Source organism: Hordeum vulgare, chromosome 4H (genome assembly GCF_904849725.1).
Source record: "Hordeum vulgare subsp. vulgare chromosome 4H, MorexV3_pseudomolecules_assembly, whole genome shotgun sequence".
NCBI lineage: Eukaryota > Viridiplantae > Streptophyta > Magnoliopsida > Poales > Poaceae > Hordeum > Hordeum vulgare.
In genome coordinates this window covers 463,133,364-463,205,452 of record NC_058521.1, presented here as the reverse complement: position 1 = coordinate 463,205,452, position 72,089 = coordinate 463,133,364, and the positions used below count along the sequence as shown (strand labels likewise).

General features: G+C 45.3%; 2 protein-coding genes across 2 annotated transcripts; one reads left to right on the top strand and one right to left on the bottom strand.

The window, feature by feature from the left end:
- The first annotated feature begins 45,972 nt into the window (after positions 1-45,972).
- Positions 45,973-49,075, top strand: LOC123448976 (receptor-like protein kinase HERK 1). The gene has a single exon (XM_045126036.1). It carries the CDS (start codon positions 46,331-46,333, stop codon positions 48,860-48,862), a length of 2,532 nt encoding a protein of 843 aa, XP_044981971.1. The 5' UTR covers positions 45,973-46,330; the 3' UTR covers positions 48,863-49,075.
- A 170-nt stretch (positions 49,076-49,245) lies between these two features.
- Positions 49,246-55,565, bottom strand: LOC123448975 (calcium-transporting ATPase 4, endoplasmic reticulum-type-like). Its single transcript, XM_045126035.1, has 8 exons — positions 53,948-55,565; positions 53,706-53,772; positions 53,478-53,602; positions 52,766-53,044; positions 52,291-52,668; positions 51,367-51,476; positions 51,037-51,265; positions 49,246-50,053 (listed from the first exon to the last, which is right to left on the bottom strand). The coding sequence occupies exons 1-8, from the start codon at positions 55,370-55,372 to the stop codon at positions 49,478-49,480; spliced, it is 3,189 nt and encodes a 1,062-aa protein (XP_044981970.1). The 5' UTR covers positions 55,373-55,565; the 3' UTR covers positions 49,246-49,477.
- Positions 55,566-72,089: the final 16,524 nt, after the last annotated feature.

Here is a 72,089-nt window from a genome sequence, read left to right as displayed (position 1 = left end):
CACACCACGAAGACAAAAATCATCATTTGCATAACCCGAAGCCTCGGTACAATGATGGCGAACCAAAAAAAAGGTCGATCCAACCTCAGCCTATTCAAAGGGAAGCTCGCACCATCCGGTGCTTCGATAGGGAAATCGGTGGATGTCGAAGAATGGTGGACCATGTCATTGTATATCATCACCAACCTAACAGAAGTGCGGTCGTACATCGAGTAAGTTCTCGGTAAATTATTGTTCCGCAACTTCTAATTCCTTTCAACTACTCTTATTCCCGGATATTTGATATAGTCGATACGTCGCTGAATTATCGGATGGAGCGGTCATCGAAAAGGTTTCCGTCGAAGAGTATGAGCTTCTCGCAAAGCATGGAGGCGACTATCCCGGTTTCATCTCTGGGTTCAAACAAATGGTAATTAATTACCATTAATGGGCCATTTGATTTCTTGGTCTAATTTGCGGCTTATGCATCCATTCTTTCGTATTAAACTTGTAGGGTGATGCAGAGTCTATGAACGCCGAGTTGAGACAAGTCGCTAATGGTTTTGACTATAAGGTCCGTTCATTTGACAAATACAACATCAACGGGAATCACTTTCGTACCTTTGGAAAAGACATATCTATGCCCGACCTAAAGACTACAAATTGTTCTGTCTCTGCTATTAGTGAAGGATGCACCGAATATTATGGAAGAGTTGAAGCAATTTATGAACTTCTATTCTATGGTGAAAACCCACCGACCGTCGTAGTCTTCAAATGTTATTGGTTTGAGCCGAGGGAGACTAGTAGGACTCATAAACATATAGGACTAGTCGAAATCAACCAAAACACCCAATTAGATGTTCCTGATGTCTATATTACGGCCCAACAGGCGACACAAGTTTTCTATCTACCGTGGGCCTGCCAAACTGATCCAAATCTGAAAGGTTGGGATGTCGTTTATGAAGTGCCACCACATTTTAGACCACCTACCCTCAATGAAGAGGATTAATAACCTCACATTAACCCAGACACATATGAAGGAGAATTCTTCCAAGAAACAAGTATGTCCAAGAAACGTTTCAAGAACCGCTCTACTTCACCCAGAACATTGAAGTAGACAGCAACAGTGAATCCGTCTTAACCCCTGAGCCCGAACAGGAAGAGCCGGAAGAAGAAGAGGTTACTGCTGCGGATGACCTGTCACTTCTTGACCGATTACATAATGGTGGCCTTCCACATGTTCTTCTTGATAGTGATGATGATGATGCATTTATTGATGATAGTGATGATCATGATGCATTTATTGACCCCGAAGCATATATGGACGAGCACGATTGTTATGAGTTCATGTCAGGTATTCAACTATTACTATATATAAATTTTGAGTTCATGTTAGGTATTCAATTTTTATTAGTCATGTTGGTATTTTTGATGATGATACACTTAAATTATATACATTTTATTACTCATGTTGGTATTTATGTTGTACTAATTTCATTTACTCTTTGTCATGACACGTGTTGAAAGATGGTGGGAAAGGGTCGAAAGCACTCCGCGGCTCCTTCTTCGTCGGTGGGTGGTGGGATGGGTACTTCCATTCCTGCCTCGCCTCTTCGGAGAGCGTTCCTCTCTACTCTGCATGGAGTGGCCGCTTCTTCGAGTCTCGCGGCCCCCGTGAGACGAGGTCGACCCCCCACGAAGCCGAGAGGTACTAAAGGTATTACTCATGTTGGTATTTATGTTGTACTCATGTTGGTATTTATGTTGTAGTCATGTTGGTATTTATATACATTTTATTACTCATGTTGGTATTTATGTTGTACTAAAGGTACACGTGGCCGCAGGAGAGGTAGGGCGGTGGCTGCCATGCCTTCCTCGCGTTGGTATTTATCTTGAGCCCTTTACTAATACAATTTTCCTCTCTCTCTCTTTTAGGTGCGTCACAATAAGACGGAGGTGCCACAGATGTACAACCTGTATGCGATGGCCCATACTGCCTCGTACAAGAAGGTCAAGGCATTCTCTGAGTTTGACCTCGACCGTCCAGAAAACTTCACCAACATCTCCTCCCACCACAAGCTCATGAAGTACAGAGATCACGGGGAGGCGAGGAAAGGGGAGGACTTTAACCCGAGCGAGGGGCCTATTGATCCAGAGATGCTGATGCTAGCTGCCAACAGGAGGCCCCATGGCTCCATCGCCATTGGAGACGGCCTTATATGTTGTCGTAGCACTCTCCGACAGATAAAGGCACACCAAACGAGCTCCTGTCTTGAGATAACACCTCGTCCACGGCCAATCGAGCTCGCCATCGAGGTTAGTTTAATGGACTCAACTATCTTTCCGCATTATGTTGTGCGTGGAAACCAATATGATTACAATTCTAACAATGAGTTGTGTTGCAGGCTGCTATTCTGAAAGAGACAGAGGCAATGCAGGCGCTTTTGGCGGAGAAGGAGAAGGAGATGAAGGAGTTGGAGGAGAGGACGGCTGCATTGGTGGAGGCGGAGAGGGCACGGAATGATGCATCTAACAGGGCCATGTACGAGCCCTTCGTGGTAAGTTTCTTCTTCACATTATTTCAAATCTTGCATTTTAATGTTTGTTTCATTAATAACTAAAAAGTTTGACTTGTCAAAACCAAATGTACAGTCTATGTGCGAGAAGACCGGCCACGTCCCTCCGGCGATGCCAGTGCTTAACACGGCGGGGACGGTGAGTTTCATTTCAATGCAGTGATCTTAAGAGTGTCATCATGCTAACTACACATTGCAAACGATGTTTGGTGCAGAATATCTCCCGAAACGCATCGCACGACCCTTCTACAGTGGAGCCTTTTCCAGGTTAGCCTTCTTTGGGTGAAACAAGCCAGAGCCACCGTGCTTCACCGTCGTGATGAGGATAATGGTATGTTATTTCTAGCGTTTTGCTTAACAACCGCATAATGGTCCAATATGGTTTATTAGGCATACATAGCTCGAAACTGACATATTTAACCCAAGTTAGCTCCAAAACGACATACAGTTTTCTTGGCTTCCACCTAAATGACATAATTAGCCAATTTAGCTCCAAAAAGACATACTTAGCAAACAATCAGCTATTAAATAGCCTAAAATTAGCTTATCTAGCTCCAAAATGCCTTAATAATCATAGTTGGCTCCAAAATGACATATTTTACTCAAGTTAGCTCTAGAATGGCCTATACTTAGCTTGGCTTCCACCTAAATGACATAATTAGATTAGTTAGCTCCAAAATGGCCTATTTAATAAAAAATGACCTATACTTAGCAAATTATCCTCGAAAATGACATAATTAGCTCCAAAAAGGCATAATTAGCTAATTTAGCTCGAAGAAGAGGACAAGAGGAGAACAAAGAGGAAAAATGAAAAGAAGGAAGAAGAAGAAGAAGAAGATAAGAAGAAGAGAAGAAGAAGGGGAAGGAGAAGGAGGAAGAAGAAGGAGAAGGAGGAGAGAAGCTCCTAGTCCTTCTTCTTCTTCTTCTTCTCCTTCTTCTTTTCTTCTTCTTCTCCTCTTCCTTCTCCTTCTCCTTCTCCTCCTCCTCCTCCTCCTCCTCCTTCTTCTTCTTTTTCTTCTCCTTCTTCTCTTCTTGCTTCTTCTCTTTCTTCTTCTACGTAGCTTAGACTCATCCAACAAAGACATACTTTGTTAATTATCCTCCAAAATTACATAATTAGCTTAGTTAGGTAAAAACATCATAAGAAACTTGGTTAGCTCATTAAAATGACTAATTTAGATCCAAAATGAAATAATAAGCTCAAAATGGCATAAGAACCTTGGTTAGCTCATGAATATTATATACTTAGCTTGGCTTCCACCTAAATGACATAATTAGCCAATTTAGCTCGAAAATGCCTTAATAATCATAGTTGGCTCCAAAATGACATATTTTACCCAATTTAGCTCTAGAATGGCCTATACTTAGCTTGGCTTCCACCTAAATGACATAATTAGCTTAGTTAGCTCAAAAATGGCCTATTTAATAAAAAAATGACCTATAGTTACCTAATTATCCTCCAAAATGACATAATTAGCTCCAAAAAGGCATAATTAGCTCATTTAGCTCGAAGAAGAGGACAAGAGGAGAAGAAAGAGGAAAAATGAAAAGAAGGAAGAAGAAGAAGAGAAGAAGAAGAGAAGAAGAAGGAGAAGGAGAAGAAGGATAAGGAGACCTCCTTCTTCTTCTCTCCTCCTTCTTTTCCTTCTTCTTCTCCTTCTTCTTTTCTTCTTCTCCTCCTCTTCCTTCTCCTTCTCCTTCCCCTCCTCCTCCTCCTCCTCCTTCTTTTTCTTCTCAAAATGACATAATTAGCTTAGTTAGGTAAAAACATCATAAGAACCTTGGTTATCTCATTAAAATGACTAATTTAGGTCCAAAATGACATAATAAGCTCAAAATGGCATAAGAACCTTGGTTAGCTCATGAATATTATATACTTAGCTTGTTTTCCTCTAAAATGACATAATTATCCCATTTAGCTCCAAAAAGACATACTTAGCTAATAATCAGCTATTAAATAGCCTAAAATTAGCTTAGCTAGCTCCAAAATGCCTTAATAATCATAGTTGGCTCCAAAATGACATATTTTACCCAAGTTAGCTCTAGAATGGCCTATACTTAGCTTGGCTTCCATCTAAATGACATAATTAGCTTAGTTAGCTCGAAAATGGCCTATTTAATAAAAATGACCTATACTTACCTAATTATCCTCCAAAATAACATAATTAGCTCCAAAAAGTCATAATTAGCTAATTTAGCTCGAATAAGAGGACAAGAGGAGAAGAAAGAGGAAAAATGAAAAGAAGGAAGAAGAAGAAGAGAAGAAGGAAGAAGAAGGAGAAGGAGGAAGAAGAAGGAGAAGAAGGAGGAGAGAAGCTCCTTCACCTTCGTCTCCTCCTTCTTCTCATTCTTCTTCTCCTTCTTCTTTTCTTCTTCTTCTCCTCTTCCTTCTCCTTCTCCTTCTCCTCATCATCCTCCTCCTCCTTCTTCTTCTTCTTCTTTTTCTTCTCCTTCTTCTCTTCTTGCTTCTTCTCTTTCTTCTTCTACGTAGCTTATTTTCCACAACAAAGACATACTTAGCTAATTATCCTCCAAAATGACATAATTAGCTTAGTTAGGTAAAAACATCATAAGAACATTGGTTAGCTCGTTTAAAATGACTAATTTAGCTCCAAAATGACATAATAAGCTCCAAATGGCTTAATAATCATTGTTGGCTACAAAATGACATATTCTATCCAAGTTAGCTCTAGAATGACCTATACTTAGCTAAGTTCTCTCCTAAATGACATAATAAGGCTATGTAGCTCCAAGATGACCTATTCCACCTAACTTAGCTATTAAATGGCATATACTTAGCTAAGTTCTCTCTGAAATAACCTATACTTCTCTTCTTCATCTAGTGTTCTTCTTCTAACTTTCTTATTTGCCATTTTGTCGATTACAGTCACTTCACGGGAAGCTTGGATTATATTGATGGAATGCTTGAATATGGTTTCTTCTACCATGGCTTCACGGAAGCTTGGATTGAAACTATTGTAGTGCATGGATATATATAAAACTTTGTATGCATGGATGAAACTGGTGTAATATATGGTTTGGTACGGATGCAACTTGCATAATATGTATGTATTATGGATGAAAGTTATTTTAATATGGTTATGAGTACGGAAACGAAATTATTTCTGTCAAATATATATATATATATATATATATATATATATATATCCTGATTATTGTGAAAATTGATGGATATAATAGAAAATAAAATAAAAAGGGGTTGTTTTGAGCCTTTGTCGTCTGCCCACCGACAGAAAGGGCTTGCAGCGGACGGCAAAGGCTCCACAGCCTGGGCTGAAACACACTGGGAGTGCCCCTTTGTCGTCGGCCTCAAATATGGCTGACGGCAAAGAGGGGAGTGGCTTATGACAAAGGTGGAGGGAGAGAGGGGCTGGGTGCCCCCCTTTGCCGTCGGCCTCAAACATGGCTGACGGCAAAAGACGGGAGGGCGGACGGCAAAGGGGGGACGGTAGACGACAAAGAACAGGTGGGCCCAGCAGCCTGCTTAGCACTTAACGGGAGCGTTTGCGGATCTGACGTCCCATTTTATTTGCCGTCTACCCCCCCCCCCCCCCCCATGGCAAAGATTCTTTGTCGTCCGCCTTACAAAAGCAGACGGCAAATAACCTCTTCATCGAATAAATTTTTGGCCGTCTAATTTGCCGTCAGCTGACGGAAGGCAAAGACTTTGCCACCCGGGGTTCCCCCCTTTGCCGTCAGCCATGGCAGACGGCAAAGTCTTAGATTCCTGTAGTGAGGGTTTATCGTGTTTTGCTTGAGAAAAAGGTTTTAGTCAACGGGTCTGACCATTTCAGATCCGTGTGTGCTTTACAAATATCTATGTCATACTATAGATGCTTCTACCACGCTGCACCTGGAACTATTCCAAATGACTGCGCCACTATACGAATTCGGTTTGCTACTCAGAGACATCTGGATTGGTGTCAAAGCTTTCATCGACGTAACCATTTACAATGAACTATTTTATCACCTCCATAATCGAGAAATATTTCCTTAGTCCTCAAGTTACTAAGGATAATTTTGACCGATGTCCAGTAATCCATTCCTAGATCACTCTTGTACCCCTTGACAGATTCATGGCAAGGCACACATAATGTGTCGTAGAAAGCATAGCATACTATAGAGCCTACGGCTAAGGCAAAGGGGACGACCATCGTCCTTTCTCTTTCTTCCGTCGTGGTCAGTCTTGAAGTCTTTACTCAAATACATACCTTACAATATAGTTAAGAACTCCTTCTTTCACCAATCTATTTTGAACTCCTTCAAAATTTTGTCACGGTATGTATTCATTGGAAGTTTTTATCAAGCATTTTGATCTATCTCTATAGATCTTGATGCTTAGTGTTCAAGTATCTTAATCCAGGTTTTCCTTTGAAAAACTCCTTTCAAACAAACCTATATGCTTTACAAAAATCTACATTATTTCTGATCAACAATATGTCAACCACATATACATATCAGAAATTCTATAGTGCTCCCACTCACTTTCTTGGAAATACAAGTTTCTCACAAATTTTGTATAAACCAAAAAGCTTTGATCATCTCATCAAGGCGTATATTCCAACTCCGAGATGCTTGCCCCATTCCATAGAAGGATTGCTGGAGCTTGCGTACTTGTTAGCATCCTTAGGATCGATAAAACCTTTTGGTTGTATCCCATACAACCTTTCCTCAAGGAAACCATCGAGGAAACAATGTTTTGGCACCCATATGCAAGATTTCTTAACTGAGAAATGTAGCAATTGCTAATCTAATTCCAACAGACTTTAGCATAGCTACGGCTAAGAAAGTCTCAGCGTAGTCAACTCCTTGAACTTGTCAGAAACCTCTTTGCGACAAGCCAAGCTTTTCTAAATGGTGACATTTACCATTATCGTGTGCCTTCCTTTTAAAGATCCATCTGTACTTAATAGTCTTACGAACATGAAGTAGTTCTTAGAAAGCCTACACTTTGTTTTCATACATGGATCCTCTCTCGAATTTCATGGCCTCCAGCCAATTGTCGAAATCCGAGCCCACCATCGCTTCTCCATAGCTCGTAGGTTCATTGTTGTCCAGCAACATGACCTCCAAGATAGGATTACCGTACCACTATGGAGTAGTACGTGTTCTCGTCGACCTACGAGGTCTAGTAGTGACTTGATCTGAAGCTTTCATGATCACCATCATCAGCTTCCATTTCAATTGGTGTAGGCGCCACAGGAACAACTTCCTGCGCCCTTATACTCTCTAGTTGAAGTGACGGTTCAAAACCCTCATCAAGTTTCACCATCCTCCCACTCAATTCTTTCAAGAGAAACTCTTTCTTGAGAAAGGACCCATTTCTCATCAACAAACACTTTTCTTTTGGATCTGAGATAGGAGGTCTTCCCCACTGGTTCCTTTGGGTATCCTATGAAGATGCAATTATCCACTTTGGGTTCGAGCTTATCAGGCTAAAGCCTTTTGACGTAAGCATCGCAGCCCCAAACTTTCAGAAACGACAGCTTAGGTTTCTCTAAACCATAGGTCATACGGTGTCCACTACGGGAATCATGTAATTTGCCGTCTATGAAGATCTTTGTCGTCATCTTTTCGTCATGGATGACGGCAAAGAGCACTTTTGTTGTAAGCTGCTGACGGCGTAGATATATTTTGTCGTCTGTAAAAAAATCTTCTGACGGCAAAGATATTTTGCCGTCTGTAAAAAACAATTCATGACGGTAAAGACATATTTTGCCATGTGTAAAGAAAACTGATGACGACAAAGACATATTTCTCCATGTGTAAAAAAATTGTTGATGGCAAAAAATATTTGTCGTCTGCGATTTACTTTAGAAAACGGCAAAAAGAAAGCACATCACACGGCTTAGTGACATGGCAAGATTTGGACCGCACATCACAGATCAACCTTGCACTACGGGAATTTTGTCGTTTGTATTAATTTTGGAAGACGGCAAAATGGGTAGTTTGTCGTGTGTATATTTTTTGACAGACGGTAAAAAGAAACCACAGCATGCGGATTAATCACACGGATTAGTGAGATGGCAACATGTGGAACGCACATCTAACCTGCCCACGATTCCCACACCCGGTTGCTCCCATGACCGGGCCCCACCCACGTGCATGTCCCCTCTCTCCTCCCACGAACTGACTCGACACATCCCACCCATCCCCTAACAGATGCATGTCACACCCATCTCCTTCTCTCCTTCTCCCATTACCCTCTGTCCCCCTCCGGTGGCTTCTCATCCCTACTCTCTCCAGCGGCTTCTCCTCCCTCTGGTCTCCTCCCTCCTCTCTCAGGCAAGCAGCCGCTAGCCGCCTGCGAGTGCCCGCCCGCCCGTTTGTCCTGCGCTGCACCCGCCCGTCCGCCCGTCCCCGAGCCAACCGGATCATCTGGTGCCCCCGAGAAGTAGAGCAGCGTTGGCTAGCGTCCGCCTGCCCGTCCGGCGCTCCGGTGCCGCCCTGCTGGTCGTCTGTGGCCAGCCGCCTCGCCGCTTGCAGCTCCACAATTGTCACCGCGTGTAGCTCTGCCACCTTACAAGGGCTGCATGAAGCTCCGTCCCCACTCTCTTCGGTGGCTTCTCCTACCTCTGAAACGGCCACCAAACAACACCAGGGAACGGACGGCTGTCGATGATGATGATGCGCGGCAAGGCCTTCTTGCCGCGGGCGCCGAGCACCTATACTCCGGTGAGCTCAGCCTCGATCCGATTTGGATCGAGTACGGCTGTTGGGCAATATGGTTTGTTGTGACGACAGGATGGAAATTAGTTTTTTTGTTAGCTTATGATGCATGCAGAGTGTATCTTTCACAGACTGTGTTGTGTGTGTGAAGCAATTTCTTTTTTAATACAAAAATTCTTTGCTGTCTGGGGCATTAAGGTTGATAGCAAATATCTACTATAGGTTTTTCATCTCGTAGTTCTTGCTGACGGCAAAAGAACTGACGTCGTTTGTTAGTCACGCCCTTATGTTAGTTATTTTTTTGTCGTCTCGTAGTTCTTGTTGACAGAAAAATAGGTTAACTCACGGAAAATTATTTGTCGTCTGGTTGAGAAATTGCTGACGGCAAAACTACCCTTCGCTGGCATGGTGTATGCTGACATTCTTTGCCGTCATGGGCTGACGACAAAATTTTTGCTGTCTGTAATTATCTCTTTGCCGTTTGTAGCGTCCTGATGACAAAATGCCTGATTCTTGTAGTGGTCATCTCAACGGAACTAAATGGTGCCCTATATAAGGTGAATGTGGTTGTCTCTAATGCATAACTCCAAAAAGATAGTGGTAATTCGATAAGAGACATCATAGTATGCACCATATCTAATAGGGCGCTGCTATGATGTTCGGACATACCGTCACTGAAAGGACCACGATGTCACCTAGAGGGGGGTTAATAGGTGTTTTAAAAACTTCTACGGATTTGGCTTATTCCTAATGCAAAAATAAACTAAGAGGATACTTTTCAAGCACAAATCCTAGATATACTAGGCTCAACTCGTGCACCAACAACGTGTTCTACCAAGATGAATCACAACAAGATTACTCACAAGCACAAGTAAGTTACACAAACTTACTTGAGCAGTATCACAAGATGTGTAAGTGTATGACACAAGTTAGCAAATCACACTAAAGACAAGATATATCAATAGTAGCAAGTATGAACTTCGGGATATAAAGTGTAGGCCTGACTGATTAATCTTTACAGGGAAATAGCCAACACAATATAATGCGGACAACAATATGTAGTGAATGTACGCTCAAGTAACCAAGGTAAGACACAAGCAAGGAGTTAGGGTTAGGGATAACCGAAGTCACGGAGACGAGGATGTATCCCAATGTTCACGTCCTTGGAGGGAAGCTAGTCACCGTCATAGAGGTGGATGTTACCACGAAGGCACACCAACGCCACGAAGGCTCACCCTATTCTCCCTTTGAGACAACACCATGAAGGCGTTTCTCAACCACTAGTGCTAAGCCTTTGAGGTGGCTTCCAAACCCTCACAAACTTTACGGGGGTAATCACAACGGTTTGATTCCTCTCTGAAGAACTTCTACTGCCTAGGAGTCTCCAACCTCCAAGGGTAACAAGATCACGAGGACTGCTCAAAACTTGCTCAAATCACTAATAGCTTGGGTTGGGAGGAGGAGAGGGAGACAATCTATCTTTTGATTGGAGCAACCCTCAAAGGCACTCACAGATGCACTTGGGATCTAGCTTTTGGTGTAGGCAAATGGGAGTGAGAAAGAAAGATGTTCTTGGAATCTTTTGGCTGTATTTCGCACCTCTCACACGAGGTGGGATAAGACTATATATAGTGGTGGCACAAAGATGACCGTTTGAGCCACTTATGCAGTGCATTTTCCGGATGTACGACAACTCACGGTCGTCCGGACAGCCACGAGGGGTCGGACGTCCGACAATGGTCAATCGTCCGAAAGATGCAGAAGGTATCTGATTACCACATTGTTTGGTGGAGAGGTAATCAGCATACGGTCGTGTGGAAGACGTTGCTCGTCCGAAGAAACAGAAGATATTAGGTCAGCATCAGGTGAAAAAGTGAACAGCGCACGGATGACCGAAAGGCATCGGTCGTCCGGAATGGTCGAAAGTCCGACATTTTGGATCTATTTGGTGGCAACGGAATTCCTACCATACCCAACGTCCGGTTCTCGAACGACCGGAGGGGCCGGAAGTCCGAAGGTTTGACTCTGTTGGCTAGCTCCGGATTTCTGGACGGCGTCAGCCATCAGGGGTCTGGACGTCTGAGAACCACCGGACGACCGAACAGGAGCAGACCAACCAGGAAGATAGAGAGAGTGAAATTTCCTAGAGTTTTGAGCAAATTTCTTGCGAGACCCAATGATCCCCTCTTAATAGTTCGGGATCCCTAAAACTCAAGAATCGTAAAAGAGCTACACTACATAGCTACCAATAATCCATACTTTAGTGTATATGTTTATTCAGTGATCATCACTCCGCACCACTAACGTCAAAGAAACTAATACCTTTGAGTCAGGCCTTAGACTTGAGCTTGATGTTATTGTTTCTTCTTGGCTCAAGCTGAAGGCAAGACATTGATGAAATCTTCAAGTAGCTCTCCCATAGACAATGTGGAAAGCCTTGCTTTGTATTCATCTTCATTTGTCTATTCTGTGAACATCCACAAGCTTCAAGCATGTAATCCTTACAAATGGCTATCTTGAACTTGTCCTTGTCAAACATGATCATGAACCCTTGATGCCATCATCTCATGGACACTTGGAATCTCTCTCTTGATGCGATCCCATGAGAATTACCTAACCCTTATAGACATAGACAGCACATAGTACGGGTTAGTACACAAAGTACAATTGACAATTACTTATTGTACCACAGGATCCCATGTGGCACGTCATTTGCGCTTGTGTGACCACCAACTTTGAGTTAACTCTTTGATCTTCATCTTGGTCAACATTTATCTTAGATCCATGATTAATCTTGATGCCTTGAAGGCCCTATAAATTTCTTGTTAGGCTTCATTGCTTTAAGAAATGATTGCCAATATCTCAATTCACCATGACCATATCAAGTTTTTCCATGAATCTCATATTGGCTATAACTTGCTCGTCTTCATGATACAACATATGAGCTCATCATGATCCTATTTTTAAGACATATGTAGAATTCTTCTCTTTAATTATTCTCTCAAGATCTTGATCCATCATGGCTCAAACCCTAAGCCAAAGCATGAGAATGTCTGAGATCCTCAATGAACTCCACATAGATCACATTAGTTCAACACATGGAATTCATCTTGATCGTATCATATTTGATTCACTCATTGAGCTCATCCTTGATGTATGCACAACAATATGTATATGACATTCATTTAGAATTCATTTGAGCTCCTTCTTTCATATTCATGGAACAAGCATACTTCAAATCATTCAATATTCTTTATGTGTTGCATATAGAACATTCCTTCAAATGTATAACTCAATGCAAACATTAGTCCATTAGGATTGTCATTAATTACCAAAACCACACATGGGAACTACATGCACTTTTAGTCACACTATGGTGTTCCAGGTGGCATGAATTGTGAAACAATTTCCACATTGTCTTAAATGTATACCAAACGCACAACTCAAATATTCGTCTCTACGATCACATCGTAGATATTTCATCCTCTTGTCACGACGATCTTCAACTTCACTCTAAAATTGCTTGAACTTTTCAAAAATTCAGACTCGTGATTCATCAAGTAAATACACATGTACCAACTCAAATCATTTGTGAAGTAAGAACATAATGATATCCACTGCGTGCCTATGGACTGCATACATCAAAATGTATTATTTCCAATAAGTCACTTGCTCGTTTCATCTTACTCAGAACGAGGCCTTCACTCATCTTGCCCGGTTGGCATGATTTGCATGTCTCAAGTGATTCAAAATCTAGTGAGTCCAAAGAGATCCATCTGCATGGAGCTTCTTCATGCGTTTACACCAATGGGCATGGTTCGCATGTCTCAAATGATTCAAAAACGAGTGATTCCAAAGATCCATCAGCATGGAGCTTCTTCATGCATTTTATACAATATGACTTAAGCGGCAGGGCCACAAGTAAGTGGTGTTGGGGAACGTAGTAATAATTCAAAAAAAATCATATGTCACACCAAGATAAAACTAGGAGAAACCAGCAACAAGAAAGGAAGAGCATCTTCATACCGTTGAAGATCGCAAAGAGGGAGCGTTACTATGAACGCGATCGATGGAGTCGGACTCGCGGCGATCTGATTCAAACACCGAACATTCGGTGTCTCCGCGTTCAACACACCTATAGCCCGGGGACGTCTTCTCCTTCTTGATCCAGCAAGAGTGAAACACAAGTTGAGGGAGAGCTCCGGCAGCACGACGGCGTGGTGTCGATGGAGCGTGCGGTTCCTGGCACGGCTTCGCCAAGCACAGCGGAGCAGGAGAGGTGGAGAGGTAGGGATGCGCCAAGAGGTGGTGATCAAGGTGTGTGCAGCCCTACCAAAACCCTTTCTATTTATAGGAGGGGCAGAGGGGGTGGCCACCCTAGGGTTCCCCTAGGATGGGCGGCGACAGCCCTAGAGGAGGGGGCAGCGGCACCCTAGGGGTGGTTGGCCACCCAAGGCGGTAGGTGGCAACCCCATGCCCTAGGGTTTAGCCCTAGGCGCCTTGGGACCTCCTCTCTTGGCTCACAGCATGCCACTAGGGGCTGGTTCCCTTGCACTTTCGGCCCATGCAGCCCTCCGGGATAGGTGGACCCTCCCGGTGGACCCGCGGTACCCTTTCGGTGGTCCCGGTACAATACCGATAAACCCCAAAACTTTTCCGGCGACCGAAACTGGACTTCCCATATATAAATCGTTACCTCCGAACCATTTTGGAAATCCTCGTGACATCAGGGATCTCATCCGGGACTCCGAACAACCTCCGGTAACCACACATACAATTCCCATAACAACTCTAGCGTCACTTCACCTTAAGTATGTAGACCCTACGGGTTCGGGAACCATGCAAACATGACCGAGACAACTCTCCAGCCAATAACCAACAGCGGGATCTGGATACCCATGTTGGCTCCCACATGTTCCATGATGATCTCATCGGATGAACAACGATGGTGAGGATTCACTCAATCCCGTATGTAATTCCCTTTGTCTACCGGTATGATACTTGCCCGAGATTCAATCGTCGGTATCCCTATACCTTGTTCAATCTCGTTACCGGCAAGTCTCTTTACTCATTCCGTAACTCATCATCTCATGGCTAACTCCTTAGTCACATTGAGCTCATTATGATGATGCATTACCGAGTGGGCCCAGAGATACCTCTCCGTCACACGGAGCGACAAATCCCAATCTCGATTCGTACCAACCCAACAGACACTTTCGAAGATACCTGTAGTGCACCTTTATAATCACCTAGTTACGTTGTGATGTTTGATACACCCAAAGCACTCCTACGGTATCCGGGAGTTGCATAATCTCATGGTCTAAGGAAATGATATTTGACATTATAAAAGCTTTAGCAAACGAAGTACACGATCTTGTGCTATGCTTAGGATTGGGTCTTGTCCATCACATCATCTCCTAATGGTGTGATCCAATTATCAATGACATACAATGTCCATGATCAGGAAACCATGACCATCTATTGATCAACGAGCTAGTCTACTAGAGGCTCACTAGGGACATGTTGTGGTCTATGTATTCACACATGTATTATGGTTCCGGTTAATACAATTATAGCATGAACAATAGACAATTATCATGAACAAGGAAATATAATAATAACCACTTTATTATTGCCTCTAGGGCATATTTCCAACAGTCTCCCACTTGCATTAGAGTCAATAATCTACTTACATTGTGATGAATCGAACACCCATAGAGTTCTGGTGTTGATCATGTTTCGCTCATGGAAGAGGTTTAGTCAATGGATCTGCGACATTCGGATCCATATGTACTTTACAAATATCAATATCTCCATCCTGGATGTATCCACGAATGGTGTTAAAGCGGCGCTTGATGTGCTTGGTCTTCTTGTGAAACCTGGCCTCCTCGGCAATGGCAATAGGACTAGTGTTGTCACAGAAGAGAGTCATCGGTCTCGACACACTAGGAATCACTCCTAGGTCGGTGATGAACTCCTTCATTCAGACTCCTTGTGCTGCTTCCGAAGCAGCTATGTACTCCGCTTCACATGTAGATGCCGCCATGATGCTTTGCTTGCAACTGCACCAGCTGGTTGTCCCACCATTCAAAATATACATGTATCCGGTTTGTGACTTGGAGTCATCCAGATCTGTGTCGAAGCTAGCATGGACGTAACCCTTTACGACAAGCTCTTCGTGTGGCACCCCGGCTCAGAGGAAACCGGAACGCCCCGTATTCCAGCCCAACGACCAGTCTTCTGGAATACGAAACCGTTGGCACAGAACAAATTAGCTCTTTATTACTATGGAAAAGATTACAAGGATACATGGATTACATCACCTTGGTGATACTACACCTGCCTACGGTAAATCCTACGCTATCAGCGGAATAACGACTGATGTGATGAACTCCACTCCGCAGGGACTCTGGCTGGAACGCGCATCCTAGCTCGCAACTGGGAATCCTCGGCAATCAAACAATCAAAGCATGACCTGCAAACTAGCATGACAAGCCAGGTGAGTACTTTGAATGTACTCGCAAGCTCACAACAAACATCAGCATTAAGGCAAGACAACATCATAGCAATCAAGATTAAGTAAAGGGTTGTTATTACTAAAGGAGTGGTAGAAAACTAACTATACCAGGCTACTCTCACCATACTCGGGAATACCAACTCTTGTGTTCTTACCAAGAACCTTTAGCGAGTATCCTCAAGACGGATACCAAGACTTATCACATGCACGATGCCCAACTGTAACACCAGCACGATGCCCAACTGTTACACCGGCACGATGCCCAACTGTTACACCGGCACGATGCCCAACTGTTACATACTCAGACGAGTTCTTCCATCATTACTAACATCCACATGGTTGACCGTCTACTGAGGTCTGGTCGGGCTGTCCATTACCGTGGACGTGGCTATTCAAATAGATTTGACACTCTACAAAGGTTGCACACTTTACCCACACTATGGAGCATTGACCTCGTGATCCCATTTGGGTGGACCAGTGTTGCTCCAACGAAACTTACCTCACCCGTGACTCTTTCATCGTACCACCGGCAATCATCCTCCCTCGGAGTCCTGCCCTGGGTGGCCCTGTGTCCTCATGACACCTGCCACCATCGTGGCCAAACAAAACTGTCCCATCCAGGGACGCCGGCACAAACAACTAATCTGGCTCACGGGGTTATCACCGCCACCGGGCCAAGGTAGCACACGTGCATAACCCTCCCTCTTTGGAAGTACCGGTGAAAGAGCACGCGATCAGCTCAAGTCAAGGCCATCCCATATCGGCAAATGTGGTTGTACTGATGAGCCCAGACATGTCACTCTGATCAACCAACTAGGTATCTTATCTGCGAATAATATGTCTGTCATAGCTGACGCTCCGACGTCATAGTAATCTGATAAATAATAAGCTCAAGCCACTACTGTCGATCCGTATTCACCACGTAATCATAGACAGTAATCTCAACCTCATGTTATCGACTAGTGTGTAAGACACGAGTCACTAACGATCACGTACTCATCTCGGTAATAATTTATTCAACAGTGCATACTCATATTCCAGACTATCAACGGATATATTTATTATTAAAGTAGTTAATTAGACTATGATATTGCACTGCAATAAAAGCAAATGAAAGTTGTGGCTTGCCTGGGATGATGGAACCACCGGGAAGAAGCGCGAGAAACTCGCGGAAGGAATTGCCGGAAATAGTTCTCTCTCGGAGGAGGGTTGTATAAGGCAAGGGAAACATGGTCATTTCCACTATGTGATCACACGGTGGAAATTATACCATCTTGTCGGGATCGACGGGACGAAGACGTGGGCTTTGGAATCACTGGAATCGGGGTCCCGAGCAAAAAAGATATGGTGGTTTTTCTGTCACGGGCCTTTTTGCAATTATTTTATTTGCATCCAGGTCCTAACCAGTTATTCCACCGATAAAGAAAAAGAGCACTACGCTCTTGGGCTGCTCTGGGCCAAAAGCAGCTGCTGATGCCGCGCACTGCTGCTGCTGCCACTGGGTCGGCCCACCTGTACCCTTGCGTTAAAAAAACGGACGAAGGGCACCGAGTCGCTGCCTGGTCGGGCCCGCCTGCAGGGCCTTCGTCTTCCTCCCGCGTGTGCCTGGCAGAGAAGAGGGATGGCTCCCGACGGTGATTGCTGGGGCTACAGGCCGTCTCCGGCGGCGCTCGGACTAGGGATGGGTTCCCCGCGAAGAGGCGCATCCATAGGTGTAGGATCCGGATGCCGAGGAGCTCGGACTTGAGCGGAGCATGGGCGGCGGCGGACGTCGGCACTGGCTAGATTGAACCCGAGGCCATGGGCCTTCCCGGAGCAAAATGGCGGTGGTGGTATCGTCGTGGTGGTAAAGAGGGTCCTCGGTGGTGGTTAGGTGGAGGGAGAGAAGACGACGGGGCTCGAATTTGAGCCGAGTGTCGTGGCGGTCATGGCGGCAATTGAGGCGAAGAAGAGCTCCGGGACTCGAGCAGGCCTCCAGGGAGGGGTAGAGGAGAGTGGTGAGGGCGATGGCGAGCTCGGGACGATGCGGGGAGGGTCTTATATTGCCGCAGCGAGATCGCCGGATAAGCTCGGCCGCGGTGGCGATCTTAGCCCCGCACTGGATCATGCAGGCGAGCTGGTTGTTCGTTGCGGCGTCGAGAAGCTTCAAGGAGGTATGGGGATGGCTCAGGCAAGCTCGGGAAGGATCGGGAGAGCGAGAGAGAAGAAAACGACATGGATGCTACTGGAGAAACAGAGCGGGGCTCGTCGCGGCACGGCGAGGCAGAATCCGGAGAGGAAAAAGGGTCCAGGAGGAAGGGGACGACGAGGGGAGGCTGTTGGACATGACTAGAGGTCGAGGGAGAGGGGGAAACCGACGAGCCCAAGGGCTCCACTACACAGAGCACGGTTCTTCCATGCCAAAGGCATGGTCACCACGCGCACTTGTGCTGAGGAGACAAGAGGGGCTGGCACACCTTGTCTGGGTTGGAGTCCTTGGTCCCCAAGGCAGCCTGGAGGTGATGGATCACTAAATGAAGCACTGGGGTGATGGGAAACTTCACTGGAAGTTTCCTGCAGCAGACTTGGAGACTACATTGTGATCAACGGGAAGGTGATAAGAGCAAAAGGTTATGTCTGGGAGGCTTAGGGTAGGAAGGACTACAATCCTGTGAAGTTTGAGGATCACAGGATCAAAATTGGACAGGGTTACTTTGGAACTAGCTAATCTGGTCGAGAATAGGAATTTTGAAGTGGCACTCACATACATGCTTGGATTGAGCTCAAACTTGGAGAAGATGAATAATGTGAGGATGTTGTATAAATCTCATGCCATCTTGATAAGCCCAAGTGGCACTTCCTTCATACAGTTTCTCACTCGACAAAAACTTAGAAGAATTACTGGAATTAATTGGCTAAATAAAATGGGCTCCAAATTAGTTTAGAGAGGTTTTATAGATAGGAGAATATCCTGGTAAAATTTCAGAATTTATGGAGCAATATAAAATATAGTTGCTTCACAAATCCAAATAATAACCAAAGACAAATATTTGAATCTATGGTCACAAGGTTGAAGGTGTGATGCTCAAATTTGGTGGAGAGGCATTATTTGAGCATATTGAGATGATGACAAAGTTGCAACTCATTTGAACACTCCTAGCTAGCACTTGCTTCACAAAGCTTCTTCTGGATCAGAAACTTTGGAAATTTGCCAAGATATATTTACTAGCTATGTTGCGTTGAACTTTGGCATGAGGCAATGATATGGCTAGGAAAGAGTGCCCACAAATTTTGAGAGCAATCAAGCAACTAAAAAGGGTACTTGCTTCACAACTTGATAGATAGAGCAGAATCAGAAAAGGAATTTTTGGGAAATATTTTTTAACATGGCCAAGAAAGATTTTGTCATGTCTGAGGAAGATGTGACCCAATAGATTTATGAGAATTATTTGGGAAATTTTTGGAGATATATAAATGGGGGTTGCTTCATAACTCAAGGCAAACAAGATTATTCCTTTAAAAGAAAAAGGAATATTCCCATGGAAAAGAATCTTGGGATTGGCTCAAAATGGAAATGAATAGGTCTTGGGGTGGTTTGAAGATTGACAAGCCACTAAGGAAAAGAAATCAAGGGTAATCCATTTAGGTTTCAAAACTATCAAACCATAGGAAAGCAAATCCAGATAAAAAATCAAAGAAAAAGAAATGGGCAAAATCCAGGGTGTTACAAACCTACCCACCTTAAAGAAATCTCATCCTTGAGATTTGATTGCTCAAGGTTCATCATAAATATCCTCACTTCAGGAAACTGTTTCCAACTCGGGTTTCCTTCTTACCTTAGAATGATACTTCCGGTAAATCTTCGTTGACTCACTATCTGGCTTCAGGGTGGTTTGTTCCACGGGATTCTCATATGTTACTCTAACTTCCATCTGTTTATATATGCTGACTTGACTGTCGGAGGTTCTGGCAGAGAGATCTTGTTCACGGCAAACTATAATTCGACTGATTCCCATATATGCGGACACATGCTCCGAGGTTGTTGCCCCACATTCTGGTCGTCCAGTCTGTCGACACCTTTAATAGTAGGTCGTGCAACGTTGTATCATTATTGTCGTAATCTAACTGCTGAGTGGTGTTCATAGATCTGAGTATCTTCTTTTAACGATTCTGAGTATATCTGATTGTGCTGAGCGGATTGACTCGATATAAGGTCTTTACAACTAGAATAGACTCCATGGGTGTGTTCCCACGGTGTTCTATATCGAACCGGACTGTCTTGAATATATGCACTATGTTGGTCTTGCAACCATTATCATACATGTATGGGTGATCTTGCTCTTTCATTATAGTTCTCTTTGCTTGGATCCTTAGCTGGAAGAGCTTGGCGTCATGTATTCTTTATTCTTTTGGATGACCATGGGTGCTGCCAGGTACCATGTTCCGGCAGGCATATTGCTTAATAAGTTGTAGTTGTAGGATAACGACCGTCTGAACCCTTGATTAAAACTGGCAAATAAACCAGTAGCCATCAGAACGGTCTTTACAACTCAGATCTAGGACATTACTGGAGTAACTCAACTCTGACTGAAGACGGCTGAAAAGCAGCTCAGAGCATGAGACGGTGTCGATAAGAAGAAAGTAGCAGTTCCCTAAGAAGGCCGATAAACAGCTCAAAGCATAGGGTCACTACTACGAAGAGAAACTCAACAACTGTCCGAGACGGCCAAGAAAGCAGCTCAGAGCACAGGCCAGTTGCTGACAAGAGAAATAAAAGTCGGCATCCACCCCGGATGGCCGAAAATAGCTCAGAACACAAGCGTGGTGCCTTCATTAAAGAAAGACACGCAAGGGATCATCCGTGTCCCATTCAGCTTATCCATAGGTTGTTGGTCATCTCACTGGAGTGTATAATTGGCGTCCTTCTTCTTTATATAGCGCATGCAATATTTAGATTCTCATCGGGCTGACATCGTTGTAGGATCAACTCCTATGGCCTTGGCAGCATGTCCACCATATATATTGGGTCTATGTGGCTGAGTGCTTGATTCCTGAAGAAGGCTTGTGTCTTGATTGACTATTTTTCTTTCTGGCCAACTGTTGCGGAATTAATCCTTGAGATGCACGGTGATTTGCTGCCAACTGTCGGTGGAATAGCTTGTACCAGTAAGAATGTGATACCTTTCCAACCAAGGTTTACTTAGCTTGTTTTGCAAGTCCTCCAGGGTATCGTGTCTAGGAAGACTGGGTAGCTTGTGCTTGGTGCTTCGATCGGGGTAGTTTCTTGAAGAAGATTGGGGTACCATATCTCAAGTGCTTTCCTTCCTTGAAGGCTTGCTGGGTAAGACTTAGTACCTTATGCTAGAAGCTTGCTGTGATGTCTTACTAGAGGAGCACGGGTGTCTTGAACAAAGATCCGCGTGTCACATTGAGGAGGTCACCTGAATCTTCTGCCATAAGCTTTTCGGGTAGCTTGCGGGTACAGACTAGGTTGCTTATACTTGAAGCTTTCTTTTGCCATATGCGTGCTAAGTGCATAAATATCTCCTTAGTGTTCCTGTTGTTGGTAACTTGTTGTATGCAATATCGTATTCGGCTAACCATCTTGCTGGACACTAAGTTCATAGCTCATTTCGACTTCCTTCCGTAGTATAGAAGATTTCAAATTGTGCTCATAACAGACTCAATCGTGTTTATGAATTATACCTCTCACTCGAGTTGTACACATCTCTTACTTCTTAATGATTCCATGATTGTTGCTGAAAAATTTGCACGGATGTATACTTGATGCTGATAATTCATGTGGTCAGGATACCATTTATATCGGGCTCGATATTCCTGATATAATGCAGCCTGCTGAAGATTCCATCTTGCTGAACTGAGCTTCCAAATAACTGGCTCTTCACTGTTTCCTTTGAGTCCAATGTGGGTGAGCAGTTTCCACAAGGGGAGAATAAGGTAACACCAAGGTGTTGGAAATATGCCCTAGAGGCAATAATAATTAGTTATTATTATATTTCTTTGTTCATGATAATCTTTTAGTATCCATGCTATAATTGTATTGATTGGAAACACAATACTTGTGTGGATACATAGACAAAACACTGTCCCTAGTAAGCCTCTAGTTGACTAGCTCGTTGATCAAAGATGGTCAAGGTTTCCTGGCCATAGGCAAGTGTTGTTACTTGATAACGGGATCACATCATTAGGAGAATCATGTGATGGACTAGACCCGAACTAATAGACGTAGCATGTTGATCGTGTCATTTTGTTGCTACTGTTTTCTGTGTGTCAAGTATTTGTTCCTATGACCATGAGATCATATAACTCACTGACACCGGAGGAATGCTTTGTGTGTATCAAACGTCGCAACGTAACTGGGTGACTATAAAGATGCTCTACAGGTATCTCCGAAGGTGTTTGTTAAGTTAGTATGGATCAAGACTGGGATTTGTCACTCCGTATGACGGAGAGGTATCTCGGGGCCTACTCGGTAATACAACATCACACACAAGCCTTGCAAGCAATGTGCCTTAGTGTAAGTTGCGGGATCTTGTATTAAGGAACGAGTAAAGAGACTTGCCTGTAAACGAGATTAAAAGAGGTATGCGGATACTGACGATTGAATCTCAGGCAAGTAACATACCGAAGGACAAAGGGAATGACATACGGGATTATATGAATCCTTGGCACTGAGGTTCAAAGGATAAGATCTTCGTAGAATATGTAGGATCCAATATGGGCATCCAGGTCCCGCTATTGGATATTGACCGAGGAGTCTCTTGGGTCATGTCTACATAGTTCTCGAACCCGCAGGGTCTGCACACTTAAGGTCCGACGTTGTTTTATGCGTATTTGAGTTATATGGTTGGTTACCGAATGTTGTTCGGAGTCCCGGATGAGATCACGGACGTCACGAGGGTTTCCGGAATGGTCCGTAAACGAAGATTGATATATAGGATGACCTCATTTGGTTACCGGAAGGTTTTCGTGCATTACCGAAAAAGTTTTGGGCTCATCGGTAGTGTACTGGGAGTGCCGGGAGGTGTGCCTGGGACCATCAGGAGGGGTGTCATGCCCCAAAGGATCTCATGGGCTATCGGAAGAGATAAACCAGCCCCTAGTGGGCTGGAATAAGTTCCCACTAAGGCCCATAAGGTTTGAGAAGGAAAAAACACAAGGTGGAAAGAGTTTCCAAGTGGGAAGGTGGAATCCTACTCAAAGTAGGATTGGAGTAGGACTCCTCCACCTCCAATTTCGGCCAAACCTTTAGGTTTTGAGGCTGCCTCCTCCCCTCCCTCCCTCCTATATATATAGTGGGGTTTTAGGGCTAATTTGTGACAACTTTTGCCACGGCAGCCCGACGACATACCTCCACGGTTTTACCTCTAGATCGCGTTTCTGCGGAGCTCGGGCGGAGCCCTGCTGAGATTAGATCACCACCAACCTCCGGAGCACCGTCACGCTGCCGGAGAACTCATATACCTCTCCGTCTCTCTTGCTGGATCAAGAAGGCCGAGATCATCGTCGAGTTGTACGTGTGCTGAACGCGGAGGTGTCGTCCGTTCGGCACTAGATCGGAGCGGATCGTGGGACGGATCGCGGGACGGTTCGTAGGACCGTTCGCGGGGCGGATCGAGGGACGTGAGGACGTTCCACTACATCAACCGCGTTTCTTAACGCTTCTGTTGTGCGATCTACAAGGGTACATAGATCGGAAATCCCCTCTCGTAGATGGACATCACCATGATAGGTCTTCGTGCGTGTAGGAAATTTTTTGTTTCCCATGCGACGTTCCCCAACACAAGGTCCCAAAGAAAGAAGAAACGACAAACACAAAGATGCAAAATCACATACTGGTAATAGCACACACTTTACAACTATTCACCACAATGATATGCATTCCTACTTAAGCACAAAAATCTTGCAAGAACTCCGGTACTACGGTCTAACATGTTGTGACGGTGTGCATGAAGTTGAATCAATGTGTGGAAGGGGGTCGGTGTAGACAAAGCTACACCAAACAGGGGCCTACACTGGTTCCGTCTGGATGGACACGGTGGCAAGTACGAACTTGGTGATCGTGGGTCGGAACATAGGGTCTCGACCACGTCATCATCAAGCGTACGGAGAAAACCATACTCGTCCACAGAACGAATGGCAGAGAACGATAACTATGAAAAGAAGGGCTTGTGGGCATTGCCCTTTTCTCATAAGCAAAATCAGTAAGGGTTGCCAACGCGGCTAGAGGGATGGGCAAGATCCGGGATAGAAGCATGTCTATCACCGAGACAACAGGGCGGCTGAAGAGAATGTATTGGTGTGGTACCGGTGCATCAATCCGACAAGGGATCGACATTACCACGCACCTTGGCATCACTTCGCTGAAGCAAAGGTGACACCACACCAAGGAAGAAGAAAGCAGGCTCGAGAGTGCACGTGGTGAATCGAAACCGATGCCACCTACACTCACCAGATCCATCGTTAGTAATAACATATCTAGTCTATATGCATGCTATGCACAATCATCTGCAACAAACAAGCGCAACAAACCAACTGGGTCCTGTACTACCGGTTACTAACGCTCGCGTGGTCTAGGGCGTCCTACAGCCAGACCTGCTCTGCTACCAACTCTTGTGGCACCCCGGCTCAGAGGAAACAGGAATGCCCCGTATTCCAGCCCAAGGACCAGTCTTCTGGAATACGGAACTGTTGGCACAGAACAAATTAGCTCTTTATTACTATGGAAAAGATTACAAGGATACATGGATAACATCGCCTTGGTGATACTACACCTGCTACGGTAAATCCTACGCTAGCATCGGAATAACGGCCGATGTGATGAACTCCCCTCCCCTAGATCGTCTCATTCATCGCGCGCCGTTGCCGCCCGACCCAGGGCGGCCGCCGAGTCTCCGAGTAGTAGCAGCCTGTACATGAAATGAAACTCATTGTTGAACGCTTGATTTTGAATTGGATATGCTGGTAGGTTTGGATACGGGTCTCATGTACCACTTCACATTTTCCATTGGAAGCTTACTTTATCTCGGGGTAGCGAAATCGATGGAAACTAGGCTCCATGTTATGCTTGGAATATATGTGTGTGGGTGTAGTCATGCCCCCCATGTCGCTTTAGTTTCTGGAGAATGGTGAAATCCATGTACTTGAACTTGTATGGTGTTGGACAAGCGTTTCTGTGTCCATGCCCTTTAACATGGGCGTTATTTAGTTATGTTGCTACAGATCGTCGAGTAGGAAGGTTACCATTAGTAGATGTTTTTTCCTTCATTCGGCCTTATCCCTGGATCTGTTTGGAGTCTGACCATTGGACTTTCATTTTGAAATTCATGTGCTAGGATCAAGTTATGGTGATTCCATCACCAAACGCCAGCAGCTGTAGTGGCAAGAGCGCTGGTAGGGCCAAGAGCAGGAGCAGGATTAGAAGAAGAAGCAAGAACAAGAGTAGGAGCCAGAGCAGGAGCAGCACCAAGAGTAAGAGCAGGAGAAGGAGCAGGAGTCGCAGTCGGAGCAGAAGCCGAAGCCCTCGGCAAGATAGGCTACGCACGGAGCGTTCATCCCGGCACAGTCGTAGCCCACCTTGTCGTGTCCGCAGTCCTCCTCGTCGCAGCAAACGTCGTAGCTACATGTGTGCATGTGCTGATTTTCTTCTTCTTAGAAGCTTACTTGCAAAATATGTTATTCTGGCTTGGATTTACACCAAGTGTTTATGTTACCTGAAATATTCACTGGAATACCAACTGCAGCACAAGTTATGTGTCGTTGGCTATCTAGTAGTGTATCCTTTGCACACTCTTCTGCATTAGAGTTGGCATTGAAAATTCGACACACCATAGCTAGCACACCAGTGATCTACCTTTTGACGTTACAGAAAACTTTAATATATACATGGTTATTTATTGTATTTGTGAAGGGGCAGGTCCTTGATGAGATGGATAATTCTGAAAGTACAAATGCAGCTCTACTCACAGAATTATTATTAACATGGTTAGATGTTAATAGTATGTGTGACCTTTTCCCGTCGCAGTTCCAGAATACTTTTTAGAGATGCTACATATATAAAATAAGATAAGGTATCTTTAACTATGACTTGCATGAATTCATAATGGCCAAAATATTGTCAGCGGAATATTTAGAATATATGCATGCCATTCGATCTAGCCAAACAATACTCTACACTAGGAGCTCTATGAAAAGTTGTGAGTACATTTATGCAATAGCCTACATTGGGTGTACATCACAAATATGATTTTTAGTCGTTATATCGAACCTAAATATAATTTTAATGTGCGAAATTCAGTTGTTGCATAATTTATCGCACTAAAAATGTTTCTGGTATTGCAAGTTTGACATGAGTTTTGATTCCGTAGGTGTGGTACCGATTCACCTCACAATAGTTTTGTAGCCTCTAAATTTTTCTCGTGTCTATCACAATATTACACAATGTTTTTGGGCTAACTCTTCTGTGATTTTGCTACTGTTCTTCGGTAACTGGAGTTATTCTAATTTTTAACTAATTTTTAATTATTTTGACTCAAATTAAATGGTGTAGTCATGTAATAACAATAATATTCCAAAGTGTTGTCCTCCTGGCTGTACGCGATGCAGTAAATGAGATGAAACATTGAGGTATAGCTACAATATTATGAATTCACTTTCTACATGAACAGTGTCTGTCTTTCACTTTCGTTTTATTTTTGTTATAATTTCAATGAAATTGGGAATGAATGTCCTGTTGTCGTAAGAAATAATTAATTTGCACAAGTGTTATGTATCTATGCAGTGGAAAATGGGGGCAAGCTAAGATTCTGACCATTACTTTTTTGTTTTTGAAAATTACTTTTTTGTTTTTGAAAACCTTCGTAAGTTGTGCATGGTTTTAGTGTTTTTTTACTTAATAATATCTAGAACCATTAAGATATAAGTTTTATTTATTTAGAGATGGAGATTGCATCTTCTAATGCTATTTATTATTATCTAGAAAGACGGTTTGTATCAAGATTGTGGTAAATAACGACTTCGTACATTTCTCAAAAGTTATATGGGTTATATAAAGTGCACAAATAGATTAATCTCCAATTTTCCTAATTGATTTTTCTGATTCAACTTCAAAAACATGTTACCGGAAGCAATGGGCCGTGGTCACTTCATTTTCTCTATCACACATCTTTGTTTTCAATTATACAGATATGTTGTGTAGCTGATGTTTTTGTCACATTTTTCTAAGTGGAAACTACAAGTTGGTGACAACGAGGTAGTATACGGGATATTATTGTATGGTTATCATGCCATATTGTAAGAACTACAAATATAATGTAGAGTGTAAGATAGTTTATATAACTAGCTCGTGCGAATGCATGGGTTAGCGACTAGTTTTATTTAATGTTTGATGTGGAAGTGTCAATACATATGTTTAACATAGTTGTTGTGCTTGTTTGATTTCTTTATGCATCTTTAGTTGGTCAACTAATATTGGAGGCATGTTGGCATTCTCCAGTGTAAAAGGGAAAAAATATTTATCTCAGTATTCTCTTTCTTAGCAAGTTATGGAAATACTATACATTTGTCATCATAATATATCTGCTGGTCTTTGATCTAAACGAATGCCATGTTTAACTTGAATGATTTTCCCGGGATATTATTTGCAAGAACTGCAGGAGACCTGGCCATCGTGCCAGGGATTGCCCATCTGCTTCTACATGGAATAATTGTAATCTTCCAGGGTAAAGTGAAGTATCATAACTCTCTTACTGTACTTATGGAGGCTTACAGTGAACTCTCTTACTTATTATTGGACGCTTCATACTGAAATTGTGTATTGCGCACTCCAAATTTTATTTTCAAATGAATTTTGATTTTAAATGATCATGTTTGATACATGTATTAATGTCTTCATCTTGTAATATGATTGCATGTACATGTGTGTAGAAGACTAGCAGCTTCTAAAGACGAATATAATGGTGGTGTTGATGTACATGTAGAATAGCTCCAACTATGAAGTTGGAAGAAGCTTACTTCAAGTTGGAACAAAATGGAAGTTTCATGTGATGTGATGGTTTTTGTTCGGTCATCTTATTAGGTTGTAAGTTGATGAAATATTGACTATTGCTGGCTATCATGTGCCCTTTTAATTTGCCACGAGTTATGTATTGTAATGTCAATGTCTTCTTGCTGGATAAAAGATGAGTTGAAACATGCCATAATTGGATGGATAGAATATGAGTTACACATTGTACTAATTAGGCCACGCAAGTAGAATAATGAAAAGTTGGTTTTAAAAAATTTGCTATAAAATAAGCAATTTTCCATGGCCCAATAATGTTTGGTTAGGAAAAACAATAGCCCAAATGAAAACATATCCTAAATAGGTCGTATTTATGGGCTTGATCCATTGGGCCACTAAGAATATCATGTCAGATTACGTGCCACGTGGACAGTGCCATGTCGGCTTAGCCACATCAGATCACACGTGGATCAGGCCCATGGGTAGTGACCTATTTTTTGGTCAATAGATTCCATGACCAATTGTTTTTGGTCACAGAATCCATGACCAAAAACGAGGAAAGGTTAACTTTGTCTATTCTTGACGGCCAACTGTTGACCTCTTCGTTTTGGTCATAAGAAGGTCATAAATCAAAAATGATGACAATTCAGTGACCTAAATGGTGGGTAATTATTGACCATATTTCTTGTAGTGAGGTCATGCGCCTGCATTGAATCGTAATACAGAATAGGGACATGTCCTACTCTTTAAGAATTATTTTCATCGCACAAACCGACTCTCCATGCCAAGCTTTTCCGGCGACGTTTTCGGATGGAGAGACCATTGTGCAATGGTATTCAGGAGGGAGTGGTAGGTTATGATGATGATTTCAAATGCAAATGAGCCGCCATCGGTAAGATTGGCATCTCCACTTATGGAGCGCCATATTTTGCTTTGGAAATGTCGCAGTGACTCCTCCTTTGAAGCGTTTGCTCCATTCTTTTATGGTATATGATTATCACAATAAATACGTCATTTAACTACCATTTCCCTGGTTTCTTTCCATAAAATGTTATTTGATCCAGAAGACGTTGCGTGACGAATATCAACAAAAGGAGGTGTGCAAATGCTATACAATTCCACAAATCCCACCATGTAGGCACCAAATAACCATCAAAATCATCACGTAAATTGGACTCCTGAGCGACCATCATCACCCACAAAGTGTTCGGCCGACTTTCCGACCTCTCTGTGGATTCATCACTCTGGAGCATCATGGCGGATAGTTCACACCAATTTCTTTACAAGAACATCATATGTTTAGCATCGTCCGAAAAATCAGTTGACGATGGGAGTGATGTTATGGTGGCTACACTTCTCGTTAATGAATAGATTTCACGGCAATGAGCATTGTTGAGGGGGTCAATAGAAGGTCATGCGCCTCCATTGAATCATAAGATAGAACAGAGCCATGTCGTACTCTTTAAGAACTATTTCCATCGCACAAACCCACTATTCCCTGCCAAGATTTTCCAACAAAATTTTCAGATGGACATACAATTACTCAATGGTATTCATGATGGAGTGGTGGGTTATGATGATGATCTCAAATGCAAATGAGTCGCCAATGGTAAGATTGGCTTCTCCTCTTATGTAGCACCATATTTTGCTTTGGAACTTGCACGGCAACTCCTCCTTTGACCCATTTGCTCCATTGTTTTATGGTAGCTGATTATCACATTAAATACGTCATTTCACTACCATTTCTTGTGTTTCCTTCCAGAAAGTGTTATTTGATCTAAAAGACGTTGCTTGGGGAATATCAACAAAAGGAGGTGCGCAAATGCGATAAAATTCCAGAAATCCCACCTTGTAGGCACCAAATAGCCATCAAAATCATCACATGAATTGGACTCACGAGTGACCATCATCGCCCACAAAGTGTTCGGCAGTTTTCCTAACCTGTTTGTTGATTCATCACTCCAAAGGATCATGGCGGATAGGTGAGATCAGTTTCTTTACAATAACATCATATGTTCATCATCGTTCGAAAAATCATTTGACGATGAGAGTGATGTTATGGTTGCTACAGTTCTCGTGAATGAATAGTCTTTTAGGCATGACCATTGTTGAGCGGGTCAATAGAAGGTCATGCACGTGGATTGAATTGTAAGAGAGAACACGGCCAAGTCCTACTCTTTAAGAATTATTTTCATCGCACAAACCCACTACTCCATGCCACGCTTTTCGAGTGACTCTTATGGGTGGAGAGACCATTGTTCAATGGTAATCAGGAGGAAATGGTGGGTTATGATAAAGATTTCAAATGCAAATGAGTCGCCATCCATTAGATTGGCTTCTCCTCTTATGGAGCGCCATATTTTTCTTTGGAATCGTCAGGGCAACTCCTTATTTGACCCGTTTCCCCCATTTTTTTATGGTAGATGACTACCATGTTAAATACGTCATTTCACTATGATTTCCTGGTTTTCCTTCTATAAAGTGTTATTTAATGCAAAAGACGTTCCCTCGGGAATACCAACAAAAATAGGTGCGCCAATGCGAAAAAATTCCACAAAGCCCACCATCTAGGCACCAAATAACCATCAAAATCTTCACATAAATTGGACCCATCAAGGACCATCATCGCCCACAAAGTGTTCGACCATTTTCCCAACCTCTTTGTGGATTCATCACTCCGAAGGATCATGGCGGATAGCTCAGACCACTTTCTTTATAATAAAATCATATGGTCATCATCGTTCTAAAAATCATTTGATGATGAGAGTGATGTTATGGTTGCTAAACTTCTCATCAATGAACATATTTCAAGGAAACAACCATTGTTGAGGGGGTCAATAGAAATTCATACACCTGCATTGAATGATAATAGAGAACACGGCCATGTCCTACTCTTTAAGAATTATTTTGATCGCACCAACCCACTATTCCCTGCCAAGCTTTTCCAGCAATGTTTTCAGAAGGAGAGACATGTGACTCCCTGGTAAATTAAGCTACAGTAAACCTATGCTAATGGTGTCACGTCACCGGGATTACTATTGGTAGTCTCACGTAGTTTCAAACCGATCCAAATTCGAATCTAAAATGAAATCAAAACAAGAAAAGTTTTCAAATGCGAAAGTAAAAATGTCGGGGGAGTTATAAAAATCCCCTAATAAATTATAAAAGTGAATGGGCATTTTTGAAATTATTTATAATCCCTATATATTTAAAACAGAAGCTATATAAAAAAGTAATTTTAGAAAAGGGGAAAGAACAAAAGCCCCCTCGCCCAACTCGGCGAAAATGGCCCAGCCGGCCACACCCATCAGCCCACCCATCCACTGGGGGTATTTAACCCCCTGGGCAAACCCTAGCGCCCCGTCGCTCCACCCACTCCCTGCCGCGCCGTGAGGACGAGGGGAACGAGCCCCTCGTCAGATCCCACCAACCCCGTGGCGCTTGTTCCCTCTCCCCCATCTACCGCCCCACGCCCCACGCGCCACCTACCCCGTCGCGCCTCTCTCCCTCCCCTCTCGTCGCTCACATCCTTCCCTTGAGCCGCCCCGCTCGAGCGCCCCCACCCAGTGCCCGTCGCTCCTCTCCCCCACCCCCCCCCACCCCACACCGTCTCTCGTTCCCCGTCGCCATGCGCCCCCTGGATCCCGTCACCCACGTCGCCCCTGCCTCCTCTCCCATCGCTTCCCTCCCGATCAGATCCCTAGTGACCCCCCCCCCCCCGGCGCCCCCCTGCGACCGCGCTAGGGCCACCTCTCACCATCGTGCGCCGTCCCGAGGTCGCACCAGAGCCCCTCACCGGCGTCCTCCCCCGGGTCGCGCTGCTGTGCTCCGTCGTCGGGCCGCCGCTTCGGCCCCCTCCGTCCTCGCATGGGCCGATGCCGCCATGCCCCGGGACAGCCCAGCACCGCCTCCGGCCCCGCACCGGGGCTGCGCCGGGGCCACGCCGGCGACGCCTCCGCCATGCCGGATCCGCCGGCATCCTCCTCCTCAACCTCCTCCCCGCCGGTCTACCTCTACACCGAGCATCTGCTTCCCCGTCAATGGTGGTGAGGCACCGCGGCTCCGACCACCCCTTCCTTCATTTCCCCGCCCCGGTTCCGTTCCGGCAACTATCATTTCGTTCCGACGCCGCTGATTTCCCGTATGTGGAGGTGGAGGTTGCCTCCTTTCTCTATGTGTTAAGAGAGATGAGAGAGAGTTAGCAGAGAGATGTGAGAGAGAAAAGAAAATAAGAAGAAAAAGATAATGTATATGTGTATGTATGTATGTATGTATGTATGTATTAATGTATGTATGTATGTATTGCGTATGTATGTATGTATTGCGTATGTATGCATGTATGTAGAAAAAGAAAAAGGCATAAAAATAAAAATAAATATAAATATATATATGTGTGTGTTTTTATTAATAAAATAAATAAATATATATATTATTTAATTAATCTAATAGATAATTAAGATAATGTGTTAATTAGGATAATTAAATTATCCTATTAGAGTATGACACGTGCCCCCCCCATTTAATTAATCTGATTAATTAATAATTAAACCTAATTAAAAACTTGTGTCTATGACACATGGGACCCACTGGTCAGTTGACCATTCAACTGCTGATGTTAGCATGACATCATGCTGATGTCGTAATAGTATTTAATAATTAAATAAATCTGTTTTTAATTCCTAAATATTAATAAAACTTTAAAAAATAATATTAAATAAACCGTAAGTCGGATCAAAATATTTACAACATGAAAGTTGATCAGCTGAACGAGACAAACCTGGTTACATGGTCCATTCATTTTTCACGCGTCCCTCGCATAGCAAACATAGAACTTTTCTATCGTTTTTAGTGTGACCGGTAGTAGCCAGAGACTCGGGAAATATCATCTGATATTTTCCCGACCCGTCTATGACGAATGTTTCTGCGTTAGCTCTTACTTAGCCTCCATCTTGCCATGCCATGCTTAGTGTTGCACCTGTTGCTGTTATTTATTGTTTCCCCCCTCCCTCTTCTTACCGGTAGACCCCAAGACTGACGCTGCTGCCGGGTACATCTATGACCATGCCGATCAGCACTTTGCCGCAAAGAAACAAGGCAAGCAAACCCCCTTGATCATCCCTATATCGCCTATTCTTTCTTCCTCATGCTTGCATTAGAATTTTGCTATTGTTGTAGTTAGCTCCTATATCTGATGCATAGCCTAATTTTGATGAACTGCTACTTTCAGTATTGTACTTTTAATCTGCTTAGTATAGGTGGAGCAGTCATCCCCTCTGACCCCTTAATTAAGTTGCCCCGCTTTGTTTTCAAGTCTCGATCCCTGATCGACAAGCCAGACCCGACACAGCACTTACACCCCCCTTAGTTGTGCGACGCTACAGAGATACTATCGGGTACCTAGGGTGACACCTCGTGAAGTACTCCTGATGATATCTCTATAGTACAGATGCCTCTGTCGTGCAACCCCTCAAGTGTGGGACCCTCGAAGGTGATTCCTCTAGTTCCACCTTGATTGATACATCATTCGGAATCCAACGAGGGTGGTACCTCGGATACCCCCTGATGTTCCATCCACACAGTTACTTGACCATGTTACTGGGATCTTTGATGAATAGATGTTAGACGCGTGGATTCCCGCATGATTGTGTCGTTGACTTAATTAAAATGATAATGGATTTGGGCATTTGATCTGGGTTGGTAGGAAGGCCTTATTACGCACTAACTGTCTACGTGGGAAGAATTATGGGTACTCGACGTCGCGGTATCAGCTTAAGCTCTTCAGACGTCGGTGATGGAGCGGTGCGCGCCCGAGTGGTCCCGAGATGCATCGCTCTTGTATTAAGGGGTGCTAGGACTGACATCGGCCGCCCACGCATCGTGCAGGAGCGCGGAGGGCAAGTGGACCCACGAACCCTTTGTGCTTAGGAGTTAGACCGGCGGGCTGGCCTCTCTGCTGAACTTAGGTGGGGCTGCGATGTGTCGATATTCCGAGGCGGGGCAGGACCCAGAAAAGTGTGTCCGGCCAAAGTGTTATCGAGCGCGTCGGGGAATATGTTGTGCACCCCTGTAGGGAAGAACTTATCTATTCGAATAGCCGTGTCGACGGTTACAGAACGACGTGGAGTTGTGCCCTGATCTTATACAACTACAATTGTTACTTAACTGGAATTAGTTGCCCCGGGATTGCTTCCTGCAGGGAGTCCAGGGAGGATCTCTGGGCATGAACTCATATTAATATTGCTACAACAATATGACTTTTAATTGTGTTACCTTGCTCTACTCTCGTCTATTGCTGCAAGACCCCTGAAGATGCTAGTCTTCGATAGGAGTAGGCCTTCTCTCTCTATTCTGGCATTGCTGCAGTCAGTCCACATATAACCCCCCTTCATTGATACTGATGCATACTTAGCTTAGTTCTGATGTAAGACTTGCGAGTACTTTGGATGAGTACTCACCGTTGCTTTGCTCCCCCTTTGCCCCCTTGATCTGTTGTTGCGACCAAATGATGGAGCCCAGGAGATGGAGGATCCCGCCGACGATGACTGCTACCCCGATGGTGCCTACTACTACGTTGAGGCCGCTGAAGACCAGGAGTAGTTAGGAGGTTTCCAGCCAGGAGGCCTCGCCTCATTCGATCGTTGTATCTTCTGTGCTAGCCTTCTCTAAGGCAGCCCATGTTTTATGTTTGTACTCAGATATTGTTGCTTCCGCTGACTCGTGTGTTTATCGAGCTTCCGTATTCTAGCCCTCGAGGCCCCTGGCTTGTAATATGAAGCTTGTATTATTTTATTTGTGTCTAGAGTTGTGTTGTGATTTCTTCCCATGAGTCCTTCAGTTTGATCGTACGCATTTGCGTGTATGGTTAGCATACAATTAAATCGAGGGCGTCACAAGACCATTGTTCAGCAGTATTCAAGAGGGGTTGTGGGTTATGATGATGATTTCAAATGCAAATGAATCGCCATTTGTAAGATTGGCTTCTCCTCTTACGGAGCACCATATTTTGCTTTGGAACCGTCGCGACGACTCCTCCTTTGACCGATTTGCTCCATTTTTTATGGTAGATGATTATGACATTAAATACGTCACTTTATTACCATTTCCTGGGTTTCCTTCCATGAAGTTATATTTGATCCAAAAGAGGTTGCCTCAGGAATATCAACAAACGAAGGTGCGCAAATGCGATAAAATTCCACAAAGCCCACCATGTAGGCACCAAATAACCATCAAAATCATCACGTAAATTAGACTCATCGGTGACCATTATTGCCCACAATTGTTCAGGCATTTTCCCGACCTCTTTGTGGATTCCTCACTCTGAAGCATCAAGCCGGAGAGCTTAGATTAGTTTCTTTGAAATAACATCATATGTTCATGATCTTTTGAGAAATCATTTGACAATGGGAGTGATGTTATGGTTGCTATACTTCTCGTTAATGAACAGATTATAAGGAAAAGACCATTGATGAGGGGGTCCACACAAGGTCATGCGCGTGCAGTGAATCGTAATATAGAACATGACCATGTCCTACTCTTTAAGAATTATTTTCATCGCACAAACCCACTATCCGTGCCAAGCTTTTTGAGCGATGTTTTCGAATGGAGAGACCATTGTTAAACGGTATTCAGGAGGAAATGGTGGGTTATGATGATGATTTCAAATGCAATTGTGTCGCCATCGGTAAATTTGGCTTCTCCTCTTATGGAGCGCCATATTTTGCTTCGGAACCATCACGGTGACTCCTCATTTGACATGTTTGCTCCAGTCTTTTATGGTAGGTGATTCTCATATTAAATACTCATTTCACTACCATTTCTTGGGTTTCCTTCCATAAAGTGTTATTTGATCCAAAATGCGTTGTGTGAGGAATATGAACAAAACGAGGTGCCCAAATGCGATAAAATTCCACAAAGCCCACCATGTAGGTACCAAATAACCATCAAAATCAGCACGTAAATTGGACTCATCAGCGACAATCACCGCCCACAAAGTGTTCTTCCGTTTTCCTGACCTCTTTGTGGATTCATCACTCTCAAGCATCATGGCGGATAACTTAGATTAGTTTCTTTACAATAACATCATATGTTCATCATTGTTCCAAAAATCATTTGACAATTGCACTGATGTTATGGTTGGTACAATTCTCGTCACTCAACAGATTTCAAGGCAACAACCATTGTTGAGAGGGTCAATAGAAGGTCATGCGCCTGCATGTAATCGTAACACAGAATAGGGACATGTCCTACTCTTTAAGAATTATTTTCATTGCACAACCCCACTCTCCGTGCCAAGCTTTGCCAGCGACGTTTTTGTATGGAGAGACCATTGTTCGATGGTATTCAGTTGGGAGTGGTGGGTTATGATGATGATTTCAAATGTAAATGAGTCGCCGTCGGTAAGATTGGCATCTCCTCTTATGGAGCGCCATATTTTGCTTTGGAAATGTCGTGGAAACTCCTCCTTTGACCCGTTTTCTCCATTCTTTATGGTAGATGATTATCACAATAAATACGTCATTTAACTACCATTTCCTGACTTTCTTTCCATGAAGTGTTATTTGATCCAGAAGACGTTGCGTGAGGAATATCAACAAAAGGAGGTGTATAAATGCTATAAAATTCCACAAATCCCACCATGTAGGCACCAAATAACCATCAAAATCATCACGTAAATTGGACTCATCAACGACCATCATCACCCCCAAAGTGTTTGGCCATTTTCTCGACCTCTTTGTGGATTCATCACTCCGAACCATCATGGCGGATATCTCAGACCAGTTTCTATACAAGAACAACATATGTTCATCATCGTTCAAAAAATAAATTGACAATGAGAGTGATGTTATGGTTGCTACACTTCTTATTAATAAATAGATTTCATGGCAACAAGCATTATTGAGGGGGTCAATAAAAGGTCATGCGCCTCCATTGAATCGTAACAAAAAACAAGGCCATGTCCTACTCTTTAGGAATTGTGTTCATCGCAGAAACACACTTTTCCCTGTCAAGCTTTTCCAGCAAAGCTTTTGAATGGACATACCATTATTCAATGGTATTCAGTAGGGAGTGGTGGGTTATGATGATGATTTCAAATGCAAATGAGTCGCCATTGGTAAGATTGGCTTCTCCTCTTGTGCAGCGCCATATTTGCTTTGGAACTCGCGCGCCGACTACTACTTTGACCCATTTGCTCCATTGTTTTATGGTAGATGATTATCGCATTAAATACGTCATTTCACTACCATTTCCTGGGTTTCCTTCCATAAAGTGTTCTTTGATCCAAAAGAAGTTGCTTAAGGAATATCAGCAAAAGGAGGTGCGCAAATGCGATAAAATTCCACAAAGCCCACCATGTAGGCACAAGATAACCATCAAAATCATCACGTAAATTGGACTCATCACTGACCACCATCGCCCACAAAGTGTTTGGCCTTCTTCTCAACCTCTTTGTTGATTCAACACTCCAAAGAATCATGGCGGATACCTCAGATCGGTTTCTTTACAATAACATCATATGTTCATCATCGTTCGAAAAAGCATTTGACGATGAGAGTGATGTCATGGTTGCTACACTTCTCGTCAATGAATAGATTTCAAAGCAATGACCATTATTGAGGGGGTCAATAGAAGGTCGTGCACGTGCATTGAATCATAACAGAGAACACGACCGTGTCCTACTCTTTACGAATTATTTTCATCGCACAAACCCATTACTCACTGCCAAGCTTTTCGAGTGATGCCTACGGATGGGGAGACCATTGTTCAATGGTATTCAGGAGGGAATGGTGGCTTATGATAAAGATTTCAAATGCAAAGTCACCATCGATTAGATTGACTTCTCCTCTTATGGAGCACCATATTTTGCTTTGGAATCGTCACGACGACTCCTTATTTTACCCGTTTGCTCCATTCTTTTATGGTAGATCATTACCATGTTAAATACGTAATTTCACTACAATTTCTGGTTTTTCTTCCATAAAGTGTTATTTGATGCAAACGACGTTGCCTGGGGATTATCAACAAAAATAGGTGCCCAAATGCAATAAAATTTCACAAACCCCACCAAGTAGGCACCAAGTAACCATCAAAATCATCTTGGAAATTGGATTCTTCAGTGACCATCTTCGCCCACAAAGTGGTCGACCATTTTCCCGACCCCTTTGTGGATTCATCACTACGAAGGATCATGGCGGATAACTCACATCGGTTTCTTTACAATAACATTCTATGTTCATCATTGTTCAAGAAATCATTTGATGATGAGAGTGATGTTATGGTTGCTCAACTTCTCGTCAATGAACAGATTTCAAGGCAACAACCATTGGTGAGGTGGTCAATAGAAGGTCATACGTCTGCATTGAATCATAATAGAGAACTGGGCCAAGTCCTACTCTTTAAGAATTGTTTTCATCGCACAAATCCACTATGCCCTCCCAAGCCTTTCGAGTGACGTTTTTAGATGGAGAGAACATTGTTCAGCGGTATTCACGAGAGTGTTGTGGGTTATGATAATGATTTAAAATGCAAATTAATTGCCACCGTTAAGATTGGCTTCTCCTCTTATGGAGCGCCATATTTTGCTTTGGAACCATCACGGCGTCTCCTCCTTTCACCCATTTGCTATATTCTTTTATGGTAAATGATTATCACATTAAATATGTCATTTTACTACCATTTCCTGGGTTTCCTTCAAGAAAGTGATATTTGATCCACAAGACATTGCCTCAGGAATATCAGAAAACGAAGGTGCGCAAATGCGATAAAATTCCACAAAGCCCACCATGTAGGCACTAAGTAACCATCAAAATCATAACGTAAATTGGACTCATTAGCGACCATCATCCCCCACAAGTGTTTGGCAGTTTTCCCGATCTCTTTGTGGATTCATCACTCCAAAGCATCATGGCAGATATCTTAGATTAGTTTCTTTACAATAACATCATATGTTCCAAAAAATCATTTGACGATGGGAGTGATGTTATGGTTGCTACACTTTTCGTCAATGAACAGATTCCAAGGCAAAGACCACTGATGAGGAGGTCAACAGAAGGTCATGCGTGTGCACTGAATCGTAACAAAGGACGGGGCCATGTCCTACTCTTTAAGAATTATTTTCATGCACAAACCCACTATTTGTGCCAAGCTTTTACAGCAACATTTTTGGATGGAGAGACCATTGTTAAAAAGTATGCAGGAGGGAGTGGTGGGTCATGATGATGATTTCAAAGGCAATTAAGTCGCCATCAGTAAGATTGATTTCTCCTCTTATGGAGCACCATATTTTGCTTTGGAACAGTCACGGCGACTCCTCGTTTGACCCGTTTTCTCTATTCTTTTATGGTAGATGATTATGATATTAAATATGTTATTTCACAACCATTTCCTGGGTTCCCTTCCGTAAAGTATTATTTGATACAAAAGACGTTGCCTGAGGAATATCAACAAAAGGAGGTGCGCAAATGTGATAAAATTCCACAAAGACACCATGTAGGCACCAAATAACCATCAAAATCATCACGTAAATTGGACTCATCAGTGACCATCATCGCCCACAAAGTGTTTGGCCTTCTTCCCAACCTATTTGTTGATTCATCACTCGAAAGGATCATGGCGGATACCTCAGATCAGTTTCTTTACAATAACATCATATGTTCATCATCGTTTCAAAAATCATTTCACGATGAGAGTGATGTTATGGTTGCAACACTTCTCGTCAATGAACAGATTTCAAGGCAATGACCATTACTGAGGGGATCAATAGAAGGTCATGAACGTGCATTGAATCGTAACATAGAACACGGTCGTGTCCTACTCTTTAAGAATTATTTTCATCGCACAAACCCACTACTCCCTGCCAAGCTTTTCGAGTGACACTTACAGATGGGGAGACCATTGTTCAATGGTATTCAGGAGAGAGTGGTGGCTTATAATAAATATTTCAAATGCAAATGAGTCGCCATCGATTAGATTGGCTTGTCCTCTTATGGAGCGCCATATTTTGCTTTGGAATCGTCACGACGACTCCTTATTTAACCCGTTTGCTCCATTGTTTTATGGTAGATGATAATCATATTGAATACGTCATTTCACTACCATTTCCTGTGTTTCCTTCCATAAAGTTTTATTTGATTCAAAAGACGTTGCCTCAGGAATATAAACAAAAGGAGGTGCACAAATGCGATAAAATTCCAAAAAGCCCACCATGTAGGTACCAAATAACCATCAAAATCATCACGTAAATCGGACTCATCAGCGACCATCATCACCCAAAAAATGTTCGGTTGTTTTCCCTTCCTCTTTCTCGTTTCATCACTCTTTACTCGTTCCATAATACAAGATCCCGCAACTTACAGTAAGTCACATTGCTTGCAAGGCTTGTGTATGATGTTGTATTACCGAGTGGGCCCCGAGATACCTCTCCGTCACACGGAGTGACAAATCCTAGTCTCGATCCATACTAACTCAACGAGCACCTTCGGAGATACCTGTAGAGCATCTTTATAGTCACCCAGTTACGTTGCGACGTTTGATACACACAAAGCATTCCTCCGCTGTCAGTGAGTTATATGATCTCATGGTCATGGGAACAAATACTTGACACGCAGAAAACAGTAGCAACAAAATGACACGATCAACATGCTACGTCTATTAGTTTGGGTCTAGCCCATCACACGATTCTCCTAATGATGTGATCCCGTTATCAAGTGACAACACTTGCCTATGGTCAGGAAACCTTGACCATCTTTGATCAACGAGCTAGTCAACTAGAGGCTTACTAGGGACAGTGTTTTGTCTATGTATCCACACATGCACTGTGTTTCCAATCAATACAATTATAGCATGGATAATAAACGATTATCATGAACAAATAAATATAATAATAACTATTTATTATTGCCCCTAGGGCATATTTCCAACATTACTTTGGACCGTCACGGAGACTCCTCCTTTGTCATGTCTGCTCCATTCTTTTATGGTAGATGATAATCATATTAAATACGTCATTTCACTACCATTTCTTGGGTTTTCTGCCATGAAGTGTTATTTGATCCAAAAGATGTTTCCTAAGGAATATCAACAAAAGGAGGTGTGCAAATGCGATAAAATTCCACAAAGCCCACCATGTAGGTATCAGATAACCATCAAATTCATCACATAAATTGGACTCATTACCGACCATCATTGCCCACAAAGTGTTTGGCTGTTGTCCTGGCCACTTTGTGAATTAATCACTCTGTAGCATCATGGCAGATAGCTTAGATTAGTTTCTTTACAATAAAATCATATGTTCATCTTCGTTTGAAAAATCATTTGACTATTGGAGTGATGACATGGTTTCTACGCTTCTTATCAATGAACATATTTCAAGGCAACAACCATTGTTGAGGGGGTCAATAGAAGGTCATGCGCCTAAGTTGAATCGTAACACAGAGCAGGGACATCTCCTACTCTTTAAGAATTATTTTCATCGAACAAACCCACTATCCGAGCCAAGCTTTTCCACCAACGTTTTCAGATGGAGAGACCATTGTTCAATGGTATTCAGGAGCGAGTGATGGGTTATGATGATGATTTCAAATGCAAATGAGTCGCCATCGGTAAGATTGGCTTATCCTCTAATGGAGCGCCATATTTTGATATGGAACCGTCACAGCAACTCCTCGTTTGACCCGTTTGCTCCATTCTTTTATGGTAGAGGATTATCATATTAAATACATCATTTCACTACCATTTCCTGGGTTTCCTTCCATCAAGTGTTATTTGATCCAAAAGACGTTGCCTGAAGAATATCAACAAAAGGAGGTGCGCAAATGCGATAAAATTCCACAAAGCACACCATGTAGGCACCAAATAACAATCAAAATCATCACGTAAATTGGACTCATCGGCGACCATCATCGCCCAAAAAATATTCGGCCCTTTTCCCACCTCTTTGGGGATTCATCACTCCGAAGGATCATGGCGGATAGCTTAGATCAATTTCTTTATAATAACATCGTATGGTCATCATCGTTCAAAAAATCATTTGATGATGAGAGTGATGTTATGGTTGCTACACTTCTCGTCAATGAATAAATTTCAAGGCAACGGCCATTGTTGAGGGAGTCAATAGAAGGTCATGCGCGTGCATTGAATCGTTACACAGAGCAGGGTCATGTCCTACTCTTTTAAGAATTATTTTCATCGCACAAATCCACTATTCCCTACCAAGCTTTTCCAACAATGCTTTCGGATGCAGAGACCATTGTTGAACGGTATTCAGGTGGGAGGGGTGGGTTATGATGATGATTTCAAAAGCAAGTGAGTCACCATCGGTAAGATTGGCTTCTCCTCTGATCATAAATATATTGAGGTTGTTTGGAAGATTGCATATGGAGTTCTCGGTGATCTTGTTGATGAGTATGTACGCATGAGTGAGTGTACATGCCTTGGGTAGTTGTTCTGTAAAGCTAGGTTTCACGTGTTTGGCCTGAATTACTTGAGAGAACCAAATGTTGCGGATATAGACCTTTTGTTATCGATCAATGCTTCGATATGTTTCATGGGATGCTTGGAAGCATAGGTTGCATGCAGTGGGAGTTGAAGAATTGCCCATTTTCTTGGCATGGGCAATATAAGGGACATGTTGATGATTTCACGGCCATACTTGGAGTTATGGCATCACATGATCTCTTGAGTTAGCACTCTTTTTTGCATGTGGGTTCTCATAATGACATCAATGTGCTTCGGCACTCTCCGGTGTTCTCGTGGTTTTCCGTCTTTCGGAAGGGAATTTCCTATAGGTCAACTAGGAGATCAATGGTCACCATGCAACAAAGGATACTACCTGGTTGATGGCATCTATCCTCTGTGGTCTATACTTGTGAACAATATTCGATCCCGTAGAAGAGAAGATGGCTAGGTTCACCAAAGAACAAGAGAGTGTTTAGGAACGATGTGGAGTGTGCTTTTGGTGTGCTTCAATCTCGTTGGGCTATTGTTCGGCAACCTGCTAGAACATGAAGCGTTGACACTAGGTTAAAGGTGATGACTGTTTGTGTGATCATACACAACATGATTATAGAGGATGAACATGATGACAACATCTATGACTAAGGATGGGATTAAACCAGGGTGATTTGATTGAGCCCAAGGGTGCAGCGGCACCGGCTGCACACTTCATTTGATTTCATCACAAAATACATTATTGGGCAACTCACACTAAACTTCATGAGATTTGCTTGAGCATATATGGTCCCATATAAAAATATCAATAGTTCGATCTTCTCATTTTTATTCCAATTTATTTGCTACAATTTTAATTTCATTTAGTTGTAAACTATATGATTTTTATTTATTTTAGTGTAAACCATGTGACTTGCTTGTTTAATCATGTGTGATATTTAATTTATTTCAATCAATATTGTGTAGAATGGCCAGAATAAAAATTGATAAAAAAGAATAAAATGGACAGGGCAAACTAAATGGGTCGCCTCATTAGCTCTCATGGTCAGAAAAGAACAGACAACGACGGGTCCTTGCCAATGTGGCCACCAAAAAGACAAAAAACAAACATATTTTGTGTTTGTTTGAGTTGGTCTGTTGGAGTTGTCCGAAGCCTCCATGATGCGAGGTCGCCATTTGATATATGTTTGGATCCAAAATGTTTGCCCTAAGCTTATCTGGAACTGTTCCGAGCAGGGGCGAATTTGTTGTAAACCAAATGCTCTCCTCACGGTCGAATTTATCACCAAAAAGATGCTTCTAGCAAGGGCAATTTTGTCACAAGGAAAATGGTCTCAGCGGAGACGAATCCGCACCAGTGACAACGATTCCCATGATTGTCGTGGGCGCTGGGCCTTAACCGGCCGCTCCCAAGGAAAGGTTCAAACTTCGAAAAGCTTGGGGGAAAAAAGAGGTGCCATTTATCCCATGGTCCTCCGACCAGAGAGTATTATACCCCTTCCTAGTAACCACGTTCCTACACGTATCTCCGACGTAAACAGCTCACTTGATCAACTCGTTTTCTTTCCTTATGTGCGGGTCACCAACTCTCTTTTTTGTTGGTTCTTGGTTGTTAGAGAGACGGCGACGTGGCGTCCCACAACGTCGAACCGTGCACTCCGGAAAGACCAAGCCAACATTCATCAACTGAGTCGATCACCAACGCAAGCAATCGAACATGAACTCATTATTAGGCGACTACGGCTCCAAAGAAAACAAGAGCACGCACGTACGCGATCCAGAACCTAAATATTCAAGTACGCCGGATGGGGGCCGGGTCAAGGGAAACGAGCTCGATCGCAACCGCGTAACCCGTCTCTGTCCGCCACGCTCATCTCCACCTCCACCTGACCACCTCCAGCCGTTGGTTCGCTCCTTCCCCGAAGCGATCGGGTCAACTCGGGAAGCGCTGCATGCAGCTGTAGCACACTGGTGGCCCTTGAATGCGATGCATGCTTCCGTCGCCGCGCCGACGCGTACCGTATCGACGGCGACGCCAATCATGCATCAACTTGCATTATCCTGCCGTGTGCAGATGGATACTGGATAGCTCGTTCGTGCATGCATTCATTCATTCATTCCTCCCCCTTTCTGTCTCCTACACGCGCACGAACGCGACGACAGCGCTCTATACCTCCGTCTGCGTGTACAGGAGGCAGTGCCGCCGCCATAATACGACATCAAACTGTTACCAACTAACATGTGGTTGGTTGGATGATCAGAGGAACAGTGATTTTTCTAATTTATTAGTGTTCAAGTTCAAATGGTCGTATTATTATTATATTTATTTTAGATTTTTTGGTGATACATGTTTAGTGGAAGAAAATGTTTTCGTCAACGACGAGGTGTCTACAGTGACTCGATAAATTTTAAGATGATATGACAGTCCAGTCTCTCGAAGATGCTCATAGGGATAGGATCGTGTATATTCAAAAAATGAGTGTATGCATATGTATATGAATAATTTTGTCTGTACTATTTTTGAAAAAGATATTAAGATGTTCATACTATAATATTAAGATGGGCTGTGTATAATATTAAGTGCCGGCTCAATCGGGGGCGAACGGGCACGTCAGGGTCAGGGCGGGGCGAAGGAATCCTCCACTGCACGTGGAAACGGACGACGTTGGGGCGAGGCGGAGGGATGCGGGAGGCCCCGGGGCGAGGCACGCCGTCGCCGAAGACGGGCTCTAGGGGACGGCAGGAAAGAAAAGGCTATAGTAGGATACAATTTTATTTATCCAGAATATTTCGCATCATAAGTGTTTTTATACGTGTTTTTAACGATTAACTTTTAGGGAAGCCTATACTCTTACGATCTCATTACGAGCAGTGTCATCCAGTAGCCGGAGACGCGTGCACACAGCACCGGCCAGAAAAGGAAAACCAACGTACGATCCTTGCCCGGTCGTCGTGGCGCGCACGACGGTGGTACGAAAACGACGGCTGCTCCGGTCGCGTGCGGTGGTCGAACTAGGTGGTTGGAGACTTCCTCGGCCCTTCATTCCCACCGAGCCGAGCACAGCACAGTGGTCGAGGAATGGGATAAAATCAAATCGTTCCCCTTTACGTTCCTAAACAAAGCGCCACGATTCACACGACAAAATGCGTGCTGTGTGCAGCGGTTTTTCTTCGCTGTCGTTCTCATCCGCGAATGTGTCACCGTGGGATTTGACATGTCTCGGGAGGCCACGACAGAAAAGGTGCCTGGAACCTTTTCTCTGGCTTCAGTGATGGTACTAATTCCTAGCGTCATAGCACATGACAATAAGAAGCAGTTGACAGTTAAAGAGACCTAGAGGCACTCGGTCCGTTCATCACACGTTGCAAAAACTTTCTCCTTGTCTTTTTTTACCAATATATACATTGACGTTTCTTGAGGGGGAATCACACGAGAAATCTATCGAATTGAATAGATGACACGCAAGTAGTAAATCGGCGAATCAATTTGTGATTGGATGATTAAAAGACTATGATATTCTCAACCCTCAGGGTTTAAGTACCGATGCTTGCATTTATTCTTGAGGTGCTCATATGAATAGGGTATACGTGTGTATACTCCTATGAATAAATATAGGTACGCGTATATGAGTGTCTGCGTATATACTACTCCTATGTTAAAAAGACAAACAGTAAACCAGGAAAATGACGGCATTAGAAAGCTCCTGATTTTCCCCGCAAACAAGGAAAAGCTCCCGATAATATAACAAACTCGAGCCTATCTCTCCACCTGAGATCCTGAGAAAACGACACCGCAATACGCAGTGCTCCCCAGCTAATCAAATACCCCCACCACATCCAAGCCCTTTCACCACTCCAATACTCATCACAACCAAGCATCGATTCACTTTCTTTCCTGTGGGTATTAGTAGCAGTTGTTAACTCCCACTGCTCATCTATCTCGTTTCAACTCATCGTCAAGCAACAAGTGTCTCAGCACCACCTCTACAAAGAGAATCGATCGCCCACTCCGGTGATGCTCTCCAGTTTTTGCGGCCATCCATGTCCGTGAAGACCTTCGTGGCCTCCTTCTAGAGCCCCGTGCCGATCGATCGCCGATGCTTTGGCCGGAATTCTTGCACCATGCCGCCACTTGTTGACATGCTCCTCCTCGCGTCCGTGCTGCTCGGCGCAGCCAGTAGCGCGGTCGCCGGCGCGGACAACTACCTCGTCGTCTGCGGCACGTCGGCGAGCGCCACCGTCGCCCCCGGACGGACGTTCGCCGGGGACGCCCGTCTGCCCGCCAAGTCGCTGGCCGCGCCGCAGAGCGTCGAGGCCAACACGTCGCTGACCGCGGCCGTCCCGTCCGGCGAGTCGGAGCTCTATCGGTCCGCGCGCGTCTTCACCGCGCCAGCTTCCTACACGTTCGCCGTCAAGCAGCCCGGCCGGCACTTCGTGCGTCTCCACTTCTTCCCCTTCGCGTACCAGTCCTACGACATGGCCGCGGACGCCGCGTTCAACGTGTCCGTGCAGGGCGCGGTCTTCCTCAACGGGTACACGAACAAGAACGGCACGGCGGAGCTCAGGGAGTTCTCGGTGAACGTCACTGGTGCCACGCTGGTGATCGCGTTCACGCCGACGGGGAAGCTCGCGTTCGTGAACGCCATCGAGGTCGTGCCGCTCCCCGATGAGCTGATCGCCGACACGGCCAGCATGGTTGACAGGGCTGTCCAGTACACCGGGCTGTCGACGCAGGCGCTGGAGACGATCCACAGGATCAACATGGGCATTCCCAAGATCACGCCTGGTAACGACACGCTGGGGAGGACGTGGCTGCCGGACCAGGGGTTCCAGCTCAACGCCAACTTGGCGCAGCATAAAGACGCCAAGCCCTTGACCATCAAATACGACGAGAAATCGGCACTCTCCTCCGCGTTCACGGCGCCGGCGGAAGTGTACGCGACGGCGACGAAGCTGAGCACGGCGGGCGAGGTCAGCACCATCAACGTGCAGTTCAACATCAGTTGGAGGTTCGACGCCCCGGCCGGGTCGGATTACCTGCTTCGGTTCCACTTCTGCGACATCGTCAGTAAGGCAGCCATCGGAATGGCCTTCAACGTCTACGTCGGCGGGTCGGTGGTGCTTAAAAACTACGAGATTTCGCGTGACACCTTCAACCGGCTATCCATACCGGTGTACAAGGACTTCCTCCTGGGCGCCGAGGACGCCAAGGGCACGATCACCGTGAGCATCGGGTCGTCGACCGATGACAACGCGTTACCTGACGGCTTCCTCAACGGCCTCGAGATCATGAGGCTAGTCGGGAGCGCCGGCGCCGGCGCTGCCGCCGCGTCCCCGCGCAGTTCGAAGGTCAAAATCGGGATCATCGCCGGCTCGGCCGTTTGCGGGGCCACGCTGATAATGGTGCTCGGGTTCATCGCCTTCAGGACGCTGCGCAGGACTGAGCCGGAGAAGAAGCCGTCCGACACCTGGTCGCCGTTCTCGGCGAGCGCGCTGGGCTCTCGCTCGCGCTCTCGGAGCTTCTCCAAGAGCAGCGGGAACACCGTCATGCTCGGGCAGAACGGCGCCGGCGCCGGGTACAGGATCCCGTTCGCGGCGCTCCAGGAGGCGACCGGCGGGTTCGACGAGGGCATGGTCATCGGCGAGGGCGGCTTCGGGAAGGTGTACAAGGGCACGATGCGCGACGAGACTCTGGTGGCCGTGAAGCGCGGCAACCGGCGGACGCAGCAGGGGCTACACGAGTTCCACACGGAGATCGAGATGCTGTCCCGGCTGCGCCACCGGCACCTCGTCTCGCTCATCGGCTACTGCGACGAGCGCGGCGAGATGATCCTCGTGTACGAGTACATGGCCATGGGCACGCTCCGGAGCCACCTCTACGGCGCCGGCCTCCCGCCCCTGTCGTGGGAGCAGAGGCTGGAGGCCTGCATCGGCGCCGCGCGGGGGCTGCACTACCTCCACACCGGCTCCGCCAAGGCCATCATCCACCGGGACGTGAAGTCAGCCAACATCCTCCTCGACGACACCTTCATGGCCAAGGTCGCCGACTTCGGGCTGTCCAAGAACGGGCCGGAGCTGGACAAGACGCACGTCAGCACCAAGGTGAAGGGCAGCTTCGGGTACCTCGACCCGGAGTACTTCCGGCGGCAGATGCTGACGGAGAAGTCAGACGTCTACTCCTTCGGCGTGGTCCTGCTGGAGGTGCTCTGCGCCCGCACCGTCATCGACCCGACGCTGCCGCGGGAGATGGTGAACCTGGCAGAGTGGGCGACGCCATGTCTCAGAAACGGCCAGCTCGACCAAATCGTCGACCAGAGGATCGCCGGGACGATACGGCCGGGGTCGCTCAAGAAGCTCGCCGACACGGCCGACAAGTGCCTCGCCGAGTACGGCGTGGAGCGGCCGACCATGGGGGACGTGCTCTGGTGCCTCGAGTTCGCGCTGCAGCTGCAGATGGGGTCGTCAGACGGCTCGGAGACCGACACCATGTTGCCGCCGCCCGTACCCGGGAAAACGCCCCTGGTTCAGCGCAGCCTGTCCACCGCTACCGTGCCGACTGACGATGCTGCCATGACCACCAACTTGGGTGATCTAGAAGGAATGTCCATGAGCGGAGTATTCTCCAAGATGATCAAGAGCGACGAGGTCAGGTAAAGCCAAATAATGCTGCGTGGACGTTGTAAAAAGTAAAGGACATGTATATGTCAATTTTGTCTCTATAGATGTATACATGACAAACGATGTAAATTCTTTCATGTAGAAGATAGCTATATCAAATAGTGATGGAGTATTGTACAAATAAGTGTACCGTGATTTCACAAAAGTAACCTTCTATATGATCGGCACAGAGACCAAAGCTAATATGAACAGACTTGCTATCTGAACAAGGAGGAGACAAAAATATATAAACCAGGGATATATGAACAGACTTGCTATCTGAACAAGGAACAGACTTGCTATATGAACAGACTTACGTCACGCCATTGCATTCAGAGCAGAAAAAATCATGGATATAAGTGCAAGGTTACTGCAGTAAGTGGGCAAGAAACCATGCTGTATCTCCAGCACATTCATAACACCATTTTTTGTTACAAATGAATAAATGAGTCTGTTAAACTCGAGGCATGATTATGAGTTCTATAGAGTACCCTAACTTCCTTCATGCTCAACAAAGAGCAGAGCCCTCAGATCTCAAGAAAAATAATGGGGTATCACCAGACGTCTACTCCCCCGTGGCAAGCCTGCAATCTATTACTCAATCACTACCTTCTACTCTTCCTTCCGCTTTCCTAATTGTTTTCTTGCACGAGCTGTCAAGCACCGCCCAACAAACTTAAGAACCTCATCGATGAGGACCACTGGGAAGGCCACTGCTACCACCAAAAGCCATTCGTTGAAACTGAGGGGCACAATCCCGAAGATTTGGGTAAGGAAGGGCACGTAGAGGATCAAAAAATGAAGCCCAAAAGACACCGACATTGCCAGAAGAAGCCAGGGGTTCACCCATGGAGGCATGCTCAGAAGGCTGCCATCTTCAGACAGGGCATTCAGTGAGTTGAACATCTCAATGGACACCAAGACGGACAGGGAGAGGGTTGTCGCTTTTATTTTGCCACCCTGGAAGTAATCACAAGGGTTTTCATCAAAGTTGAATGTCCTTGCCCCTGCTGTGAATGATGACACATTGAAACCCTCCCATGAGGGGCACTGGCCCCAGTTTGAGAGCTGGGAGTATGAAACAAGAGTGTGACCATCACTAGCCAGATCAATTCCCAGGAAAGAGCCATGAGTGTACCAGATGATAAAGATCCCCACTGTTGCAATCCCAACATACAGCCCAATAACCTATACATATGATGTTCAGAAATTTCAAACATAAGTACAACTGCATCAATTCATAAATTAATATTCTATGCAAGTACACAAATCAATAAGGCCAGAAGGCTGTTAAATTGGTTATTCATGATTCATGCTGTTGTCTAACTTACACTCCTTATTTGTTAACCTGAATTGAGATATTGCAGGCGTAGCTGCATATACGTTCACATGTATTCTTTTTTCACAGGTACATCACTTAGACCAACAATGGGAGGCCCCATACATGTACAAGCCATTGCTTGAAAAGAATTCAAATGTTATCTTCGAAGCTAGAATTCAGAACCCCGTTCAATTAAGAACAATTTTAATTTATCATAGTGGTGAGCATTATCATCCTCATAACAAGTACTACCTCCGTTCCTAAATATAAGTCTTTTTAGAGGTTTCACTAGAAAACTACATACGGATGTATATAGATATAATTTAAAGTGTAGATTCACTCATTTTGCTCCGTATGTAGCCTTCTAGTGAAATCTCTAAAAAGACTTATATTTAGGAACGGAGGGAGTAACTTCCAAAAAGCCATAATGATGTGCCAAAAGACCACATCATGTGGATACTATATGATGGGAAATTTTATTTTCGCAAGTCCTCGGTGGATACAACTTGATTACTACTGGATCTTTTGAGTAAGACTGAAGATCTTACGAAAATTGACAGTTTTCGTATGGAAGATACAAAACATATATGGGACACTCTAGATAAGCATCTCCCAATTGACTTAATTAAGAATAAACTCTCGTTTTAATGTCTGGATATAAATACTATAAATATATATTTTTGTGGAAGTGCCAACTCTTTATAAGGTGTTCAAAGTGTATATACCTCAATTGCTATTGCCGAAAAGCTACATGGAATACAGTAGATTAACTATTCACAGTAAGGGTTTCAAAGCAATTGATTTAGAAAGAGGATACTTCAGGAAGTGCATAATATACAGGAAAACATACCATGTAGCGGAACAGGATCCAAGGAGTGATCAATGAATCATCACTTCTTCTAGGAGGTTTCTTCATGATATCCTTATCTGGTGGATTGAATCCTAATGCTGTTGCAGGAGGGCCATCCGTAACAAGATTGACCCACAGAAGTTGCACAGGAATGAGGCCTTCTGGGATGCCTAAAGCCGACGTGAGGAATATGGAGGCAACTTCTCCAATGTTCGAAGATATCATATATCTGCAGTGCCACATAGATCACATGAACTTGTTGCATTTGATTTTATGTTTCAATTAATTATCAAACGAAATGGTTAAAACAAGCTAACAAAAAAGATGTACCTTATAAAAGCCTTCATGTTGTTGTAAATAGACCTTCCTTCACCAACAGCTGAGACAATTGTACTGAAGTTATCATCTGCAAGCACCATATCTGAAGCTTCTTTTGCAACCTAACACATCACAAGGAAAAAGGAACGAGGTCACAAGTCCGCTCTACACATGTGAGAACAGCTAACAAAAACACGCATGTAGGAACTGAGAAAAATGTGTTCCAACTTCCAAGATTTTGACAACACAGACAAGTGAAACAGATTTTTCGCCATTGTGCCATCTTTATTGTTTCGTCTCTGCTCATGCTCACATGCATGCGTACGTGTCGATTTTTACATTTCATTAAGTACAGGATTTTATCCACACCATGTTACGAAACATATCATGCATTATTTGGTCACAGAAGGCCATCATGAGTAAAACATTTCACACCATGGATACAATAGAGGCATGACAGGCAACACCATTAAATCAAAACATCAGGTAGTAATTATCAAGCAAAACAAAAAGGTAAATAATAAAGGCAATAGGAATCATATCATTATCACAGACTTATTTAGTGTATCTTGAGTGTTACCAGCATCAACTATTCAGCAGGAAAGTAGCTGTATAGGGGTTGGTGAATAACAGATCATTATGAGGGTGCAGCAAACATTACATAAAACGATTATAGCAAATGCTAAATAATAACGATATTAAAAATAATTGCAAGTAGATGCACTTTAAGTTACAGGAGACAATCAGAGGCTAACAAAATGGATTCAATTGCATGCGTAAGGTGATTAGGTGCAGCCTAAAACAGTACCCTTGAGATGTCAGCAGGTGACATTCTTCTATGGAAGTAAGCTAACGACCAACTACACGAATTAGGAATGGGTCTTAAAAATAGAACCAGAATGAAAAAACAGATTAAAAAAGAGAAAGAAGGCAAACCTCAGTCCCCGTAATACCCATCGCAATTCCAATATCAGCTAACTTCAGAGCCGGTGCATCATTCACTCCATCACCAGTCATTGCAACGACTTCACCATCTTCTTTGAGCAGCCTAACAATTTCTTGCTTATGTTTTGGCTCTGCCCTTGAGAAGAGAAGGCCACCTGTTTGCCTCAACAGCTTCTTCTTATCAGGAAGAGCCATAAATTCCTTCCCTGCAAAGCTCTTGGAGCTAATATTTTCACTGGGGCCAAAAACCCCAATCTCACGGCATATTGCCTCTGCTGTTTCTTTGTTATCACCTGTTATCACCATAACACGTATACCAGCAGCCCTGCAATCTTCAATTGCTTTGTGGACTTCTTCTCGTGGAGGGTCCTGCAGTAGTATAGTAATAATGATGTTAAAGGATACATGTGTTTGTCAACTTAGGACTGCATATTTGTTTACAGAATTTCCATGGAGAAGGTCTCACCCTTAGACCAACAAAACCACAGAATATCAGATTACTCTCAATGGAAGAGTAGTATGCAGGATCAAGTAGATATTTGTGAGCGGGATGTTCTTCTCCATCATATGTTGCAAAATCTGCCAGATCTTCCTTGTATGCAAAGCCCAAACAGCGCAACGCACTGCCAGACATTTCCCTAAGTGTTGACAATACGAGTGCCTTGGCACCCTCATCCAAGAGCACGACGGATCCATCAAGTAACTGAATATAGGCACTTCTCTCTAGCAGATTTTCTACTGCCCCCTGCAAGAGTACACTTTTACCATAAATACCCATGGGAGAAAAAATGGCATGGCCAAAAACATTGGAAGCAGCAATATGGCATAAATGCATGATCCTTGCTACTCACAGAGAAGCAAACAAGAAACAAAATGCCACATTGTACCTGAATCTATAACCAACTGACTCAAGGAAGGTAAATACGCATTGATAACTAGATAAAGAGAATTAACATTGGATGATATGACAAGCCCTAGCTTCAAAAAGAAAAGGGAGGTGGAAAAAATGGTTCGATGGACAATGACAATACACAGTATATTTTTCCAGCATGAGGAATATAATGTGAGTAACCCAAATTCCAAACAGAATATTTATATGCACTACACAACTTGAAACAGGGAAGTGGAACATATGCTAACCCGCAACAGAACTAAACGATATGAATTATTCTAAATACCTTCACAAGCAACAAATTCTTTCCAGTCTCAGCTTTTTTCACAATAACTCCCATTGATTTTCTAGTACGGTCAAATTCCAGAGTCCCTACTCTTTTGGCATCGTTGTTCCACCATTGACAGCACCCTTGAAACAACAAAGATACAAGAATTATGTCAGATCTTTCTACATAGTAAGTTATTAATGCAATCAGATTATATAGTATTGTTCACAAAAGAAATCAACATACTTAGCAAATCAGATGAATCCAGTGATGGAGTATATCCACCAGGGAGCCCCATTTTCTCGACCAAAACCTGGCATGTGCATAATACAATCACTCAACAGTACAAGTGATAAAATTACTGTAAGTTAATGAAATGGAGACAATGTCATGTTGAAAAGCATTCAAATAGAGTATAGAATTGGCAAGTAGAAGCAACATGCAAGATATGTACTATGTTTATATCTTGGTTCCTTAACAAACCATACCTTTAATGCAGCCTCTGTGGGCATCCCAGTAGCAACATACTGATGCTCAGAGTGTGCAATACTTGCATCATTGCAGAGTGCAGCTATCTTCGCGATCATCTGGAGGTTATCATCCATGTTCAAAGTTGGCCAGTCATGTATCTTGCCATCACTTGGATCATAAGTGGTACCATCAACCTTAAAGTTCCTAAGTGTATCGGGCCACCTCCCAATTGCCACAAGCCTCACCGCTGACATCTGGTTGGTGGTCAGAGTTCCTGTCTTATCAGAGCAAATCACTGTTGTGCAACCTAATGTCTCAACACTTGGTAACTTTCTGACAAGTGCATTCTTCTGAGCCATCTTCCTGGTTCCTAGTGCCAAGCATGTGGTGATGACAGCAGGCAGGCCCTCTGGAATTGCAGCAACAGCCAGTGCCACTGCAATCTCAAAGTAATATGTGCACTTCTCGAACGAGAACTTAAAATTCGTTGGCCACCCATCCACATACTCCCAGGTGAGGAAATACTTCACGTTAATGAGCCAAACCAAGATGCATATCACTCCAATAATGGCAGTGAGCGCCTCACCAAACTCATTGAGCTTCTTTTTCAGCGGTGTGTCATCCTCCTCCTGCGATGCCTCCTGGATCTGCGAATGGATCTTGCCTATTTCAGTGGACATGCCAGTTCCCGTCACGACACAGACGGCACTGCCGTTGACAATGGTGGTGCCAGCAAAGACCATGCACTCCTTCCCCTGGATATCTGTGTCCTCGAGATGAATCTTGTGGCTGGTCTTGTTAACCGAAGAGGTCTCGCCAGTGAGGGATCCCTGCTCAACACGAAGGGTAGAGCTGATAAGCTGGAGCACACGCATGTCCGCGGGGACCTTGTCGCCGACGCGGAGCTCGACGATGTCTCCGATGACGAGGTCGCGCGCGGGCAGCCCATGCTTCCAGCGGCCGTCGCGCTTGACGGTGGCGTGCTCGGACTGGATCTCCTTGAGCGCCTCGAGCGCCTTCTCGGCGTTGCTCTCCTGCCAGACCCCGACGACGGCGTTGACGATGAGGATGAGGAAGATGACGAGCGGCTCGACGAAGGCGGTGGCCCTGACCTCGCCGCCCTCGGCGCCGTCGTAGAGCGCGAGCACGAAGGAGACCACGGCCGCGGCGAGGAGGATGCGCACGAGCGTGTCGTTGAACTGCTCGAGCACCAGCTTCCACACGGACGGCGGCGCGTGGCGCTCCAGCTCGTTGGGCCCGTACTTGTGCAGCCGCGCCGCCGCGTCGTCGGAGCTGAGGCCGCGGTCAGCCGAAACGCCGAGCTCCGCCAGGCACTCGCTCGGGGTGCGCGCCCAGAACGGGAAGACGGGCACGTCGGGGTCGGGCCCGGGGGAACCGGATCCATCGGGCCGAACGGCCTCGTCCTGCCCGCCCTTGCCCATTTGTTTCGCGGCGACGGCTCGAGATTCGACCGGAGAGGAGACGCGCTTAGGGTTCCCGTCCGTCGGGGCGGCGAGATCGCATGGAACCCTTAACCCTAGAAGGGGATGGAGGCGGCGTGGAGGGGAGGGGAGGGGAGCGGGGGACTGGGTGGGAGAAGAGGGCGATTGGTGGTGCAGTGGTGTGGATTCGAAAGCAGGCAAGGGGAAGGACGGGGGGCTTTTGCCTTTGTTTTTCCGCTTTTCTTTATGGCGTAAACTATTTTCTTACTACTAGCACTCCAAATCGATCGCGACGGGGAGGAAATAGTTTATTCTCCGTTTAAACAGGGGCCAATTCGTCACCTTGGACTTGCGTTTCTCTGCAGCTGGGGTCGCGTGTGAGGTGGGACGCCCTCGTCAGCGAGCGAGAGGGCTGGCTATCGTTGCGGGCTAGTACTTTCGATGATGAGATGGGCGGATTGATTAATTAATTAACCGGTAAGGTATGGGGTTCTTTGATGGATACGTAGATGCCTTGCTTGACCCGGAGCGGAGGCCACGTCACGGGCGACGCGCCGTGCTGCCGCGTGTGCTCCCCCAACGGTATGTGCCACTGAAGCGTGGGGCCGCCTGTAGCCTTGACCCACACGCAGTGAGAAGGACGTGCTGCTTTTGTGGCGGGCGGACCGCTTTGCGCGGATCGGGAGGCGAGGAATCTTTCCGGCGAGTGGTGTCGTGACGTCAGTCGGGCCAACCAGCGCCCGCGCAGCCGCTAATGACGCACCCCCGACCAATCTAGGCACGCCACGTGTGCCCCGCGCCTCCTGATTTTATCGGGTTTCCCTCCCCGGCTGCCAAAGAGGAATTCTCGAAGCTACCAGGCGATGGGGGAGGCACGGGCAGTCGCGCGCGCACACGCAGCAGCTTCGGCTGCGCCCTGCACGTTCCGTGGGCGTGCCGTGCGCTGCCATGCATCGCAGTGCACTGTGCACGCGCGGGGAATCAGCCGAACCTGCTACGTACGGGCGCAGAGATCGGGGTCAGGGTCGGGTCAGGTCGGGTCAGGCACGCGGCGTGCCACGGTTGTTTCTGGAGCGACCGCAGAGGGTGTCAAGTGGTGGGTAGTGTAATTCTTTTTCAAGAACCAGTGGTAGGTAGTGTAGTGGAGTTTGTATATGGTACAGTACAGGTGACCTCCTCGCTGTCGTCGATTCCTTTTCGGCAGGGGTGGTGCGAGATCTGGATAAATATTTTACGGGGAAACGGAGGCCGCACATCCGCGGATCGCGGATTTCGCAGCTTCCGCGTAGCTGCGGTACGCCGGGTACAGTACAGTACGAAGGGAGCCATGTCCCGTACCGTGGGGGCACGGCTCGCCGTCCGTGGGAGACAGCCAGAAGCGCACATGCGGTCGCCTCGGGTTGCACACGGGATCGAATCGGACGCATGGACGTGACACGACTGTGCTGGTGCAGCAGGCGACAAAATTGAAAAAATTGACCCTCGGCTAAAAAACTAAAAAATCAGTCAACTGACCCTTTCACTCTTTCATGTGGCGTCCGACACTTAGGCGCCACACTACACTGTGTGACGTTTAAGACGTCAGCGTCACACGTCCGGCCACGCTGACACGGCTAGCCCCACCCTCAGGCAGTGCGACGCCTAAGCCTCACGTGTTGCACACTCTGCAGGGTAGCGCCGAACGCTTAGGCGCCACACTGTGACTTATCCAGCCACGGGCCAGCCCGCTCCCCCACCCCCTCCTCATTCACCCCCTTCACTTCACTTCACAACTCGTGTTCAAATCGTCCCCTTCCTCAAATCCCTCTCCAAATCAGCAGATCTGAAGGATTGGTTCGGGCATTTGTTGTCCAATCCCCCCCCTAAGGTAATCTCTCCGATCCCCTCCTTCTCATCCAAAAAAAATCTCATTTGTCACTTTTTTACAAATGTAAGGAAACCCTAGTTTTTCATGAAATGTGGGATGTATATGATATTGTTTTATTTGTTTGTATGTTAGGATAAGGGGTATGATGGGGTTAAGATTAGGGTTGTTTGGATGTTTGCATTGTGGTTGTGTTAGGGTTAGGCTAGGGTTAGGGTTAAGGTTAGGGGTAAGATGGGGTTAGGATTATGGATGTTTGAAAGTTAGGAATAAGGTTTATTTTTATTAAGTAGATTTTGTAGTATTTAGATGATTGCTTATAGAAAAATTGTATGTTGTGTTGTTTAGGGATGGGAAGAACATGTGTTTATGTTCATCACGTGGACAATGATGCCTTTTTAAAAGGCAATATTGATCCAGACCCGGATGAGTTTGACATGGTGTTCAATTTCTGTCTCAACTATGTTGAATTGTTGGAACAAGTCAGAAATGATTTTAATTGGATGGACCCTAGTGATGTTGTTGAGTTTGATGGCAGGCATAATGTGGGATTCGGAATGCACATTTGTTGGAAGACCATGCGTGTCAACTCCGAGCAATGTTGGCTTGCATACAAGGATACGGTGGCCGAATCACTAGACAAGGCTCTAGAGTTATTTGTCATCAAAATAAATGTTCCTAACTTGCACTTGGATTTGAACCGGGTTGCCTCTCCGATTTGTGAAGCAAGTCCTCCACGCATCAATGAAGAGGCCAACATTGAACCTCTTTCATCACAACAATCGAGTATCCAACATGAAACATTGCTAGAGGAGAATGATGATATTGTTCTCCACGACAACAGCCTTGGTGATTTGGACAAATATAATTTGCAAGAGACAATGGACCATTCTATTCCGTACTCACGTGGCTATGCATCCGAGTCGGAGGATGAGGGTCCTGATGAAGAAGTTGATGAGGAAGGGTTCACAACAAAGGAGGTTGAAGCTTTCACAAAGGTATTAGGGCGGGATCACCGGACACCATTGTTCGAGGATCTTAGCCTTGCAAATGAAGCCGTGATTGACGGAGGCGAAGGCATATTGTTTGGAGTTAGGCCACCTTCTCATCGGGACGAACATGGGAAGGATATTATTTTGCCGGGGTCAAAGTTCGAAACATTCCTTAAACTCAAGATGTGGTTGGATGAATATTCCGTTACGCATTATAGGCCACACAAAGTTGTTCATTCAAACATGAAGTTGCGTTACACGGTTGCATGTGAAGATTTAGGGTGTCCTTGAATTGTCCGTGCAAGACCATGGAAAGGAGGGCCAGGATGGAACATTGTCAGTTGTATGCATCACACATGTCATGGCAAGAGGGTTGATGGCAAGCTTTCGTCGCAAAACCATAGACAACTCACCTCCGAGTTCATCGCTTATAGGCTTTCCAACTCCATCTCCTCTCTTCCTACAATGAGCATAAAAAGCGTACAAGACCTTGTGAAAGCCCTCTTTCACTACAAGGTGAAATACGGGAAGGCATGGAAAGCGAAGCAAGCCGCATTCAAGATGTTGTATGGTGATTGGGAGCAAGCATACAACCGACTAACTAGGTTGTTGGGAGCTATTGCCGCCACTAACCCGGGCATGGTTCATGTGGTCGAGTCGTACGGGGAGAAAACAAGGATTCACAATGGAAAGAGGGTCCGCGTATTTGGCCGTGCATTTTGGGCGTTTGAGCAATGTGTGAGGGCTTTTCAGCACTATCGGTCGGTCATCTCCATCGATGGCACGTTTTTGACCGGACAATTCAAGGGCACTTTGTTGGTTTCAATAGCAAGTGATGCCAATAACAGGTTGATGCCTTTGGCTTTTGCTTTGGTTGAGGCGGAGAACAATGTTAACTGGGAATGGTTCTTGCATATTTTGAGGACCAAAGTATTACCGTCTGAAAGGGAAATCTGTGTCATATCGGATCGCCATCAAGGCATACTTAACGCGGTTGACATTGTCATTCCCGGCCATGCTCCTTTGCACCATCGATGGTGCATGAGGCATTTTTATGCAAACTTCTACTGGGCATATGGTAGCAAGGAGTTGGCGGATGATCTTCAAGATTGTTGTCAAGCATTTTTGGACAAACAATTTGCAAGATTGTACAACGCTTTGGTTGCAAACAAAAAACTTGATGCAGGTGGGCTTGAGTTTCTCAACAGGCACATTCAACTTCGGCCCAAGTGGGCACGAGCTTATGACAAAGATGGCCAAAGATATGGTCAAATGACAAGTAACATGGCAGAATGCTTCAACCGGGTGTTGAAGGGTGTCCGTGCGTTGCCGGCGACGACAATAGTTCAATCAACATTCGACAACTTGAGATCATACTTTCTAAAGTACTCGGAAGAAACGGGTGATTAGATTGCGGGAGAGAACAAGAAAAAGTACAAGTACCAGTTCCCACCAAAGGTTGACAAGTGGATGGTATTTCAATCACGGGAAGCTGACTCCCAAACAGCCACGTTGTACAACAACGAGGATTGGACATACCAAGTGAATGAGCCCAGAGGAACGACAAACGATGGCCAGCAACACGGAAATAGGGCGTTCAAGGTATCTTTATCGTTGTGTGATTGCTCTTGTGGGAGACCAAGGTTGCTTCATATCGCATGCTCGCATTTGTACATGGCAGCTCGCACTAGGAATGTGGACGTTAACCATCCACTAACCATGAGGGAGTCCGAGTTCTCGATCATGACCACGAAGCATGCATGGGCTCCTAGATTTGAACCATACTTTGACCAATCACAATGGCCGGAGTATCATGGAGTACAACTATGGCCCGACCCGGAGTGGAAGGTTGTCAAACAGGGAAGATGAAAGACAAAGCATTTTAGAGGAGACATGGATGGATGGGGCCATGGTGGTGGCAGAGAAATGGGGAACAACCAATTCCAAGAGCCTAGTGAGAGACCACATTGTGGAGAGTGCGATGTAACAGGGCACAACACAAGAAGGTGTACGAAACCAAAGAAGGAGTCCAAAAACAATGATTCAAGGTCAAGCCAACCAAGTCCTAGCCAACATGGTCCTAGCCAAGCAAGTAGTAGCCAACAAGGTCCTAGGCAAGCAAGTACAAGCCAACAAGTTCCTACTCAACATGTTCCTAGCCGACTTGGGCTTACTAGAGGACGTGGTAGTGGTGGTGCTAGAGGCAGGGGTGAGATAGGTTGTGGTGGTGCTAGAGCCAGGGGTGGGATAGGTCGTGGTGGTGCTAGAGGCAGTGGTGGATTTACTAGGATTGGTATGCGTGGATACCTACGAGGACCATTTTTGTATGTCACATATTTGACTTATCTTTATCATGTTGTTTTTCATGCTCCTTTGTATGTTATTGTACTAATTCTGAGCCTTGTTGTTTTTATGTAGGTTTAGTGGCGTCTCAACCCAACAAGGCAACAATAGAGTGGGGGAGGAGAAGGATGCAGTCGGTGAGGACCAGGGGTTGTGGGAGAGGGTTGCAAAGAAGTTGAGAGAGGAGGACGCAACCAAAGCGCGGAATAAGAAGGAAGAGGAGTATGAAGCAAGGATGAAGGAGGAGCTGAAAATAACAATTGACCACTGGAGATATGAGAAAAGGATGAAGGAGCAGCACAAGAAGATGATGGAGAAACGTCAAAGAGAATTTGCAGCTAGCTTTAACAAGACACTGGCAGAGAGCACAACAAAGAGAGAGCGGGAGCATCAACGCTTCACGGAGAGGGTGATGGAAGAGGCTTCAAAAATGAGCAAAAGGGAAGAGGAAGAGGAAGAAGAGAGGAAGAAGAAGAAGGGAAAGGGGCCTTGCTCAACACAATAGAGTCGGAGGCTTCTATTCTCATGCGCGCTTTCATCTTTGAACCCTTTGTGTTGTTGAACCTTGTCCACTTGCGCGCTTTCTAACTATGAAACTCCACTATTATGTAACTTTGAACCTATTATGTATGTTTGAACCTATTATATATGTTTGAACCTATTGTGTTGTTCCACTTGTTGCTATGATGGATGATAAAAGTCTAGTTATTGCTACACTAAATGATAAAAATGGATGATAAAAGTCCACTTGTTCCACTTGTTGCTATGCTAAGTGAAATTGCTGGCAATAAAAATGCCAGTAGGTTGAACATGTGTGGCACCCAAGGCTTAGGCGCCACACATGTGAAACCTACTGGCATTTTTACTGCCAGCAATTTCACATTTCACATGTGTGGCGTGGGCGCCACACATGTGAAACCTACTGGCATTTTTACTTAGGTTGTATATCCACTAATTTGGGTTGTATGTCCACTAAACTCCACTAGTTTAGTAGGTACCACTTATGTTATATATCCAGGACAAAATATTAGCAAGACATAAAACACAAAAGTTTAACCAAGTGAGATGGCAGTAGGTTGAGCATGTGTGGCGCTGAAAGCTTGGGCGTTGCACATGTGTGGCGCCGAAGGCTTAGGCGCCACACATGTTAAACCTACTGGCATCTCTAGTTTTTCACAGCACTTCAGAGCATTAATTCATAGCATTTCAGAGCATATTAATTCACAAAATTTAAAACACCCAGATAGACACAATTCATAGCATTAAAACACCCACAAGTGCAAATGGTTCACAACTTAAAACACAAATAGTGCAAATGGTACAAATGGTTCACATAGCCACATCTACTAGTTCGACATGTTCACACACCAACGACACTACTAGCCAAATAAGTTCACATAGCCACAACTACTTGTGGCCTCGTACCCTCTTAGAAGCTAGCTTCTTTCTTCTCACAACAGGCTCCGGTTAATCCAACTCATCTTCATCGTCATCGTCATCCTCATCGTCCATACCTCTCATCCTTGAAAGACGCAAGCCCCCGACGACCGGGTTCTTTTCTTTGTTCGTATAATCCTCCGGTGAGTACCGCTTAAATTTATTCCTAGGCTTCAACATGTAAGCGTAGCGTTGGAAAGCCTTCAACGTCATTTCATCCTCAACCTTCAAGACAAAACAATATCGTCATACATATGACAGTTGAAAGTGCACAATGTTTGATGGGTATGGCATACCTCTGGATTGTCAACATCCTCCTCTAAATGATCTCCCGAGGTAATGTCACCATCGTCCATACGAGCTCCCGAAGAAGTTGAATCGTCTAGAGTATTTCTATGGGATGAACCGGATCTCGAAGGTTCGGAATATTCAGGGTCATGGCAACCTAAAATGTTGGATAGGCGCCACAACTTTTGGCTCTGTTTCTGTTAGATTGAAAGATAAATGAGATATATAAGGTACCATATGTTGCATTCGTCAGCAAAATCTGAATCATGACACAACACCTTCATGAAAAGTCGAAGTGCAGATTATCCCTTTTTTCCTCCATGTGTCCTGTCTAGAATAGCTTCAGTTGCATCAGCTTGTTTCTTGATCTCTTTGCGCAATGATCACAATAAAATGACATGTAAGGCAAGTGCATATGTGTACTAGAATTCATACATAACATAGGGGAGCACACTTACCACAAAGTTCAGGACTGGGGCGAAAGAAGTTTGGTACCCTTGGCGAATTAGCCTGTTGTATTTGCCATGGGAAAGTGCATCGTACTCAGTGAGTTCTTCCAATATGTCCTCCTCGTAAGCCGACGAACAAATCTCGAGGTGAGTACTCTCCTGAAACCATCTTACGTAGTTGTTGAACGCAAGCAGACAATGTTCGCGGGGCTGGGTTCCTTGTGTACTCGTAGCTGCCTCCACACTTTGCTCGAACACGATGACATACTTCTTATGATGCTTGTGCCAATCCTTGATCTTTCGCTGCCTCCTCCTATCCAACCTACTTTTCACAAAACTCATTATTAGCTCGCTCAACACTAAACTCGAACATAGTTCTTTATTGTGCATGCTTTGTTACCTGTGAAGCTGTGTGTCGGTGTCCACCCACTCCGGCGGGTGTGGCTGAAACAACCCAAATTGATGCATCACACTATGCGGGAGATGAAACTCAATTAAGCGCAAAAGTATAAAACTAAACTTACTATTAACAATTTATTACATGCCGGTACAAGTAGGCCAGTGCGGCCGACCCCCAGCCGAACTTGTTGTCGAAAACAGTCAATGCCTTCAGCCACATCCATGGAGCATTCTTGCTAGTGCCGTCAGCAAATATAGTCCTAGAGATCACATACCACATGTACACACGAGCATAAGTCTGGATCACCTTGTTATTTGCGTCCTCAGGACAATGAGCAAAGTTGGCGGCAATCCAATTGAAAGAAGTGCCAGCCGGGACTCTATCTTTCTTCCCTCCATCTTCTACCTCCGGCTCTGGAGGTGACATACACTACTGGAATTAAAAAAATTGTCGTTAGCCTTGCCTTTGCCGTCTGCTGACACATGGCAAAGAGCTTCTTTGCCGTCAGCTGGCACAAAGCAGACGACAAACACAACACCTAAGGCAAAAGTTTTGTTTGCTGTCGGCCTTCCCTTTGCCGTCGGCCGGCGAACAACAAAGGAGCCAAAGGCAGACGACAAAGGGGTGGCAGACGGCAAAGGGGGTACTACCCTAACGGCCGGAGCCCACCCCATCCCACCCACCCCTTTGCCGTCTGCCACCCAGCTATTGCAGACGGCAAAGGGGCTCCCTCTCTAACGGCGGACAGCCCCACCCCCTCCCCTAACGGCTCTTGCGCCCAACCTGCCTTCTCTCTCTCTCTCTCTCTCTCTCTCTCTCGCCCTGCCCTCTCTCTCTCGCCTGCCCACCCGCCGCCGCCACCGCCACCATCGGAGCCGCTCCGGCCCACCACCCGCCCCGACCGCCACAGCCGCACCGGCCACCCCAGCCCGCTCCAGCCCTCGCGGCGCCCCTGCCGCCCCCTGCCGTCATCCACCGCCACGAACATCGCCCCCTGCTGCCCCCCCATGTCGTCGTCCACCGCCGCCCACGCCACCCCGCCGCCCACTGCCGGTGAGTCCTTCTTCTTTTTTCTTTTTTATTAAGTTAATTACTTTAGTTAGTTTACTAGGTTAGTTGTTATTATAGGTTAATTTAGTTATTTTATTAGGTTAGATTATTAGGCTAATTAGGTTAGTTAGTTAGGTTAGAAGAAAAAAAGAGGAAAAGAAGAAGGAAAAATGAAAAAGAAAAAAAGGAAAAGAAGAAAATAATTAGAAGAAGAAGGAAAAGAAGAAGGAAAAGAAGAAGGAGAAGGAGAAGAAGAAGAAGAAGAAGAAGAAGAGGAGGAGGAGAAAAAAAGAAGAAGAAGAAGAATAAGAGGAGGAGGAGGAGGAGAAAGAAGAAGAAGAAGAAGAATAAGAATAAGAAGAAGAAGAAGAAGAGGAGGAGGAGGAGGAGGAGGAGAAAAAAAAAGAAGAAAATAAGAAGAAAAGAAGAAGAAGAAGAAGAAAAAGAGGAGAGACGAGAAGAAGAAAGAAGAGGAAAAAGGAACCCCGACACTGACCCTCGACCCCCGACCCCTGATGCCCGACGCCACTGACCCCCGACCCCCGACCCCCGAACCTCGACCCCCGACGCCACTGACCCTCGACCCCCGACGCCACTGACCCCGACCCCCGGCCCACGACCCTCGACCCCCGATGCCCAACGCCAACAAACCCCGACCCCCGATGCACTGACACCCGACCCCCGACGCTTGACGCCACTGACCCCGACCCCCGACTCCCGACCCCGACGTCACAATCCCCCGATCCCCGACGCCCGACACCACTGACCCTCGACTCCCAATGCCACTGACCCTCGACCCCCGATCCCCGACGCCACCGAACCTCGACCCCCGACCCCCGATGCCACTCACCCCCAACCCCCGACCCCCGACACCTCTTCGGCCTCTTGTTGATCGAAAAGACCCCCGACCCCTGACGCCACTACCCTCGAGCCCCGACGACACTGACCCCCGACCACCGACGTCACTAATTAACCCCCGACCCCCGACGCCACCGACAGCCGACACCATCGACCCTCGACATATTTTACGATTATGTTAATTATAAAAACATCATATTTGTGTTGATCAGGTGAATTTTAATGTGTAGTTGTTCAACGACCTCCACGTGCATTGGACGAGCTCCTCCCCTGCGTTTGTTGGTGAGCACAAATGACTTCTCCTCCTACCCCCTTAATTTGCTCTATTTCGGTCTTCGTGCCGATGAAACTTGCTAGCTATAGGTTTCTTCAATCATGAGTATGCGTGACCAGTATGTGTCTCCCGTTCGAAAGGGCGACATCTATAAATATGCATGTATTTGCATATTTTTAACCGCCATCCTTTTGAATTGTCCAACATTATCCATGGACAACCCAAGTATGTGTAGATTGGGTTCGTTTTCCCTTATGATGTGCTCTGGATCCGATGCAGAATTTCGTCAGTGCCTCCCTATTGTTCTCTGGGTACACATCCTCTCTGCTTATTGCCGAGACGTGTATCAGGAGAATAGCGGGGAGGTGCTGTCGAAATTCTGCGTGGGATCTGGAGCAGAGCATGGGAAAACGAACCCAATCTACACATACTCAGGTGGGATTAGGACATGTCTTTACCTATTAGCGTGTAGGTTGCATGGACGTAATTGTAACGTCCAAGATGCAGTCCTTTCCGATCTGGGGGTCGAGGCCCCCGTATAGGAAAGAAGCGCATCTAAGCGTTTCGCAAGCAAGTAACATAGCACAAATAATAATAAAAGTAAACAATTCGGGATTCAACTGTCTTCTTATTAATAACTCAGAGTACATCACAGATACAATCAAGGTAGTTCCGCTACGGACTACAAAACATGAAAATGCTATGCTACCCTACCTGCAGGCCCACGATCACGACCACGCCTCAGTCCTCTGGGTAGTTCACGTAGAGGCGGTATGTCTCCTCGTCGTACTGCCACGCCAGCTGAGTGCCGTCGGGATCATCTGTCTCTGGGGTACCTGTACCTGTTGGGAGTTTTGAAGGAATCCGTGAGTCACGGGGACTCAGCAATCTAAGACCTTGGTGCCAGAACTAGTCATGTTATTAAGTAGGGTAAGGGTGAAGTGTATAAGGCTGCAACATCCTAAGCTTGATTAAGTGGCTAACTTACGCAAAGTAAATGTGAAGGTGGTCTACACTAGCGGTCAGGATTACTTGATCACTAAGTGATCCTGAACACCTACCTACGGCATTCATAACCCCACCGTGTTCCCGATCGAAGAGAGGTGTTCGAGGGGACAATCACGGTTACGCACTGAGTTGGCAATGTTATCAGCTTTTGTTTGAGTTATCTAATATCGGATGTTAACAAAATATTCCAAGTTGCCACATAACCGCGGGCATGGCTTTCCGAAAGATTAAACCCTGCAGGGGTGCTCCAACTAGTCCATCACAAACGTACACAGGCCGCAAAGGCATCCTCTATCACGAATCTCGTGATCTCGTCGGATTCCTTAGAGGAAAACCTCAACTCTGGGGAAACCAAAGCTTCACTGGGATTCCTATACGCAAGATATACCGCTAAGGTAAGACAAGGCTAGCAGGACCTCCCGACGTGTCGACGACCCTGATAAGAGCCGCGTATCTCAGTCTCAGGACACGCCGGATGAGCGATGGTTACCACGCCAAAACACCGAGTTGCCCCAGGGAGCGTAATAAGCTGCTCTGGGTTGGACCAACACTCATGAGGAGCACTGGCCCGGGTTGTTGATTAAAGTCCTCGGGGTAGCTACTCCCTATGCAGATTATTATTAAGTGATTAGCAAATTAACACCAATGTTGGGTCCTGCCGGACAAGCCTTAGCACTACGCGATTTATCAAGGGGGTCCCCATAACAACCCCGAACGTGTTAGGAGCGATCATTATGGAATCAAACACCGGTAACCGGTAACTAAGGTGGCAATAACGGAACAAAGCACCCGGCAAAAGGATAGGCCTCCCGTCATTTACCAAGTATATAGGTGCATTAATTAAATAACAGAATTTAAGATAATGATATCAAGCTCATGTTATCACATGAGTCAAAGCACCTGCAACTAGCAACACTAACATTAGTAGCTGAGCAAGCCTACTTAGCCATCCAAGTTTTGCTAGGAAGGGGAACAATGTTTGGGCTCATGGCATATCAAGAGGCAATTTAATTTCAGTGGTAGGCAGTGAGCAATATGACATGGAAACGAAACTAGCATAACAAGTCTAGAGATGGAATCAAGGTCATATCGTCTTGCCTGTGATATCCTCAGCTTGGAATGGTTCTGGTTCGTCCTGCACGTACTCTGCTGACTCCACATATTCGTTCTCTGACCCCGGTGCTACCCAACATAAGAATAACAGCCAATGAACAGCAACACCACAAGACGCAACAATCACATGATGCATGAGATGAAAATTGAGCATGCACCACTATTGCTATCTCACAAGCAAAATAAACTACTGCAAGTTTCTGGACAGAACTGTACACTAAGCTATTTTGACATGCATGAGGATGGCATGAACAGATGCGGCTCGTGAAAACGATGCAGAACCATATAAAGAACATTGCAAACGGAGCTACGGATCAACGGGAATCAACGAAACAAGATAAGAAGCTCTACGTGGAAAAATCAACACCACACTCACAATTGGCACTAATCTGGTATTCCCAGGTTGCCAAGACATGTAACAATCCAACATGAATGGATTTGAGCAAGTAAGAACACCACAACATCAACTAAGCCCACACAATGATCAAAATGACTATACTACTCAATCTGCCATAATCTGCATCTTAGCTCTTTGTGAGCTACATGCAACATAGCTACAGCCCTCTAACTATGACAAATAATATATGTGGCTGTAGCCAACCAAGAACACTACAAGCACCAGCAAGAATCACAGCAAAAGGAATTAAGCTCTAGAAGATAAAAGGTCACAAACTTCCCAAAACCATCAGATCTCAGGACTTAGTGAAAATTCCTGCACCTGACTTTCTGTCTTTGTTCTGAAGCTTTTTGACAGCAATCAAAATACAACCTACTGGACTACAAATGAGATGAAATTTGACAGGGAGCTTCACAAACATATCAGGTACAAAATCCTAGCACTGAACTAAGGCTAGTTCTCAACACAATGACCAGCACATCCTCATCTATAGGAGAAGAAAATGTTTCCAGAATTCCCAGACTTAGTGAAATTCCAGATTTCACTAGGCTGGACTTTTCAGCCACATGCCCACTTTGTCTAGGCATAGTTTGCATGCAAATAAGACCAAGTGATAAATGACACAACTATGGTATAGAGCAAAACCCCTACTTCTATCACACAAAAACACATGCCCTTGGGCTCCACCTATTCCATGGAAACCAAGAACAAACTTGCAACAAATCTGAATATGTCCACTCCATAAAGTATCCCGATGGCAAAACTAACTTCACCACTGGATTCCTTGGGAGTTTCTACCCTAAAATCATATATAAAATGTGGGCACCTACTTGGAACAAGTGACCACAAATTAAGGGAGAGGGAACTACTCCAAATCATGCCTAGGGAATGGGAATCATTTCATGTAGTTCCTACTAAAACAACAACTACAGAGGTTGAGCTCATGTGCACAATGAAAAAGTGACATGGGGGTTTGAACCCCATGTTTGTGTCATGCACATCAACTTCACAACCCCTACTATTAAGCTTCTCACACAAATATCATGCCATGCCCTCTCACATATGGACATGTGGAGGTGCAAGGCTTGCTTGCAAAGGTGGAATGCTACTCACACACACATCTACTCCACATCACCCACAAGCACATCATGCTCTAGATCAACACACATACCTACACATGCTAAACATAGCTTGCATCACATGGCAACCATACACACATCATAACCCCCATAAGATGCACTTACACATGAAACTCTAGTGCATCACACACAACAAAATGCTATGCTTGCAAGATCAAGATTATACTAGCACATGCACCTACATGCACTCCCTCTAGAGCACACACAAACATCTACTTACACACACACACACACCCATATATGCTCTCAAATATATGCATGTTTACCTGCACAAGTTATATCTACCATGCACATAACTATAACAAGGGGTAAAACCTACTGGTGTTCACATTTTTTTGGCAACACAACCTTGCTGCCCAAGCATCACAATTTACTAGCAAGGCAAAACAAAAAAAGGCAAAAACAACAGCAAGAAAATAAAAATAGGATGCCCTGGGAATCGAACCCAGGACCTACTGGTCTACCACACCACCACACAACCACTGGGCTAACACCTGCCTCTCGATAGAACAGAGGGCTTATACAGGATAAGCCATCCCCTGCTGCTACTGCTGCACGAAAGAAAATAGACAGACAACACAAGGGTTGAGGGGGGACTCGAACCCGCAACCTCACGAGAACAAACACGAGGCTCCAACCACTGCGCTACGAATCGAAGTTTGCTAACTAGGGGAACTGTATCAAGAAAACCCGTGCCTTCAGACCACTCTACACACGCACACACGCCGGCGACAGGGAGGCGACCGTGCACTTCTCTTCTGCTGCTGCTACACGACAGGGAGGCTGATGCCTGCTGTTGCTGCACGCCTGCTACCGGAGTTCTATCACGTACTGCTACTACTCGACGGCTACGCGGGGAGGGAGCCCTGCTACACTGCAACGCCAAGACCACCACAACATCAACTACTCGATCTGCTGTTGCTGCTGCTCGGCAGAGACTCGCGACAGGGAAGAACGGCGTGCCTTGCTACTGCAGCTGCTAACACGAGGGGGAAGGACGCACCTCTCTGCGCAACAACCACAGTGCTCGTCTACACGCACTGCACCACAACCGGGAACCTCTACTGCTCGCGATCTGCCATCACAGAGAAGTACGCGCACACGCTCTCGCCAGATTTGAGATAGAACCGAGGAGGAGAAGGAAAGGGAGGTTGCTCCTCACCTTGGGGAAGGAGGAACAGGTCCCGGACGGAGGAGGAGGGCCCTGCCGGAGATGACGAAGAAGCTGGAGGCGCCCTGTTGCAGATCCGAAGCAGGGGAGGAAGTCCACCGAGTTCGCGGCGAAGACGTGGCCGGGGTCGTCGGTGCAGTCGTTCCCCAGGGCTCCTAGCGCCGGGAATGGAGCGAGGGCACCTTCCCCGAGCCCCCGGACATGGCGGACGGTGCCGGAGACGACGACGATGGCGGGGTAGACGCGACGAGGAGCTACTCTTCTCGGGATCCCTAACCTACAGAACCTTACTGTGGGGAAGAAGAGAAGGGGATGGGGAGAAGATGGTGGCGGAGGCAGGAGGGATGGAGAGGAACCCTAGGCGATGGGGGGCACGGACGCCCAAGTTTTATGGCCCCCTCGACGTCTGTGCCAGACGGCGCTACTCTCTCTCTCTCACACACACAGATACTGACGGAAGAAGGTGCGCGGGGGGGAACGGCGTCAGGTGGGAGAAGGAGGAGCGAGCTGGGCTGTCGCAGGGGAAACAGGGAGGAGAGGATGGGCCTCGGGAGGGAGAAGTGGCCCATCTGGCGCCTGGTAAGAGAAAGACTCCTGGGGGTTTTCCATTTTAAAAACAACACCAGCAAAAATAATCTCTGAGGGAAAAACTATGGCAACAAAAATTAAAATAGAAATACCCCTGGTCATAAGGAATTATGACCCATTTGAAATAAGTAGAAAAGAAATATTTGGAGCAATTTGATTAAATACAAAACAACAATTTATTTACTGTTTTGGATTTATTGGCACCCTTTAAAAATAAGAAACAAAACAGCAAAACACATCTTGGCATCCTCCACAAAATACACTAATACATGGGCATTTTTAAAAGAGGGAAGGGAGACGAGAATCTTGACCTAGGAGAAATAGAGAGGAGGGGAAGAGATGGTTTTAAAACCTAAGAATATACTATCACAAGCACACCCGACATAAACCATACACCACAAGCACATCATCACAAGGCATCACAAGGTGCAACCACAAGAGTACCACCACCACATGATATGCGTAGATCATAAGGCAACAACACAAGGCAAGGGCATGCAATGATATGCTATGCATGCATGCAAGGAAAGGAAGGGAAAAACAAGGGACACCACATGAGGTCATGGCACAATTGCTATCATCAATACACTGACAAGGTGGTCCCACATTCAACAGGTTCCAAATAAGGCAAGGTTTACATCTGGGGCACTACAGTAATAAAACTGACAAACTTGATTAGCGGATGAATATATATGATGAATTATATATTTAATTCTTGTGTGCCCATAGGTAGCTAGGCAAGATGAGTCATCGTGCTTGGATGTACAATGGTCACCCTAGTCAGAAAGACATGACCCATGAATGGTTAACAAAAACCAGGGGGTTTGTGAGAGCTGCATTTGCAAATGGCCAGCAAAAAACATGGTGCCCGTGTCCTAACTGCGACAATTGGAAAAAGCAGACCGAGTTTGAAATGGGTAAACACCTGCAGAAGTGGGCTTTTACGCCTAATTATACAGTGTGGACTTTTCATGGTGAGTCTGACTAACGTGCCAGAGCTGAGGTGATTCGTCGTCGCACCGACGGGCATGGTACCGGGATCGAAGACATGGTGCAAGACTTTGATGATGCTCGGGATTTGGACGATGAGATGGAGGAATCTGCAAAGGCCTTCTATGAAATGTTGGAGTCTTCAAAACATCCTCTCCACGAGCAGACTGAGCTTTGTCAGCTGGATGCCATCACGCAAGTAATGGCTCTGAAGGCTCAATTCAACCTAGGCAGAGAATGCTACGACGCGATGATGATGATATTTGGACGCTTTCTACCCAAAGGCCATGTACTGCCTGCAAACCTGTACCAGTCAGAGAAAATCCTCCATGTACTTAAGATGCCCTATGAGAAGA

Bases quoted from the DNA above. Each gene is read 5' to 3' on its own strand.
- LOC123448976 (XM_045126036.1), top strand. From the start codon at position 46,331: ATGCCGCCACTTGTTGACATGCTCCTCCTCGCGTCCGTGCTGCTCGGC.
- LOC123448975 (XM_045126035.1), bottom strand. From the start codon at position 55,372: ATGGGCAAGGGCGGGCAGGACGAGGCCGTTCGGCCCGATGGATCCGGT. The intron at 53,045-53,477 runs GTATTTAGAATA...GTACTCTTGCAG, and splicing joins AGAATTTGTTGCTTGTGAAG to GGGGCAGTAGAAAATCTGCT. The intron at 52,669-52,765 runs GTGAGACCTTCT...ATACTACTGCAG, and splicing joins GTGGTTTTGTTGGTCTAAGG to GACCCTCCACGAGAAGAAGT.